General features: G+C 44.2%; 1 protein-coding gene across 3 annotated transcripts; it reads left to right on the top strand.

Moving 5' to 3' along the window:
* The first annotated feature begins 55011 nt into the window (after positions 1–55011).
* GORAB (golgin, RAB6 interacting) lies at positions 55012–69275 on the top strand. 3 transcript variants are annotated; one of them, XM_054037987.1, is made up of 5 exons: positions 55012–55250; positions 57377–57725; positions 62709–62810; positions 64588–64728; positions 67445–69275. In XM_054037987.1, the coding sequence occupies exons 1-5, from the start codon at positions 55187–55189 to the stop codon at positions 67935–67937; spliced, it is 1149 nt and encodes a 382-aa protein (XP_053893962.1). In that variant the 5' UTR covers positions 55012–55186; the 3' UTR covers positions 67938–69275. The 3 variants fall into 3 exon arrangements, with proteins under 3 accessions (XP_053893962.1, XP_053893964.1, XP_053893963.1); XM_054037989.1 differs by lacking the exon at positions 67445–69275 and having other exon boundaries at positions 55017–55250; positions 64588–64732; XM_054037988.1 differs by lacking the exon at positions 55012–55250 and having other exon boundaries at positions 57642–57729.
* The last annotated feature ends 2814 nt before the right edge of the window (positions 69276–72089 follow it).

Here is a 72089-nt window from a genome sequence, read left to right as displayed (position 1 = left end):
TGGTTTTCAAACTTTTTGAACTGAGTTTCCCCCTTTGAGTTACATTTTTTGGTTGCGTTCCCCACAGCCCAGACAGGCTGGCTGGCCTCCTGAGTGAGTCAGGGGGTGGAGGTGGCACTCGCTTCCTGGACCCTGCTGTGAGGAACTGGCTGGAGCCCCGTCAGCCCTTTCTCCCCCAAAATAGAAGTAAAACTATGCCTATGCTCAAGGGTCCCTGGCCCAGAGCCCCATGCTCCTCCCCGCACCCAGCCTTTCTACCACACATCCCAACGCTTTGTGATTGTTTTCCAACTGGTAAAGGTTGGACACTTTTGTGGAACAATTTAAGTTGAAGAAATGTTGATAGGAATTGTTTTCCCCCAGGATAAATTCTGCAGGAAAAAAATCCCATTTTTCATCCAGCTCTATACACCGATTCAGAGCAAAGAACACCACCTCCTAAACTGCCAATCAACATACTACTAAAATTGTTCACAAAGAAATGACCAGAAGGGAAGGAAAGAAAAAAAGTCCAGAGTCCTTCTAAGTAAAGTATTCTGGGAAAGCATGTGAATTCGCCTGTTTCCAATTCCCTGAGCCTTTCCAGAGCATTGTTGTAACGTTACAAATTTAGTCATAAAGCTGTGGTTGACTTATAGTTATCACTATAAAACAATAATAACTATGAAGATACTTATTATGATGCATTAAGTTACAATGATAGTAAATCTGTCATAAAACCCATGGCAATGCACTTAGCCATGCTGTAGGAATTCCATTATGTTATTGATAAAATCTGCTGTCTTACCCTTCACAGAGCTGCATCTCCATTTTATTATAAATGGTGATTTGATGACACAACCTCTATCTTCCCCAGTGGTCATTTATCCTCTGAGTTTGCACAAGACCTGGAGTATAATGGAGGCAAAACGGTTTGTAATTTAAGACAGAAGGTGGGGTGATAACAAAGAACCTCCTATTAGTGGTGTTTCTGCATTCAAGCTGTCATTAAGATGTGTGACAGACCCAGACCAGTGGGGTACAGGAGTCTGGTCCTATTGGGATCCAGGATCTGCTAAAGGATCCCCCCCCAACCTAAGGGGGGGGTCCACAGGGCCTGGAGACCAAAAAATTAAGGGGGACAACTAATAAAAGAACAGGGACAGGAGTGAGGTCAAAGGGTCAAAAGAAGGGAACCAGATGGGGACACCGAGCAGAGAACCCCGGACAGCGCCCACTGCTCCTCGAAGGCGTCAAGGGAGTCAGTGGACGCCGCCCAGAGGAACTCTGCCCGGATATGTGAACGAACGGAGGACCGGAAATAGGCCCCACTGTCACAGGAGACTCCATCGGCCAACCTCCTCACTCTGGTTTTATAAACGGCCAGTTTTGCTAGGGCCAGGAGGAGGTTGACCAGGAGGTCCCGTGACTTTGTGGGGCAACGGATAGGGAGTGCATAAATAAAAAGGTGAAGGGAAAAGTGCAACCAAAAACATAACAAAACATCCTTGAGGAGCCGGAAAAGGGGCTGCAGCCTGGCGCACTCCAGGTAAACATGCGCCAGGGTCTCCCTCACGCCGCAAAAGGGGCAGGTGTCTGAGATAGGGGTAAACCGCGCCAAGTGCACGCCCGTGCTCACGGCTCCGTGAAGGAGCCGCCAACTTATGTCCCCGGTGGGCTTCAGGATCAGAGTAGAATAAAGGCTGGCCCACTGGGGATCCTCGCCCTCCAGAGGTGGCAGAAGGTCCCACCACTTCGTATCGGGGCGGGACGCGAGGGTGAGGACATGAAGAACGTGGAGCATGAGCGTGTATAGATGTTTCCATGGCATGGTCTGGAACAGAACCGGCTGCATATCGTGCAGCCGGCTCATGGCGAAGGGACGCGAGGGTGGAGGGGGGGCCATTGGGTCTACGGGGTAGGGGCCCGATGAAAAGGTCTGGAGGGCTCGGAGTGGAGGGTGGGCGGGGCGTGCCCTCTCGCAGGACCCGGTCGAGATAGTCCCGAGCAGCAGGCGGCAAAGCGGCCCTCACCTCCTGAAGCACGCGCTGGGGAGTATGAGGTCTGGAGAGCCCCATGCGCTGAGCGAGCGTCAGGGGATCCAGCCAGTCTCCCCGGTCGTAGTCCAGGAGGTCTCCGACTTTGGTGACTTCTGCCAGGACCAACCTCTGGCGCACCATGGGGGACTCCGCCACCTGCACACGGAGCTGGAGGTTGTGTAGCAGGGGCTCTGCGAGGAGATCTGCCCCCAAGGTGGCCACCACGGACCTGGTCACTGAGAACAGTTTCCAGGTTCGGAGGAGGTCCTGGTAGAAGACCGGCAGCCCGGAGAGGTCTCGCGGAAGACCTCTTAGATGGAGACAAAAGAGCTGCCGGTAATATTGGAGCCCTCGAAAGCAGCGCAGGAAGGCGTGCGCCAATACGCTCCACGCCAGACTACCTGCACCATAAAGGAGCCTCTGCAGGGCCTGGAGGCGGAAGATGTGGATCTGAGCGTGCAAACACTTTAGGCCCTGCCCTCCCTCCTCCAGGGGTAAATGGAGAACCCCCGCAGAGGCCCAGTGCAGTCCTGGCCAAAAGAACTCCAGAATCAACGTCCGGAGGTTGGCCAGGAAACCCGGGGCCGGGACCAGGGTGTTGAGCCGGTACCAGAGCATGGACAGGACTAGTTGATTGAGCACCAGTGCTCTCCCTCGAAGGGAGAGACACCGGAGCAGTCCTGTCCAGAGCCGCCCCGACATCCTGCCCTGTAAACCTAGCCAGTTCTCCGGCGGAGACGGATGCGTGGCAGAAAGGTAAACGCCGAGATAGAGCAGCGGACCCGCGCTCCACCAGACGGCCTGAAGCGCGGGTGGGAGGGAGCTCGCCTGCCACCCGTCCCCTACCACCAGGCCAGAACTCTTGACCCAGTTGACCTGGGCGGAGGAGGCTGCCAAATAGATGGTCTTGCAAGCCTCCACCCGCACCAAGTCGTCCGGGTCCTGGACCCCGAGGAGCACGTCGTCGGCGTACGCCGACAGGACCAGCCGCAGCTCCGGCTCCCGCAGCACCAACCCCGTCAACCTCCTACGGCGGAGACAGAGGAAGGGCTCGATCGCCAGAGCATACAGCTGGCCCGAGAGGGGGCACCCTTGACGTACTCCTCGCCCGAAGCTGACCAGTTCGGTCAGGGTCCAGTTGAGCCTGACCAAACACTCTGCGGAGGCATACAGCACCTGGAGAAAACCCACAAACTGGGGCCCGAAGCCAAACGCTCGCAGTGTGCCCAGGAGATACCCGTGGTCCACCCTGTACAGGAGTCTGGTAGAGGGCAAATATACTGGTCACTGGATGAGTAGTTTTCTGTTCCCTGAGTGACCAGAGAAGGGGCTGCACTAGAGTAATCAGGAACCTGCTAGAACCAGTTAAGGCAGGCAGGCTAATTAGGACACCTGGAGCCAATTAAGAAGAAGCTGCTAGAATCAATTAAGGCAGGCTAATCAGGGCACCTGCGTTTTAAAAGGAGCTCACTTCAGCTTGTAGTGTGAGGAGCTACCGTAGGAGCAAGAGGCGCAAGGAGCTGAGAGTGAGTGCTGCTGGAGGACTGAGGAGCACAAGTGTTAATCAGACACCAGGAGGAAGGTCCTGTGGTGAGAATAAGGAAGGTGTTTGGAGGAGGCCATGGGGAAGTAGCCCAGGGAGTTGTAGCTGTCATGCAGCAGTTACAGGAGGCACTATAGACAGCTGCAGTCCACGGGGCCCTGGGCTGGAACCTGGAGTAGAGGGTGGGCCTGGGTTCCCCCCAAACCTCCCAATTGACCTGGACTGTGGGTTCTTCCAGAGGGGAAGGTCTCTGGGCTGTTCCCCCAACCCACATGGTGAAATCTCTGAGGCAAGAAAATCCACCAATAAGTGCAGGACCCACCAAGATAGAGGAGGAACTTTGTCACAGATAGTTTATTGGAAGTGTAGCAAGGTCAGCCACTTCTTGTGTGCCCCCTTGTGGCCAGGGCTGGTGCTGCAGTGCCCTGTCTCAGTTTCCCTATTTGTTTCCTCAGTAACTCAGAGGCTTTCATGAGTCCAGTAATAGCAAGATCTGGTTTTATTAACATCACATTCCAAAATGAAGACAAAAAGGTCTTCCACTGCAGCAGCAGTATGCTGAGCACAGCTTCTCCTCCCTAAGATACTGTCTTTTCCTCTCTTCTCTAAACCTCTGGAGAAGAGACAAGGCCTGGCCTGCCTTCTTCCCAAATGGAAAAAAAAAAACCATCCCGTTGGGTCTTTCTATCCAGCCCCAGTTCTCTTCCTCGAGGCCCTGTCTTCTTGCAGCTTCATTCTGTAGCCCATGTGCAGGCATGGGGATCGTCTGCATGGATCTAATTGCAGGTTGGTCTAAATCTGAAAAGGGAGGCAGGGGAGACTGTCAAAAACTGAATGGGTTGAAACTAGAGCTGCACTTTTCCCCCATCCCATGAACATTTTTGAGATTTAAAAAAAAAAAAAATCTGTCTCAAATACAGAACAAAAGCCCAAATCTCAAATTTTCAGGATCTGGAAAACAAACAAACAAAAAGTCTGTTTGGGTCAATTGAAATGTTTCATTTTGATTTTGATCTTTTTTCCCCACTTAACTTTTTAAAAATTAATTAGCTTAAATTTCAAAACAAAAAGTCACTTCAAACTGAAAAACCAGATATTTTTTTAAAAGGTCCAAATAATTTGTTTCAAAAATGTTTTGAGTAGGGAGATTTGTCAAAACCAACCCTGTTTTTGCAAATAGTTCTGGGTTTGACAAACTTGCATTTTTTGATTGGAAAAAACATTTAATCTAAAAGTTTCCAACCAGCTCTAGTGCAAACATACTAGTTTGGTTTTGGAGAGTAAGAAGGTTTTCAGCCTTTTCTTTGGACTGAAGATAGACAAATTACACTGAAGATTTGGGCCTTCTTTAGTTCCCATTAACTGAAACTTGGGGGACATGTCAGAGTTCTGGATCCCTATTGGCAAATACGTTGAAGCCCCTTGGGAATATGTTGGGGGCAGATCAGCTGTGAATGAAGCTGACTGAGGTGGTGTTAGACAGTGTCCAGTACGAAGGGTCACAAAGTGCAGCAAATGTTTCCTGTGACTTTTTTATGTTCTTGTGCCCTCTTAGTTCCTGATTCTCTCCTGAACCCACCAGAAAGGCTTTTCTCATGAATTTCCCTGGCCTGCTTCTGGACTAAAGAGGATGCTGCTTTTGGATGCTTGTGGAAACCAAATCACTGGATCTTTTCAGGGTCACACATTTCTGGTTTGCACTGATCACATCTAAATGTGCACACACATTCACTCTTAGGCTCATATACATATACACAGAACAACGGATACACACATGTAATAAGACCTGTTCACTTATGCTCTCAGGTATAAACACCCCTGATGCACACACATAGATACAGCCCCGTCTGTGCCACAGTTTGGAGGGACCCAATTACAAAACTTTTGTCCCTTAATCCAGTTAGCACTTGGTGCCATTTTATAATATGGAATGGACCTTACCATTAATTTTCTAAACTGTGTTTTAACTATACTGCTAAATCTGGGCTATGCCCAAAGCTTTAACATGATTCAGAGACACAGTTAAGTTCCCATTACTATTCAAAATGGAACTGCCTTGTCTGGAGCTGTCCCCTTACAACCTGTAGCCCAGTCAGGGCACTGGAACAGACCTGAAAGGGACTTTTTTCGATTCACAAAAAATGTCAGATTTGGTTTAATCTGAACTCCCTCACCCCCGGATTTCTCAGAACTGCCACCAAGCCAACAAATCAGTTATTCACACAGCTCTCACTAGTTGCTCCCAACAAAGCTTCAATACAGAGAGGCCCATATATGCACTCATGCAGACCCAAACACACACCCCATGCACACCAGATGCATCTTCACATGAATGCACAGATTGCTGCATCCACTCACATTCTCATGTACCGCCTCCCACTCTCCCATGCTCCTAGAAACCCCCGTCAACTTTGCCAGCAATGGGTGTGTTCCTTCTTTGTAGTTTTTCCTTTGTAATCTCCCAGGCTGGTAAGGGGTTTATAATTTATCACTGCAATAAGACTTTTCTGACTGAAGAAAACCACATAAACTGCCATTAACTTCTTGCTGAGCACAGGAACTGAAGTGCTGTTGCTAGCATTTATATTTTCTAATTACACGCAGATGACTAGAACTGTGTCAATATGCAGTTGGAATATTAGCCTTTAAGCATTAGCTGGTTGATGCCCTGTATGTTTACTGGCTTCTTGAGTTACATGCCAGAGTTGGGGAGAAATTCGGCGAAAGAGGCTTGTCTTTAAAAGGGAAAGACTTCTGAAATCATTGACTTACTCAGATAATAGTCATAAAAACAACATCCATCTTATAAAAAGCAACAGAGGGTCCTGTGGCACCTTTGAGACTAACAGAAGTATTGGGAGCATAAGCTTTCGTGGGTAAGAACCTCACTTCTTCAGATGCAAGTCAAAGTCTGTTAGGCCTTGTCTACACTACGAGAGTAGTTCGAATTTACTTGCATCGAATTTTTGGAATCGATATTGCAAAGTCGAACGTCTGTGTCCACACTAAGGACAGTAATTCGACTTTGTGAGTCCACACTAATGGTGAAAGCGTCGACATTCGAAGCGGTGCACTGTGGTCAGCTATCCCACAGTTCCCGCAGTCCCCTCTGCCCATTGGAATTCTGGGTGTAGCCGGCAATGCCTTCTGGGTAACAAAATGTGTCGAGGGTGCTTTTGGGTAACTGTCGTCATCCGTCCATCACTCCCGCCCTCCCTCCCTGAAAGCGCCGGCGGGAAATCAGTTCGTGCACTTTTCCAGTCATTGACAGCGCGGATGCCACAGCACTGCGAGCATGGAGCACGCTGCGACCATCGCTGCAGTTGTGGCCGCTCTCAACGCCTCACAGCTTATCATACAGGTTTCCCTGAGGCAGATGCAGAAAAGTCAGGCGAGGAGGCTATGGCACCGCGGTGATGTCCTGAAGTCTGAGAGTAGCACAGACCTCTCAGAAAGCAGGGGACCCAGCGCCGAGGACATCACGATGGCAATGGGTCATGTTGATGCCGTGGAACGGCGATTCTGGGCACGGGAAACAAGCACTGAGTGGTGGGACCGCATAGTGCTGCAGGTCTGGGATGAATCCCAGTGGCTGCGAAACTTTCGCATGCGGAAGGGAACTTTCCTGGAACTTTGTGAGTTGCTGTCCCCTGCCCTGAAGCGCAATGACACCCGGTTGCGAGCTGCACTGAGTGTACAGAAGCGAGTGGCCATAGCCCTCTGGAAGCTTGCAACGCCAGACAGCTACCGGTCAGTCGCGAACCAGTTTGGGGTGGGCAAATCTACCGTGGGGGTTGTTGTGATGCAAGTAGCCAAGGCAATCGTTGATGTACTGCTGCCAAAGGTAGTGACCCTGGGAAACATGGAGGCGATCATAGATGGCTTCGCAGCGATGGGATTCCCAAACTGCGGTGGGGCCATAGATGGAACTCACATCCCTATCCTGGCACCGGACCACCAGGCCACCCAGTACATTAACCGAAAGGGCTATTTTTCCCTTGTGCTGCAAGCACTGGTGGACCACAGGGGACGTTTTACCAACATCTACGTGGGATGGCCGGGCAAGGTTCATGACGCTCGTGTTTTCAGGAACTCTGGTCTGTTTAGACGGCTGCAACAAGGTATTTACTTCCCGGACCACAAAATAACTGTTGGGGATGTGGAGATGCCTATAGTCATCCTCGGGGACCCAGCCTACCCGCTAATGCCCTGGCTCATGAAGCCCTATACTGGCGCCCTGGACACTGAAAAAGAACTCTTCAACTACCGGCTGAGTAAGTGCAGAATGGTGGTGGAGTGTGCTTTTGGCCGTCTCAAGGGGAGATGGAGAAGCTTACTGACTCGCTGTGATCTCAGCGAAACCAATATCCCCATTGTTATAGCAGCTTGCTGTGTGCTCCACAATCTCTGTGAGAGCAAGGGGGAGACCTTTATGGCGGGGTGGGAGGTTGAGGAAAATAGCCTGGCTGCTGATTACGCACAGCCAGACAGCCGGGCGATTAGAAGAGAACAGCGGGAAGCGCTGTGCATCCGGGAGGCTTTGAAAGCTAGGTTCCTGACTGAGCAGGGTAACCTGTGACTTAAGTTTGTGTACAGAGAAGCTGAACCTGCCCCCGTTTCTTTACCCAGTTAATGTTGACTATCCTACCCAGTTACATACCCCCTTCACCCCCTTCCAACACACGTTTCGAAATAAAAATAGTTCTACTTTGTTAATGCACACCGTTTTCTTTAATACTGTTTTCGCGGGAATTTTTTAAAACTGGGACGCAGACTGTGGTGCGGAGCGGGTGTAGTGTAGTGACGCGAATGAAGCTTCTAAACTCAAGGATTGACGGGCTCCGCTGCGGTGGGATGGTTGTTTCAACGGAGCCTGTCACCCCTCCTGATCGGGACTGTGTGTATGGGGGGGCTATGTGACTTTGTGGCAGGGGGAGGACGGTTACAGATCCCCTGCTGCGTGGCTCTGTGATCCTGCATAAGGACCGCCGCTTAAGATCTGTAACTGCCCTCCCCCGCCACAAAGTCACAGAGCAACCCACCCCCCACCACATAACATGAAAACAACCTCCCAGACTAACCAGGGTAACTAGTCACTGCATCACTGCACTGTGTATGTGCCCTGCTGCTGTGCCTGCCCCCGCCTATGTACCCTGCCAAAGGCGACTGTCCTGTCCAATTACCAACCCCCTTTCCCCTCCTCCTCCAAAAGAACATCATTGAAACAGTACTTAACATGAACGTATTTTTTATTATCAACTACACATGGAACTGGGAGGTGAAACTTGGACGGGGGCTTGTGTCAGGCGGGAAGGAAAGAACTTTTCAAGTTTTGGGGAATGAGAGCCTTCTGCTACTAGAGCTCTCTGCAGGGGTGGAGTGAGAGTTAGCAGGGACTCTGCCGCCTCTCCTTCTTTGCACTTTGGGTGAGGTGGGTATGAGACTTGGTGGCCGGGGAGGGCGGTTAGAGATGGACTGCAGCGGGGCTCTGTCCTCCTGCCTCCGTTCCTGCAGAACATCCACAAGGCGCCGGAGCGTGTCTGTTTGCTCCCTCAGTAGTCCAAGCAGCGTTTGAGTCGCCTGCTGGTCTTCCTGCCGCCACCTCTCCTCCCGATCCATGTTTGCTTGCTGCATTTGGGTCAATTTCTCCCGCCACTGGGTCTGCTGTGCTGCCTGGGCTTGGGAACAGGCCATAAGTTCAGAGAACATGTCCTCCCGTGTCCTCTTCTTCCTATGCCTAATCTTCGCTAGCCTCTGGGAGTGTGATGCCAGGCTAGGTTGTGAGACAGTCGCAGATGTGGCTGTGGGAATGGGAAAAAGGGAGTGAATTCCTCAGAAAGATAAATGTAGTTGTGAACAAAGAACATAGTCTTTCTCTGTGAACAAGACCATGCACAGCACCTATCACATGCGCACTCAGCACAAGGTCGAATTCTCGGCCTTCGCATTCAGTGCCTGGGGTCTTCCACAGCACATTTGAGAAGCGGGGCAGCACAACGGAATTTCTGTTGCAGGCAGACATGGTAAGCCGTAGACTTGTGGCAGTTTAAAACTTTTATATTACCACTGGCCTCATTTCACATTTAAAGCAATGTCAGTCCCTGCTGCCAGCAATCCGGCAAGCGGGAACTCTGCCCCTGTCCCACCCTCTCGCGGCTGTCCCCAGGAACGATCCCTTTCGGCAGCCCCTCTCCCGCCTCCACCGCGTGGCTGCAAACCAGCTGTTACAGTTCTGTAAAGGAACGAGCAAGCAGTCCCAACACTAACATTCCCCTACCTAATTCAAAGCAGGTCACCATGGGCGACATCACCCTGATGAGGATCTCTGACAGCGAGAGAGAGAGAATGCTCCGGGAAAGCCTCCAAAGACCAGGGCCGTATGCCGCCCTGCTGTGCAGAGCAATGATTCCCGAGTACTTGATAGTCTCGTGGCACGGCAACGTGTCGTACTTCGGAGGACCCAATAAGGCCGCTCTCCCCAGGAACCTCATGCAACGGCTTTCCAATTACCTCCAGGAGAGCTTCATCGAGATGTCCCGGGAGGATTACTGCTCTATCCCTGCACATAGAGACCGCATTTTACTCTAGCTGCAGTAGCAGGAACTAAACAGTAGAGCGGCTTGGGCAGGACAATCACGGAAAACCGGACATTGCTAGATTTTTTTTTCAAAACTTGCACTGCCCATGACTGAACCGTTAAGTGCCTAGGGCAAAGTAATCATGAACAACCCATTCTTTTAATTGTTAATATTCCTGTTCTGTTAAAAATAAATGTTTAGATGTTTACAACACTTACTGGCTGATCCTTCCCCAGATTCTGTGTCCGGGGTAACGGCTGGGGACGCTTCATAGGGGATCTCTGTAAGGGTGATGAAGAGATCCTGGCTGTCAGGGAAATCAGTGTTGTGAGCGCTGCCGACTGCCTCGCCCTCCTCATCTCCTTCCTCATCTTCCCCGTCCGCTAACATGTCCGAGGAACCGGCCGTGGACAATATCCCATCCTCAGAGTCCACGGTCAGTGGTGGGGTAGTGGTGGCGGCCGCACCGAGGATGGAATGCAGTGCCTCGTAGAAACGGGATGTCTGGGGATGGGATCCGGAGCGTCCGTTTGCCTCTTTGGTCTTCTGGTAGCCTTGTCTCAGCTCCTTGATTTTCACGCAGCACTGCGTTGCATCCCGGCTGTATCCTCTCTCTGACATGTCTTTTGAGATCTTCTCATAGATCTTTGCATTCCGTTTCTTGGAGCGCAGCTCAGAAAGCACGGACTCATCGCCCCACACAGCGATGAGATCCAAGACTTCCCGATCAGTCCATGCTGGGGCCCTCTTTCTATTCACAGACTGCACGGCCATCACTGCTGGAGAGCTCTGCATCGTTGCCAGTGCTGCTGTGATCGCCACGATGTCCAGACAGGAAATGAGATTCAAACTGGCCAGACAGGAAAAGGAATTCAAATTCAAATTTTCCCGGGGCTTTTCCTGTGTGGCTGGTCAGAGCATCCGAGCTCGTACTGCTGTCCAGAGCGTCAACAGAGTGGTGCACTGTGGGATAGCTCCCGGAGCTATTAGCGTCGATTTCCATCCACACCTAGCCTAATTCGACATGGCCATGTCGAATTTAGCGCTACTCCCCTCGTCGGGGAGGAGTACAGAAGTCGAATTAAAGAGACCTCTATGTCGAACTAAATAGCATCGCAGTGTGGACGGGTGCAGGGTTAATTCGATGTAATGGCGCTAACTTCGACATAAACGCCTAGTGTAGACCAGGCCCAAGTCTCAAAGGTGCCACAGGACCCTCTGTTGCTTTTTACAGATTCAGACTAACACGGCTACCCCTCTGATACTTGACATCCATCTTATAGTATGTCTTTTTGGATCATTAATTTTTATTTCTAATCAACCTCTTGTCTAAGGACTAGGTATTTGCAGTGGAAGTTACACTTTTAGGAAGCAATGGGAGATCCTCATCTGGCTTAAATTGGCAGAGCTGTATTGAAGTAAGTGAAGCAATATTGATTTACATCAGCTGCAGTCTCTCCCTGCATGCCAGATGTGTGGATTGACAGGTAATGATCTGTTTTACCTGCTAAATGTCCACTTCCCCAATGAGAATATGTCCACACCATGAGTTCACCAGTCCCCTTCACTACCTGTGTCCTCAGCTTGATAGACACTCCATACAGTTGGGTTTGACCCCAGTTTAAGGAGTCCCCCAAACCACAACTCTGGTTTATAACAGTACCCCAGATAGTCACCCACCATCATGGGCTGCTCTCTTCTCATGTGTCCTAGTCAAACACATGACTGGGTTTCCCCAGCTACCTCCACAAATGCTGCAATGGGCTGGGGAAATGACTGGTAGGGTAAGGGGACGATTTTGATGTCTCATCTGGGTCCTTAAACTTAGGAACACCTAGCACTGTTCCTCCTACTGTGTTTTCTCCTGACCCTGGAAAGTGGGGTTTTGCATCTGCCTGCCTGCCTCAGGGTGGTGTTCTCAATCTGACTTGTCAGTTGGATGGCTTGGTACCATCCCCTTCCAAAGAGGCCTCTGTTCTTTCCATCATGCTGATGAAAACTAGCCAGATCCGTCAGACCCAACTTTGTGCTCCAAATAGCAGAACCTGCAGAAATTGTTCTAAGACAATTGGATCCACCATACTCCTCTACAGAGCTTATCTCCGGACATAGCCAGCATGGTGCCAGGTCTCACAACTACTGGGCCACCACCCTTCTGGTGGGAATGGTTGTATTCTAAAGCACTATTAATAGCCTTGACTATTGGCTATGATTTTGCCTGCTCATCAGATAGCGCTCTGTACTCTGCTTGGGACTTCTCTGACAGAAACCCCTCCCCCGCTCCCCCAGCTCGCCCATGATAATTCTGCCCAGCCTGCTGCATTTGCCAGCCACTCAGAAAGCCTCTTGGTTGTTGTTTGGCCTTCTTCCCCAGGAGCTACTCGATTTCCCCGAGGTCCATTTCTCCAGGCATTGCAGGAAACCTTCCTACTGCTTTTGCTGTCCTTGCAGCCTGGGTCTGCTGCAGCCGCACCACCAACAGGCAAAGTACATCCTCCATCTTGCAGCTTTTCTGTCTCTCCTCAGAGGAGGTCTCCGTGAGCCCAGACAAGCCCCGCACAAATGGCAAAGTTACTACTACAGCATGCCCCCTTCTGGACAGATGTAGTGATGTAGCAACTCTGCCTCAGTTTCCTCCACTGTCCTTTGGCCTACTCCAGCCATAGCAGTGTCCTGGCCTTCCGAACAGACCTCTTTACAGAGTCCATGCCCTTTTGGGACCACAGAGGCCTTTACTAAAGTCTAACAGAATGTATAAACAACCAAACCTTCAGCCTGGCTGAACTCAGCTGGCCTCCATCTTGTGGCAAGCGTGCCTCTCCTGCTCTAGACTGCCCTCCTGTCTAACCACAGACCTCTGGGCCTCCATCAACCCCATAGTCCAAGGGCTGGCACACCCCTCCCCTCACTCAGGGCTTCAAACAGGCTGCAGCTTCTAAGGACCTGTCTCCAATCTAGCTTCCAGTCACCCCTGGAGAAGCTACTCTGGTCTGGCCTCTCCTCTCCCTTCCTCCCTGCACTGCTGGGCTTCTTCGTGTTTAAACCTTGCACCCAGGAGTAACAGCCAGTACAGGTACCCCAGGGAGGGCCTAACTGAGTCCCTGGCTGCAAGGTAGCCCCTTCCAGACCAAAATGGGGTTTATATACCCCATCACAGAGAGACTAGAAGGAAAAGCAACTACCAGCAGGTTGTAACTCAGATTAGTTTGTTCCATCAGCTCATGTAAATTATGCTCCTTTGGACATCCAATGATTGCCAGTCCACATTACCACTTACCCCATTTTCCAACCAATTTATACTTGGTGTGAAACGTACCCTTTCGGGCAGATGCCCAGGAAGGGGTCACTGATATTGTTGTTTTCTACCATGTAGTTAAACGTTTTGAAAAACCCTGCAGTTCAGGCATGTAGTTTTTCTACATAACCCCATCCTCCCTCTCCCACTCCTTCCATTTGTACCTTAGGCTCACTTGCTGCATCATGTGTTAATTTAGGCCCTGATCCTCATGCTTAACTTTACCTATGTGAGTTGTGCCATTGAGGTCAGGGGGAATATCTCAGGTGCAGAAGAGAATCCCGGGCATTGGTGCCTTTGACTGTAAGCTCCTGAGGGCAGGGGCTACCCTTTACCTTGTGAATGGGAAGTTCCACTCGCTTCATAGGCACAGGCCTGGGCAGTGCCAACGAAACACAGGAGGATGATTTGCATTATAGTTTAACATGGTCCAGTGCAAATGATGAGCCACATTCTGTGCTGCATGGTCCCTCCAGCTGACAGGGCGGAGGAAGTGGCCAATGGTGGGAAGGGCCAATGGGAATCCTGGGCTCCTAGTCTTCCAGCAGCTGTTCTCTACCGGGAACAGGCATGGGGCCAGTCTTGCTATGGCTGCTCCCCATTTACAGCTGCGAGTGCCCACTTCAACTTCAGGGGCTGAAGAAAGGCCCCTGGGTTGAACGGAGGCTGGGTCTTTAGCTAGTCAGGCCCTCTCATATCACAGTGAAACATATCACAGCAGCAATTCCCTGCTGTGCAGAGGCCCAGCACATGGGCTAGGCCCCACTTGGGTCTCACTTAAGCACTCAAAATAGGGCTTAAGCAGTGCAGAGGCCTCACCTGGCTCTCTGCACAGAGGGAAATTAAACCCAGTGAACTAGTTTTGTTCCAAACCCCAAACAACTGTATATTTTTGTAACTCCCCATCCCCTCACTCCCCCAGCCCCATTTGATGTTTCCAGGAGCCTTCCATTCCAGCAAAAGAAGATGGTGTTTCCAGAGACTGTCCCATTGAGGGAGCTTGATGCATGGATGCACTACATGAGGTGAAAGGAATCTACTGTGCCAATATATTCCCAAGTCCAAGCGCCCAGGAAAGTACTTGGGAGGGAGAGCTGGGGACATCATCAAAATCTCATTCTCCCCTAGGATTTTGCAGGAGCACATTCACATTTTTCCGGCCTGGCATGCAGACAAAGCCATATTCAGTAAGTGGTTCTGAATCTAGGGCCTGTGGGGGAAGCTGATAGGAATGGGAAATATCCCACCAAATCTATGCTGAGTTGCTTATTTCTATATTTGCCATCTCACCTCTGTTTGCCTGCACTCACGCGGAAAATTTACTGGAGTCAAAATATATTCAGTTGCTGTTCCCCGAAAGACTGAGTCCAATTCTCCCTTTCCTTGCCCTCTGGGTTGTCATTTACATCTGTGCAAAGTGGGTGTAAACTCTACCCAGGTTTCAGTGTGTGGAGGACTCCGAGTTGGGAGTGTTTTATACTCATTCTGCAATTGTTTGTCTTATGACAAAGACTCCAGAGAATCAAGCCCTCAGTGTAAACAGGGAGCAAAAGAATGAAACTTGTAAAGGAGAAACTCAAGTCCTCCTGAACAGGCATTTTGTGACAGGCAGGGACCTTCTTCCCCTTTGAATCCTGTCGCTTGCTTCATTCCTAAAGACATTCTATTCATTTTGTCTGCAACTGTTTTTTTTAAATTTCATGTGCACTGATTTTATCCTTGTTCCCTACCAACTGGAAACTTATCAGTATAAAGACATACAAATGTGTGTGTTTCCATATGTGACTTACTTAACTTTATTAAATAGTGCAGTTTTTACAGTAAGGTCTAGTAACAGTTATTGATTACTGTTACAACTGGTACTGATCTACTTTATTGAACAAGTTCATTTTGTAACTAAATTGCAAACCTCTCTATATACTAGCATGCAATACTTTATTTATTTTACTGCACTTAACCAAGAGAAGGCGTTTCAAGTCCCCAGCCTATTTAATATATTCAGCAAGAGATTCATATTCTGCAGCTTTCATTTAAAAAAGTCTAGTCCTTAGGGCTGCAAAACAAAAAGAACCCTTCCATAGTGACCCAAGTGCAGCTAATGTAGTATTGTCTGCCTGAGTCTGCAGATAGCCTGAAACAAAGGTTTTGATAGGTGTGAACTAAACTGGTCTGCTATTAATCTCATTGGGGGTGTTAACTATAAAGACCAGTAATGACACATTAACATCAGCATTAACTGTGTCTTTCCACAAAGTAGGTCTGAAGGACATTAAAGCATTCAAAAATAGAAGCTGATGCAATGCCCTCATGAACTCATGATGCAGTGCAGTGTAATGATATTGCAAAGATGTGGCATGATGCAGTGACATTGCAAGGTTGTGATGGTGCTTTGCAACATGGTGATGTCATGACAGGAGATGATGCTGTTGTTGTCACAGTAAGTTGATCTTGCTTCATAACAGGATGACAACATCAAACTACCCCAATTAAAAGGTCAGGATGTTGTGATGTGGTGACTTTGTCCCAGAAGGCAAATGTATAGAATGTCAACACTCCCTGTGGTTCAAAGTTTCTCTCTTTAGTGGTATCACCAGGGCAATCCCTATTTACCTGGAACTTTGACTTTTATCACGTCCACTGCAATTAAATCAATTACTACTCATGGAAGAGGGTTGGGAAAACGCTAGAAAGGTTTGGGATTTTGCAAGAGTGGACATTTGGGAGCTTTTTAAATGGGGAAAAAATACTGGTTTTGTAAAGAGGAATTTGAAATGGCTCAGAGCGCAATGGCTCAGAATGCATGGTTACATCTTGGGTTGTGGGGGGGAAAAAAAAACCTCCTATTGCCTCTTGTTTAGATGTGTGTGCTAGGATAGCATCCTGGGGGAATGGTATCTGGCCTTCACCTATGCTCTTTGGGGCCCAGTTCCAATTCCCAGATTGCATCTCCTTCTGATTTCAGGGTCTCTCCTACATCCTCCATATGTACGCTGGCAATAGTGTAACTTCTGACGACTGTCTCATTAAAGAATGTTCTTTTGATACAGGGCACCTGGGAGCACTAAATAATGGATTATAATGGGCTGTATTTAAGAAAAAAATCCCTCATTTTGTTCTGGCCTTGGCTAACAAATGGAAGTTATGCCTCTCTTGGCCTTTGCTATCCTTAATGTTCGAAAACATTTGGTTACAGAAAGGGAAGTGAACAAGGCTTGTGTTCTGTAAATATTGATCATGGAGCCCTATATCCCTCTTGAACGAAAAGCTAAAATGGTCTCGTTAAGTGGCTGTGACTAAAACTGTAGGTTAGTCCTTTAGTGAACAATATTTGAGATCTGGAGAGCTGTCTGTAGAAGTAGGTCTAAGGCAGGTGGACAGGGGTAACTGGACAGCATACCGTCCTACCGGAGGTGCTATGATATCCATAAGAAAAAACCCTTTAATAAGGGAGATGCAGCCTACATCTAGAGGGGATGCCAGCTAGAGGGGAAAATTGGGGTAGACTGCAAGGAATGCATGTGGTTAATCAATTACTAGAGTAATTTAATCACACACACTAGCAAGACCTAGAACCTTGGTCCTTTAGCTCCAAAACCACAGGTTACCTTATAAACTAAAGGAGAGCTTCCTCAGGTGTTAGTAGTAATAGGGCCTTTGCCCCCTAGCCATTAGTGGGTACCCATACATTACAAGACTCCCAGCTGGGACTGCCTCCAAAAAGCTACAGGACCAGCATGACACATGAGCAAACTGAGAAGTCTAACTCTACACATGACCCTCTATTATGACATTCAAAATAGCTTTAGCTGAACACCTGGGTTTGGGGGCTGTACAAATGAAATGTCCAGAGAATTGAAAAATCTGCTCCCTTAGCAAATGAATAACAACAGAACCAGAAAAGTCCCCCCTGGCTGAGATGCCAGTACAAAGTCAGATATTCCTTTCCCTAAGGTTTACCCTGACCAGCTAAAGTATGTTAAAGCTGCAACTTGCCTTGTCTACATTAGGATTAACACTTGTTGGTTAATAAGTGTTAGCTAGCAGGTGTTGAACACACTCTTTTCCCCCTAGTGTAGACACAGCCTATTATGTGTTTGTACAGAACCTAGCAAAATGGGGTCTTGATCTCAGTTGTGGCCTGCAGGTGCTACTGTAATGCAAATAATAACACAAACATACAGCATCTGCCATTCTGAGGAGCTGCACTCATGAATTCTCACATTATATCCTGACTAGCATGGAAGAGGATGATCTCGTCTGACCTACTACCACGTAATGGCAAAGGTCCAGCCGTGGCCTTGCTTTTACTGCGGAAGATATTTTACAGTTTAGAATGAATTTAGGAGAGTATACTCCACTTCGACAGGACAAGTTTAATTAATACAGCTGCATTCTTGTGGCTTCTCAGTGGCAGCTAGTTGAATGAATGACAGTGATTACTACTGGAACAGAATTACTACTGGGACACCTCTGCTTAATAGGGACAATAAGCCAATGACAAGAGGTACAGGGTGCCAGTACGCATGTTAATGAGGTGTGAAATTCTATGCTCCGGTCTTAGAGTGTATCAAATATTACAGGACGAAGAAATCACACATTTGGAGGGAATCTCATTTTTCTTCAATACAGTATCTTATTTGACTGACTGTGTGGCCGAGCGTGTGGTGGGGTGCGTGTGTGGTGGAGGGTGCATCTGTGTGAGTTTGTGTGTGTAGCTGAGAGAGTGGTGGGGTATTTGTGTGTGATGGGGTGTTTATCCATGTGTGTCGCTGTGTGTGTGCTGTGTAAGCTGAATGTGAAGTGTGTATCTGTGTGTGTGTGTGTGTGTGTGTGTGTCTCCAAATGTGTCATGGGGTCTGTGTGAGTCTTCGTCTCTGGGTATCTGAAGTGTCCAAGTGTGTATATTTGTGTTTGGAAGGGTCTGTGTGTGGGTAGCTGAGTGTGCGGTGCGGTGTGTACCCATGTGTATGTGTAGCTGAGTGTGAGGGGGTGTGTGGTGTGTTTGTGTGTAGGGTATGTGTGTGTAGCTGCGTGTCATGTGGAGTATGTATCCATGTGTTTGGATAGCTGGGGTGTGTATCTACCTGTGTGCATAGCTGAGTGTGTGGTGGGGAGGGGTGTGTATGTGTGGCTGTAGCAGAGTGTGCATCTGTGTATACATAGCTGAGTGTGTGCTGTGTAGCTATGGTGTGGCGTGTGTCTGTCTGAGTGTGTCACTGATTGTGTGCTGGGGTGTGCATATGTCTCCCATAAAAGAAATTCTAGCTCTGAGATTTTGGACTATGAATTGAAGTTGAGATGTTCTATCCCCAATGAAATCCATGAGATGCTCCTTCTAAAATGAACTGCAGGACGCTGCAGACATCATATACATTTATAATAAAGTGCTGAAACATGAAACAGCCCAAACAAACAGTGAAAGAACCAAATAAAGTTTATTTTATTGGCTTTAAGAATATACTTCCTCCCTGCCCTCCAGAGAAACCTTTAGAGGAAACAATCCCAGAGTTACAATGGAATAGGCTCCCAGCAGTTAGCTCCCCAGCAGGGGGTGCCCACTGTAGACAAAATTATATGGTTAGGGGTCTGTTCACAGTCCAACAGCCTGACTGGCTGACCAGCCCTGAGGGCTTTATAATCAAATATTTGTATATCTAAATGGGAGCAAGGAAAGGAAAATAGTTCAGAAGGCAAGTCCCACAGCATATAATATTGGAATAACAGATGGAAATATTATATTTTTGAAACATTCTTTCTATAAAGCAGCCTCTTTGATGTGTGTTCGAGCGGAATTTGCTGTGCCAAGAATGGGGGGAAAAAATTATTGGTGTCAGCACAGACCAGAGTTAGCTTTTCCCAGGCGACGCATATCCCAGCTTGTTGGGCTACTGAGCCTGCCAGCAAGGCTCTGCGGAGTTAATGATCACTACAGCACGCCTTTCCCACCAGGCCTTTCTGCTGACCCTGTCCAGGAGAGACTGTGGAGTTAGCACGGCTGGTAGATGTCTATCCCAGAATGCACTGCTACTGATTGCACTAGGCAGTAGAGATGGTCAATACACTTTCATCTGAGCATTTTTATTCAATGACAAATAGCCTTTTGGGGGGAAATTAAGATTTTCAAGGAAAAGTTTAGTTTCTTTTGAAATTTTCTGTTTGTTCAATGAAAGATAGAAAAGTCATTCTCTCCCCTCCCCCAGAGTTTTCATGATTTCCAAAACCAAAGGGGAAAAAAAAGTTCCATTTTCAATTGTTTTTGAAAACAAAAAAATGTGGGTTGGAGGTTTGGCTGGGAAACTGGAAAAATTCTTTGGAAAAAAAAAGTGAAGTTTTTTCAGTTTCTTTCTAAATTTTTCATAGAGAATACCTACCATTTTCCAACTGGCTCTGCTCAGTAGATACAGCAAAGTTTAAATACTTTTTTCAAGGGTTCTGCCCCTGCACTGAAGCTAGACAAATTCAGACTGGAAAGAAGGTATAAATTGTTAACAGTGAGGGTTATTGGAACAACTTACCAAGGGTTGTGGTGGATTCTCCCTCTCTGGCCATTTTAAAATCCAGATTGGATGTTTTTCCTAATAGATCTGCTCTAGGAATTATTTGGGGGTAGGTCTCTGTTATACTGGAGGTCAGACTAGGTGGTCACAGTGGTCTCATACGGCCTGGGAATCTATGAAACATCCATTTAAGTCAACGGGCTTCTTTTCATTGACTGTGGTGGGAGTAGGATCATGCCTAAGATGCATTCCCAGTATTCACTGCTACTGACTCTGCCTGGGAGACGCTGCACAGTGAGCCCTTTCTATGAGAGGCCATTGCAGCAGGCACTGCTACTGACCAAGTACAGAGAACATTGCTGACCTAGGGATCTACCCAGGGAGGGGTCTAATGACAGCTGCTGAGCAGCCTCATTGAAGCCCAGTAGTAGTTGTAGTTGAGGCTAAACATGGGTAAATAGAGTTTACCCACTTCTCAGTTGGGGAATATGGCATTTACCCACTTCTCATTTAAGGAATGACATTCACACACTCCTACTCTCCTTTGATCAGCAAACCCTGGCTGCCCAACCTCCACCACTAGCATATGCATTATTTACCAGCTGATTAAGATCAGCCAAAAATGCATTTTAATGACTCTTCTGGTTTTCACCTCTGATGTCATCCTAGCCTAAAACCCCATTTAATATAAGGGCATCTCTGATCATCCTTAGTATCTATGATGGTACTGCCTGGCCTTGCACACCTAAAAGGTTAACTTAGCCACTTCTTACCACTACACCACTAAAGCCAAGAGTTGGGGTCTTTATTGCATCCTGTGAGCCATATCCCAGCATGCACTGCTATTGACTCTGCCTAGGTGGCCCTCCAGAGTTAGTGGTGTCAGCAAGAAGGAAAGAGCAGTGCCCATGTGTAGTAGACTGGCTTAACACAGGTGGTCAGTCTCCTCCCCTCAAGAGTGACTGGCCAAGGAAGAATCAGTGCCTGCTGTTTAATAGTTACTAATACTATTACTTCTTTAGCTCCAATGGAAGAATGATGTGCTGTGGTGTTATAGGTCCCAGGCTCGATAACTGTGTTCGCTCTATATGAGGCCAAAATGGCACCCAGATGGAACTTAAACTCCTGTGGACCTCATATAGTTGGGGCTAGCTAGTCTAATAAGGAGACTTTGTGCAGTAATATGATGTCTTATGTGTCCCTCTAATGGCTGGTCCTAGTAAGGCTAACAGCTTGCTATCTACTGAGTGCTAATGGAGTTACTTCTTTAGCTCAAACTGGTTGGTGCTGAGGTTCCAGGTTCAATTCCCCCCTCCCCCGTGCAGAGTCACAACAGAGTCATTATATCACACTTCGCGTCATTGCAACTCAGGGCCACCACCATAGGGAGGCCATGCTATTGGCCCCTGAGAGAGCCTGGGGTGCTTTTAATGTCCTCTATGAAACCTTAATTTGCAGGATGTGACCCCATCCTGCCAAAACTGGGACCCTATTTGTAACACAGTCCTGCTCAGGAAACCCTATATCGGAAACTGTCAACCAATGTCTGCCCTGGTTTAATACTGTCTTAAAAGTCATGAAAAAAACACAATATTTAAAAAGGCTTTAAACACAAGACCACTATCTGAGGTCTGATGGTGCATGCTTGCTGTTCTGCAGTCATTCAATCTGCTGGAGTGGGCACCCTGGATGCATTTACCCCTTCAGTGAAGTTATTGTTTGTTCATTATTTATTTAGCTTGATAACTCTGCATAGCACCTAACACTCAGACCATTGCTGAAGTTTCCTTGGTGGCGGATGGAAGGTTAAGTCAACTCTCTCCATGGATCAGCTAAGCAGGGCATTGCAGAATGACCTCTGATCATAGAGTGGGGAATTGGTTGAGAGAAGGCAAAGGAGCCCTAGGGGTTCATTTTGTTCTTGCTTTCTTTTTGTAAGGAGGGATGGCATGGTCCAGCACACTGGGCATTAGATTGCGACTGAGGAGACCTAGGTTCTGTTCCCTGCCACTGAATTACTGTGGGACCTTAGGCCAGTCGTTTCACCTCTGTTTTTTTAGTTTATTCCACCATTTGTATGTCCTGCTGTGGAGAATGAGGGTGATATCTCTATTATTTTTAATGAATATCATATGCACCTCAGTTTACCTGCCTAACAGTATCCTGTCTGGCTACACAGAGTTAAATCAAAGGAGGCTGTTGGGGGAAAACAAACAGCAAATGAAACAATGACAAGGATAAAGTACCACCACAGAGAACACCAAGGTTCCTTAAGGAAACAATGGAGGGGACCTTTTAACTGGGGAAATGCTTACCTGCCTGGCTCCAACTACGGTAGTAAGTTAATTTTTCCCAGGCCCAAGCCTATGCTCTAAGGGGCACTAAACCATTAAGACCCCAGCTGGAGGAAGAAGGAGGCTGTGAATGGGCAACAGTGGCTGGAGATGAGTCTCTGACAGACACAGAGAGAGGCTGTCTGTCTCTCTCAGGCCAGAAGAATAAAGTTTAGGTAAGCCCCGGGCTGATAGGCCTTTTTTTTATTTAACCCTTTTCTCTGCTTGCTATGTACCTTTGGGTGAATAAATAAAAAATGCTTTGTATTGAAAAAGCTGTTTCTGAGTCACTTTAATCAGCCATTGATCACAGGCACCCAGGGGTAAAGAGCGTACAGGTACTAGACACAGCTAGGCCTGTTGTGTTATCACTGCTGGTAAACAGGAGGGCTGCAGCCCAGAGATCCTGCCTAAGTGTGATAGAACCACATAGTTCCACCCAGAGAACAGTTCTGATGGGGCATATAAACTCTACGCTGCAACAGCCCCTCAGGGGTTAATCAACAAACAACTACTACCTCATCTGTGGCTAATCAATTGACCAGCAACAGCTGGGATAAAAGGCAGCAGCTCAGACAGTAGGGCTGGTTGTGGGCTACTTTGAGAAATCTTCTTAGCAGTGGGCTGGCAAAGAACCAGGATCCCCACAGGGACCAGGTGGTGAGGTTGCCAAAGAACAGGTATTCCTTCCTTCTGCTGCAAGGATGGGGCAGGTCTAGACTTCTTAGGGCCCTGCTGTCAGGGTCTTGGGAAGATTATGACATAGACTTTAAAGACTAGCTGGCACAGGTTGGGAGAATGGGGTCTTAAAGGGCCAGTGTACTCTTCATGGGCCTACAGATAGAGGAGGGGGCAAATTTGCTCATGGGGTGATCTTGTGGAACTAAATGGGGTCTGTTGTGGCGCTTGCCCTGGAACTGTGGCAATTGCCTGTGCAGACTGTAGCACCTGAGGCAGGGACTAATTCTTACTATATGCATGTATGCACTTAGCACAATGGCACCCTGATCTCAGGTAGGCCTTGGGGTGCTATAGTGGTACAGATACTACTAATAAAGAAGGATCAATTAGATCTCTGCTGTCATTCAAGAGTGGCAGGGGCCTTCCAGATGGGAGAACCAGCTAATTGGATAAATGGTGCCCCAAAAAAAGGCTTCAGAGGGAATTTTAAGGGGTGGTACAGCACCCCAAGGCTCAAGCTCCCCAATGGTGAACAGTAGCAGGGTGCTGCTTCATTGCATCCTCTTGCTACTTGATTCTCACAGCAACTTTGTTCTGTATCTCTTCCACCTCCCTCTCTTAATAGTTGGAAGGAACCTGGCCGTGAGGACAGAGTCGCATCCAGGGAACAGGGAGATGCCTTCCCTGACAGGAGAATGGTGCATGAGACTGGAAACCAAGTCATGTTCTGGCCTGGCAATGGTGTGGGGCTGCTGATAAAAACTCTGTGTGTGCAATGGGCAAAGTGGGAAATTCTGCTTATAAATCAAAAGGGTGATTTTCCTTTGAGGGACGTATGTGACTCTCACTAGCATTAATGGAATGCTATATGTAAGCAGAACCGGGAACACACGTGAGGATGTTAGACAGGCCTAATTTCTCGTAAGCTCAGCTTGCTATAAAATGAAATCCTCCTGAATTTATTGCATCCCACTTGATGTCACATCACAATATGACCAACGTTGCGTCTTTGTGTCATGAAGTTGTATTAGCATGTGATGATGCTGTATCACAACAAGAGGATGCAAGGCCATCACATGCTCAATCAGCCTTGATGTGTAAAGAAGCACTTGTGATGTCATGATATAATGATTGTGATGAGTCGGAATACGTGACGGCTCTAAACAGATCCTTTTCTAACTCGGCAGGTGGACAGATGTTAGTCAGATCATTTAATCCGTCACTGGAAGGTGCTATTCATAGAGCTGTGCCTTGAAGTTGGTACTTTCAGGCTCTCAGCTCCCTATCATATACTTCCTGATAGGCTGTGGAGGAGCCTGGAAACCCTGGCTGAGCTGGGAAGCTTGTAAGTCATGGCTCTCTGGGTCCCTGTAAGCCAGTGGTTCCCAAACTTGTTTCGCTGCTTGTGTAGGGAAAGCCCCCGGCGGGCCAGGCTGGTTTGTGTACCTGCCATGTCCACAGGTTTGGCCGATCACGGCTCCCACTGGCCGCGGTTCACTGCTCCAGGCCAATGGGAGCTGCTGGAAATGGCGCAGACCACGGGACGTACTGGCTGCCGCTTCCAGCAGCAGGGCTGCCCAGAAGATTCAGGGGGCCTGGGGCAAAGCAATTTCAGGGGCCCCTTCCATTAAAAAAAAAAGTTGCAATACTATATTCTCATGGTGGCCCCTGCGGGGCCCAGGGCCTGGGGCAAATTGCCCCACTTGCCCTGCCCTTCCCCCCTCTGGGCGGCCCTGTCCAGCAGCTCCCATTGGCCTGGAGCAGCGAACTGCGGCCTGTGGGAGCCATGATCAGCTGAACCTGAGGACGCGGCAGGTACACAAACCAGCCCGGCCCGCCAGGGGCTTTCCCTGCACAAGCGGTGGAACAAGTTTAGGAATCACTGCTATAAGTCTTTCAGGTGGGCTGGTGAGGATGGGCAAGGTGGTAGGAAAGTGTTACCTCAGACTGGTGATGAGGCCTGTCTAAGAACCTATATAGAATTGAATGATCTGGGCAAATGGTCCCCAATTCCTGAGGTCATTCAGTTTAATTCCATGAGCTGGAGCAACTGTGTGTTCAGAGTGGTGTCTGTTCATTATGAAAGCTCTGACAAACTCCCCCAAGGCATCGCAGACTCTGCTCCCACCAAAGCCGATGGCCGTTCTGCTCCTAATAAGCTAATCTGATGGGTTTCATCAGGAACAAAACAAGAGATCACGTTTTTAATAATAAAAAAGGGATCCCTGCATCTTGTTAACATCTGGAATTCAATCATTTCTGCGCTTAAAAACTGTGGAATGCTTCAGCAGGACATAAATCTTGCCACTTGCTGTACATGGGATCCAGATGCAGAGGGTAGCGGAAGCTTTGAGCTAATGCTAATAGAAAAAGTGCAGAACTAACACAGCGTACACTTCCCTGCAAATTCTGGTCCTAGTGTCAAGCCTCAAAGCCAGGGGGTCGCACCCCAGGGATTAGCAATACACTTGCCTAATTGGCTTTGCCATTGTGTGAAGTGTAGGGTGTGTTGAATCCACAGAAGCCTTACAATGCAGTACTTCCCACATGCTGACTGTCTACCTATGACAGGAGTAGTCCCCTTTTTTTTTTTTTTTTTGGTCAAGGTCCAAATTTCTTGGTCAAGGGATAGTCAAGATCTAAACTCCAGAGAAAATAATCAATAATCCAACAAAAATTATGATAATAATCAGTAAATAAAAAGATTTTGGGGCCTGTTCAAAAGCAACTGGTGGTCCAGACAGAGCCAGCTTGAGGAAGTGCAGGGCCCAATTCGAACAGTTTTGACGGGGCCCGGCAGGGATGACTGGAAAAAAAAAAAACACACGTAAAAAAACATGTGGGGCTTGTACTCACCGGGCGGCACTCGTAGTCTTCGGCGGTTTGTCCTTCATTCGCTCCGGGTCTTTGGTGGCACTGAAGGACCTGCTGCCGAAGTGCTGCCGAAGACCCAGAGCGAGTGAAGGACCCGCTGCTGAAGTGCTGCCGAAGACCTGGAAGGGATTCTCGGCCACTTGCCCCCACCCCGGCGGCCCTGCCACTGGGCGTGGGGCCCTCTTAGGTGCGGGGCCCGATTCGGGGCAATTGGTGGAATTGGCCTAAAGCCGGCCCTGGGTCCAGATTTGACCCATGGCCCACCTATTGAGGTCTATGACATCTCTATAGATCTGTCAGCATCTTGAGATTTTGCATTAAGGAAGGTTCCTGGATCAAATGCTAGATGAATGAGGTGCCTATTCCTGGACAATGCCTTTGGAATAATGACAGATCAGTTGGAGCTGCTTTGTTGGGTAGCACATAAGAGCTCCTCAAAGGATGTCACCTGAAAGCAAACTGCATAATGAAAATAAGCTAACATGCCAAATACCCTCCTGAGAGAGACTGAGAAAAGTATTCGATGTGTCTAAAGCAGACACCTCTGAAAGTTATCAGTCCTAAATTGAATCTAAACAGCACAAAATTTAGGGGAGGTGGGAGAGTGTAATGGAGAAGAGATTGGTCCCAGGAGACTAGTTCCATCTCCGCCACTTAGCTGCTGTGTGACCTTGGGCAATTCACTTTGCCTCTGTTTGTCACCTCCTTTGTCTGGCTTGTCTATTTAGAACGTAAGCTCTTTGGGGCAGGGACTGTCCCTTGTGGGGTGTGTTTGTACAGCATCTAGCACAACACAGCTCCTAAGCTCTGCCATAGGAATAATAAAACAGGTTGAAATAGCTTTTTCCCATATTTTGAATTAGTTTTCTGTTCCTGTTAGCGCCGGTGAAAGTCTCCAGAGCAGTAACCACAGAACAGACATAATAACACAAGTGGTGAGGGGGCAGTCAAAGCTTTCCCCAGACATGCCCTGCCAATATACCTCACCCTGATGTGGAGGTAGGGGGAAGAGGGGAGACCAGTCCCTAGGTCCATTCAGTCCTGACTTCTATGCTGACACTGACACATAAGGTGGTAACTGTTCACTAGGAGCTACAATCAGACATTTCAGTCACTCCATACAGAGCAGCATATAAGCAGCATTATTTTGGATAATGGATAACCAAAGGCAGATGTGAATTGGTGACTTATCATCATTTGTATTAATGGCCCAGTGCTCCATTGTGCTAGGCCCATATACCAACATACAAAATAGACAGTCCCTGCCCAAAGAACGTACACTCAAAGCGATGCCCAGATGAAAGTCCCTGGACACCACATTGCTACATTTGCTGCATTTCTACAATTGATGTCCATGGTGATACCTAGACCTTTTTCTTGAGTGGTTATAATTAATATAGGGTCCTGCAGTGTCCAGCTGCAGTTCAGTTTATTCCTTCCAATGTACATTGCCTTGCATTTATCAATACCGAATTTAATCTCCAGCAAACGGCTCTTTCACGTTGTCCCTCTGAAGTTCCTCATCATCTTTGGTCTTGACTAACTTAATAGTTTCATGTCATTCGCACATTTTATCACCTCATTTTTCACTCCCCTTTCCAGGTTGTTGAAAAATACAGTATACACTAGTCCTAGTAAAGAACCTTGGGACATCCAGCTGTTAAGTTGATGTTATGCTGAAAATTAATAATTTATCTCTGTTCCTCTTAGCCAGTTTCTAATCCACACCAGTTCTTTACCTCTTGCACTATAACTACTTAATTTCCTTCATAGTCTCCTGTGAAGGACTCTTTCAAGGGTCTTTTGAAAGTCCAAAAAAAGCCACACACAAAAAATCAGTGAAAACAACCAGAAAACTTGCTTTCATTGGCATTTTTCTTCAAATCAAGTGTCCAGTGAGAAGAAGGGGAACAAGAAACAGGAGGAGTGAGAGCTGAGTTTGACGTTCAGTGAGTTTTGGCCTTAACCTGTGCAGTGAGCTCTTGGAGTGTAGAAATTAAAAGCAGAGAATCTGGCCCAAAGACTCTTCAAAGTCTACCAGTATTTGTTGCGGGAGTCCAGAGCTGAGCTCACAACTCCCCCAGTAATAAAATGGTAGCCTGAGGTGGTTGCATCCCAGATGAACTGAAGATTTGTTTCCACTAGCAAATCTGATAAGCAATGGAGACCAGGGAAAACAATTTAACCCTTTTGTAAGCAGGATTTATAAGTCTTACAGTCCCACAGTGCTGTTAGTCAAGTGCTGCTGTTACTGTCTATTGAAATCAGAGCTAGGGGAAAAACCTACGGTACTGCTATGATGACACCAGGCATTAGGGTCCCAAGTCATGAAAGCACTGAAACATAGAATCATAGAATATCAGGGATGGAAGGAACCTCGGGAGGTCATCTAGTCCAACCCCCTGCTCAAAGCAGGACCAATCCCCAACTAAATCATCCCAGCCAGACCTTTGTCAAGCCTGACTTTAAAAACCTCTAAGGAAGGAGATTCCACCACCTCCCTAGGTAACCCATTCCAGTGCTTCACCACTCTCCGAGTGAAAAAGTTTTTCCTAATATCCAACCTAAACCGCCCCCACTGCAACTTGAGACCATTACTCCTTGTTCTGTCATCTGGTACCACTGAGAACAGTCTAGATCCATACTCTTTGGAACCCCTGTTCAGGTAGTTGAAAGCAGCTATCAAATAGCCCCTCATTCTTCTCTTCCGCAGACTAAACAATCCCAGTTCCCTCAGCCTCTCCTCATAAGTCATGTGCTCCAGCCCCCTAATCATTTTTGTTGCCTCTCTTTCTAATTTTTCTACATCCTTCTTGTAGTGTGGGGCCCAAAACTGGACACAGTACTCCAGATGAGGTCTCATCAATGCTGAATAGAGGGCAATGATCACGTCCCTCGATCTGCTGGCAATGCCCCTACATATACAGCCCAAAATGTTGTTAGCCTTCTTGGCAACAAGGGCACACTGTCGACTCATATCCAGCTTCTCATCCACTGTAACACCTAGGTCCTTTTCTGCAGAACTGCTGACTAACCACTTGGTCCCTAGTCTCTAGCAGCGCATGGGATTCTGCCATCGTAAGTGCAGGACTCTGCACTTGTCCTTGTTGAACCTCATCAGGTTTCTTTTGGGCCAATCTTCTAATTTGTCTAGGTCCCTCTGTATCCTATCCCTACCCCCCAGCGTATCTCATCCCAGTTTTTATTGTCATCTGCAAACTTGCTGAGGGTGCAGCCCATGCCATCCTCCAGATCATTAATGAAGATATTGAACAAAACCAGCCCCAGGACCAACCCTTGGGGCACTCCACTTGACACCGGCTGCCAACTAGACATGGAGCCATTGATCACTACCTGTTGAGTCCGATGATCTAGCCAGCTTTCTATCCACCTTATAGTCCATTCATCCTGCCCATATGTCTTTAACTTGCTGGTAAGAATACTGTGTGTATCAAAAGCTTTGCTAAAGTCAAGGAATAACATGTCCACTGCTTTCTGCTCATCCACGGAGCCAGTTATCTCGTCATACTCAAATCCACCTATCAGGATAGCACTGAGGGCCCAATGTTTAAAGGTGTTTAACTGCATAGGCCCAGATCCTGAAGGGGAGTTAGGTGCTTAAATATCTTTTAGGGATCTGGGCCCTAATGGCTAGTGTTAAGTGCCTATCTGCATCATTACATGCCTAAATATCTTTAAACATCTGGCCCTTCAGCACATGTTTAACTTTTAATGGTGCTTAAGTCCCAGTGACTTCAGTAGTATTTAAGCACAGGCTTTCTTGTTTCCCTGAATAGAGACACTTCCCTGAATGGGGGCTAAAACTCTGTCTTTTTATGGTTTTGAAACAGAACTAATCATTCTGACAATAAAAGGGAAAAATAACTATTTATGAAGAAATATCTAGTCAGAACATAGGAAAATTATGGTTCATTTTTAGCTCTTTGGACTATTAGCAGATTACACATTACAGTTCATTTGGATTAAATTTTTCACAAAAAAGGATCTTAGTCAACAGACCAGGTTTGAACTTGATAATCTTTGGGCCTGATCCTCAGATGATGTAAATCGGCATAGCTTGCTCAAAGTCCATAGAACTATGCTGATTTACACGGGCTGGGGATATTATGGCCTATGTGTTGTTTATAATTATTTTCTGGTCAGTTTCAATAATCTTTTCAATGCATTCAGGGACCCATCTGCTTTCCTTCCTGTGGGCTCACATCACCTGTAAATTACCCACAACAGCTTGCCAGAGATCACGAAGCCTAGAGAGCCAAAAGGTATTCCTCATATTTCAAAGGTGCTGAGTTTGAATCATGCTAAGGTTGCACTTGCATTAAAAGTTCTTCAGATCATATTTTTTTCATCTTAATGTTAGTAAATTTTCTACTTTATCATCCCTGCATTTAAGGAGACTATTGCAATAGTTAAAGAAACAAATGATACAATGCTCTGTTTAATCATCAGGACATGTTAGCCAAAGGGTGTGAGAGTTTGGAATGAACAAGTGAATGCACTTTGAATTTTGCTGCCCAGAATAAAATGTGTGACTCCTTTTACTTTATAAGCAGGGTTGACTGAATTCAATTTTTCTTTTTTTATTACATTGACAGATAATATCAATGTTTAGTTTTAAGCATTTTTTATTATTTATTGATTTAAATTTTCACAGTTGTGGGAAATTATGCGGGATCAGATAATAAGGGCTAAATAATTATTTAATGACCGTAGCTATTGAGATTTAAAAAGTTAATGCTTTATAATAATTGAAACACACATTGTCAACATCACATGTCAAAAAATACAAAGTAAATATCTTTAAACTAAATTCTAAGTTCTGAGGTAGCATTTTTCTTGCTTTTTCCCATGTGTAAATTTTGATTATCAGTGGAAATGTTTTTTTGTCAATTTGTATGTGTTTGGTGAAGTCGATGTTTACAGATAAAAAAATCTTATCCTTTCAAGCCTATTTATAATTCTCAGCATGTTTCTATTGTATGTTGGTACAACGCGATCTAATGTCGCCATTGGCTTATGTAACACCTGTGAATTACAGCAAATATGACCCAAACACTTCTGATACTTGAGCTGAGAAAGGAATAGCAGGCTTTCATTTGAAAGGACTTCAGTATTTTTCCGTTATAGTCTTTAGTTTGGTGCATGACGGTAAATGCACTGTGCTTTTGAAATATGGCTCTTTTAGTTAATGTGAACACTCAATAGAACATGATGTAATGATGCTCTACTAAGGAAGGCATAACTATTGCTATGCATGGGGTACATTAACTGTACCCTGGGAGAAGCCAACAATTAAGCAGCATGAATCAAACAGTGATATAAGACAGATTTTTAGAGAGCTATGATGAGTCAGGTATAAATTACACCTGCTGTGTTTTACATACGTACATACCTACGTAGGGCGGGTTGAAAATTGTCCTTCACATTTTTCCACAGAAAATTGGTTTTTGATTAAATGAACATTTTCATGGAAAGTCTCTGTTTTCTTCAAACATTTTCATTAGAAAATCCCAAATGAAATATTTTTAGCTGAAAATTTAAAATATGTTTTGGTTAAAAAATGTTCAATTTTCAACAATTTTTGGCCAAATTTGTTTTCAGCCAAAAAAGTTCTGGTTTAGGTTATTTTTAGCTGGAAAGATTTGGTTTGGGGAGCTTGGGTGGTTTTTTGACAAAAAAATCTAGAAATTTTCAGCAGAAAATTTCAAGGAAAACAAACTTTTTCATGTTCATCAAAATTTTGGAAAATAACTATTTTCTGGCCAGCTCTACAAAATGTGTATTTCACCCTTGATTACTTTAATACAAAGACCAAAAGAAATAAAGAACAAATATAAATTTGCCATGAAAGAGAGAGAGACACAAAGCACAGGAACACTAACTTTGTAATACCCATTCTGAACTGATGGGCAGAAATGCCCTCCAAGGCAGAAAGGCACAGATACAGGCATTAGGTGCCTGAATACCTTTGAGGATCTGGGCCAAAGTCTCTTTCCATATAAGGGTGCATTACAAAGAAAACCCTCCAATAGCCTCTCCCCTACACGTGCAGGGCTACATGCTCCACATGTCATCGAGGCATTGGGAGAAGATCCTAGAAGAATGTGCCTGTTGGAGAGGGACAAGGAATGGATGAGGAGCGGAGTGTCTCTCCCATTTATAAAGCACTGTGGTACGTAGGCAACACAAAGTTAAGAACCACAGGTTAAAATTTGTCTGTAAATTCACCATCCCTTAGTTTAGCCACTGATGCTTTAGGCTCAGAGTTTTCTTTGTAACCATTACTGATGCGGGCTCCATTACTGAAATATGGAAAGATGGCTCTTTCCTGCTCCACGTTTGAGTAGCCGGTGATATTGTTCACTAAACAGGAATGCCGGTGGCAAAGGAATTAACAGAAATCCCTTTTTAATTGGAAACAGTGAGTTTGTGTATTTTTTTCCTTTGTCTATTTTGGGCCCTGTAAAATGAAAATTAACTGCAATGCAGTGGTTTCCAGATTCCCACAGTCCCTTACAAGAGGGGGAAAATGCATCCCAGCTTATTGGGAGCCTTAATTAACACATGATGACTTAGTATTCAAATAAAGTACTAGCAGCTTTATGGGATACATCTGGCAAGGATGTTTATCTATCTGAAACCAATAGACTTCCAAAGTGTCCCATCCCAGCATGCACTGCTTCTTGTGTAAAACTTTGGAGTGATTTTTCAGGAGCTGTTTCATATTCGATTGTTCCCACATCCTGGTCTGGAACACAAGAAGAGAACTTCGCTGGGCATAACGGAGAACCTCTGTAAGGCCTGCCCCTGGGAACACTCAATTACATACTAGAGCTAGCTCTTATTGTATTTGTATTGCAGTCGCACCTTGAGATCCCAGCCAAGTTCAGAGCCCCATTTTGCTAAGCCTTGGACAGACACATAGTTGGAGATGCTCCTTCATCCTGTGTTGTGAGTTTTTTCTGACTGTAGAAATTTAAATAGAAGTATTCCTTCTTTTTGGACAACCAGGTAACTGCAGCACAAAGAGATTAAGTGATTTGCCTAAGGTTGTCCAGAAAGCTTGCAAAAGTGCTGGGAATTGAACCCATACCTCTTAGGACCCAGACCAATGCCTTAGACCAGTGATACTCAGACTGAGACTCAGGAGTGACATGTGGCTCTTTAATGCGTCTCCTGCAGCTCTTTGCAGCACATGCTATTAAACCAGTGTGATTTAATTATCAACCAATCAAGATGCTTTTACTATGTTATTAACCAACTGTAGTTAATAAAACAATAATACTTGGTCAGTCACTTTGCTGTGAGAGTAATAGTTATAAACTATTTCCATGTCATACTGTTTAAATATGAATATATAGTACTATAGTAAATGAACCAACAAATTCACACTGCTGGAGCTCATTTGGGTAATGTTGATTGCTAATTTGACTTCTGAACTACTGAGGTCTGAGAATCACTGCCTTGGACACTATCGCATCTTTCCTCTCTAGCACAGGATCACTCTCAAAGTCTTCCTTATATTCATATGGCAGGTAAGTTGCTGTACAGTGCCTAGTACAATGTGGTCCTGGTTCATGACTAGGGTTCCTAGGTGCTACAGCAATACAAGTAATCAGTCATCATCATCATCATGTAGCGTATAGAGGCATGAAGCATGCTCTATAGCTCCACCTCACAGCCATACAGATAGTATCCCACTGTGGCCAAGAAAGGCTGCTAAGTGTTCTGCAGAAGTGCTAGATCTTATCAGTTCTTTATGTATAACTAGACATGATCCTTGTGGAAAGCAGAGCCACGTGGCAGTAACTGTGTTAGGAAAATAAACTAATCTCTGGAGAGAGAGAGAGAGAGAGAGAGAGAGAGAGAGAGCGAGCAGCTGTTGGGCAACCAGCATGATCAGAAGGAATGTACAACAGCCCAACAGGATGCAGGACTAGGGAGTTGGTGCCACCGCTGGGGCAGAGAAGTGGGGTCGAAATGCAAGACAGTCCTACAGATGTTGCACCTATAACTCATGGCCTTAATCAGGATCATGCTGACACACATATCTAGGTGAACAAGAAGGGTTGCTTCAAAACAAAGAGTTATCAAAGGAACCATCAGCATTGCAATGGCCACGTAACAATGCAGCAATTCTTGCCGCCCAAGTAGGTACCTGACAGCTATGATGTAATCTCTGGATAACTCACCAGCCCTGCCTTTTAAATTATGACTTTATTTTACTACCTCAGGCTGCCAGGTGGAAGCAGGCAGTAATGCATCATGGAATGACTCAGTTGTCTAATCATCTGCACTAAAATGTAATTCTCAGGCATTTCCTGCATCTCTCCAGGCTGGAGTCACTGCCTGGGTCTTGAAGTTTCCTGTTGTAAGTGAGGAGGTATTTAGGTTCCCAGCTTCCACTGATTTCAATGGAAGTTAAGATCCTAAATACCTGTGCATGAATCCCTGGGCATTTCCTGAACCTCTTTGCCATGAAGTCCTTCGGTTCCTAGAACTTTGGCCAGAAAGCAATACAGCCTCATAGGTAGGGTACTGGACTGGGGTCAGGAGGCCCAAGTTGTGTTCCTGGCTCTACAGCTGACTTGCTATGTGACCTTGGGCAAGCCACTTAATCTTTCTGGCCCAGGTACTTAAGTACCCATTTATTTCCATGGAAGTTAGGAACCTAATACCCTGTGAGGAACTGGGGCCCTGTGCTTCTGTTTCCCCTCTGTTTGTCTTACTTATTTAGACTGCAAATTTTGGGGGGCAGGGACTGTCTCTTACTATGTGTACGTACAGCCCCTAGCACCATGGGCCTCAGAGTCCTACTGTTTATATTAATAATATTATACAATATATGCCTGGGTCTAAATTTCTGGTACATTAACACAGTAGCAGGAATTGTTCTATCTATCCATCCTAGGTATTTATCTATCCCTTCCTCTATTACAGTAGAACAGTGAAAAGCTCCTCGGAACCTTTATGCTATCCCAAAAATTGGTATCATTTACTGAGTGGTGAAAAGAGAGAGTAGTGACCATTGAAAGTGTCTGCGAGGCAGATCTTCCACCTCATTAAATCTGCGCTGATACCACCATGGATGTGAAAAGCAAACTTAAATGGCCTAAGTGACCAGTGAGGAGTCCCAATAGATAAGGGAATCCTGCAGTGGCAAAAAGCCAGCACAGTCAGCCCTATACCACCTCCAGGGTGGTCAGGATGCTGCTGTGCTCTGGCAATTCCCAGTTACCAGAGTGGCCCGTTGTGGGACTGTTGCAGTTGGGTGAAACTTAGAGCAGCCCTGAGGTCATTCTAGTGACAAACTAGTCCCCTGTGAACCTTAGTATTAGAGATGTAAAGGTGGAGAACAGCTATCTTTGTGCCTACTTCACACCCTTTCTCTACACCTTCGGTCCTGCATCAAGCACTGCACCTCTGAACCAGGGATTGGAGCCTGCAAAGGTAATTTTTGGGAGATAGCATCAGAACATCACCTTGCTGTAAAAACATTATTTAAACATGGGAACAACTCAAAACCTGGATCTGAGCAACCCAAGCTTAGGGAGTAGGGTGGGGGTGAGGTTCAAAATGCAAACTAGGATCCAGATCCTCATTTTGCAAATGGCCCCTCACTTTATAACGAACTGCACCAAAAACCTGGCTCTGAAGAGCCCCAAAGTTTGGGAGGGTTGAAATCCAAATCCAAAATTTCTGGTATGGACCAACTCAAAAACTGTTGTTTTACGGAAAAGACAAACCCGATCTTCAAGCAATGTCAACAAGATATATAGTTGTGTCTTGTGTTTATTCTATCCTAAGAACTTTATTGAGCCTCCCATGGAGACAATTTAAAAACAAATACTTAAAAATATGCAGCTCCTAAAAGTTTTCTTGCAAATAAACTGATGCTGTGTTCCTCCACAGCAGTTCATTAAGAGATCTAATACATGCTGCCAAGAGCATGATAATATTATATACTGCAGCAGGCACTCATCATGCTGCCATAATTAAGGTAGTAAAACAGTTTCCATTAAAACCCCTGTTTTCACAAGCTCATAACCTTCTGAAACATTCACTTTTTCGGTTGAAATTTTTTCATGCTTGGCATCATTCCAAAGGTGATTTTGAGGGAAAGTTTGAGCACAATCCTTTCAGTCAGTTTTGAGTTATGGGAGCGTGTTTTTTTTGTTTTTTAAACAACACTTTTTACATTAGAGACTAACAAATTTATTTGAGCATAAGCTTAAGGTGCCACAAGTACTCCTATTCTTTTTGCGGATACAGACTAACACGGCTGCTACTCTGAAACTTTTTACATTGTGTTTTAAAAAAAATCTAATCACCTTTTTTTCCCTAAATAGTTGTAGCAAAATTATCTGATCTCGGCAGCTCAAAAGCAGACATAGATGCACTCCTTATGTTAGTCCTTAAACACGGAATCATAAAACAGTTAAGTGAACATAGTGTGATAAGGACAGACAAGCATGGGTTCTATTAAGGATGATCATGCCTCTGTTACCAGTAAGAATTCACTGAAGGGGATCACTTCTCTCAAACTGGTTGATATTCTATAATTGATCTTCTGAAATGCCTTTAATGTATTCTTCTGCAAGAGGCTATTAAGGAAACTAAGTAATCATGCTGGATAGGTAATGCTGTGTTGTGGGTTAGAAATAGAGCTGGGTGGGAAATGGATTTCCTGTCCCATAAAAACTTTTGAGATATCAAAAAAATGTCCTGTCCTGAATCAGGACAAAAAGTCAAAATCTGAAATTTTCACAAGCCAAAAATCTGAAAAAAAAAAAAAAAAAATTGGTTCAGATCAATCAAAACATTTCCCTTTGATTTTAACAATTTAATTTATTTTACTATAAATATCTTACATTTTGAAACAATTTTTTGAGCTGGAAAACCAGAATTTTTCATTTTGAAAATGTCAAAGGAAATATTTTGGCAAGCTAAAAATTTTGAGTGAAAAAACTTGTCAAAACTGACCCTTCCCCATGAAGTTTCAGTTTTGACAAATTGGCATTGTCTGATGAAAAAACATTTAGTTGAAAATTTTTCCAACCAACTCTAATTAGAAACTGGTTAAAAGACAGATGAATAAATGCATGGTGAAATATGTTGGAAGGAACAATCTGAGCTACTCATAAACATTGCTGAGTTCAAAACTAATTATAAACACTCAGGGAAAAGCTCTTGGGTAAAAGTGTCTAAAATGTCTGACTTAGGTGCCTATGTCATGTTTCCAAAAGTGAATTGAATTTCTCATTGAATGTCAATAGTAGATAAGCTCCTAAGAACCAGATTTTCAAAGACATTAAGCACCCAAGGATGCAGATAGATGTGTAATGGGATTTTTGAAAGCACCTAGGAAGGTTTGGTGCCTAACCTCCTTAGGCGCTTTAGAAAATTGCACTAGGTGCATATCTCCCTTTTTAGTTACCTAAATACACCTCTACCCCGATATAACGCTGCCTGATATAACACAAATTCAGATATAACGCGGTAAAGCAGCGCTCCAGGGGGGTGGGGCTGGGCACTCTGGTGGATCAAAGCAAGTTCAATCAAACGCGGTTTCACCTATAAAGCAGTAAGATTTTTTTGGCTCCCGAGGACAGTGTTATATCGAGGTAGAGGTGTACCTTTGAAAATCTGGCCCTAAGTCGCTTTTAAAAATGGGACGAAGGTCCTAAGTCATGTATGTGCTTTTGAAAATGTTACCTCTAGTCATCAATGGGGACAGATTTGCTTAATGGACAGCAGTGATCGAAAAAGAGTATAGGAGGAATATAGATTAAGAGGGAACAATACTGAAAATATTATAACATCTTTTTGTAATTCACTGATACATCCTCACCTTGAATAGAGTGTTCAATTCTGGTCACTCCATATGAAAAAGGATCTGGTAGAAATTAATCTCTTTCAGTGACCTTGTCTAGATGCTTTGAGGCAAGGATGAGGAGAGGTTAGGTCTGCATCATTCACAGGAGATGAATAAGAGTTGATATGACAGAGGTGTATAATATAATGAACGGTAGAGTAAAGGTAAATCAGGTATTCCTAATTACCTTTTCTCTTAATCATAGAGAAGGGGGGGCATAATGAAATCAAAGAGCAACAATTATAAATTATATAACATGGTTGTTTTTTTACAGGATGCCAAATTAACCTGTGTAATTCATTGCCACATGTTATGAAGCAGTGAAGGCTGAAATTAGCTCCCAAGTAGAAGCCTGATTTCCAACGATCCTCCTGTGCTCAGCTTGGCATCTCAACCTTGAGAAGGAACAGAAGGCTGGTTCAGTGGTGAGGGCGCTAGCTTGGTATGCGGGATTCCCTGCTTTGCCACATACTTCCTGTGTGACCTTGGGTGAGTCACTTAGGGCCAGGTATTGAAAAGTATTTAGGGATCTAAAGATACTGATCCAAGTGGGCTTGTCAATGGGAGTTAGGCACCTAGGTGCTTTTGAAAATCCCACTAGACCCCTACCTTCATCTTTAGGCACCTAAATATCTTTAAAAATCCGTCCTTTGTCTTGCTGTGCCTCATTTCCCCATCTGTAAAATGGGACAATAATATTTCCCTACCTCACCAGAGTGTTGTGAAGCACTCAGACACAATGGTGATGGGTGAGGCAGTGGCTGCATATAAGGCAGACTGGGATGTGATACACTCAAGGAGTTCCCTGCATTTTTATACCCACCATTTATTTTTCAGCTCAGCAACAGCAGGGTGGACAGCTGCCCTTCCCTTATCTCTTAAGTTTGTCCCACATCCTTCATTATCTTTCAGGGGCTCCGTCTTCTTGCTTGAAAATCCCATGACTGCCACCCAGCTGGGCAGTGTGCGATCAGTTGCACAGCCTTTGATTTGCTGCACTTGCTTGTCCACACAGTCAGGAGGGCATGACTCCTTATTTTCAAACCATTTAAAAACTCCCCCTGGGTTTGTTTTGTTTTTAAATAATGGGCTAAAAGTGCATACACAGATTTTGGCCTCTGTGTACATGATGGTGGATATGCTTTGGAAACTGTAGCCTTTAAGGAAAATTGGTCAAAAAAATAAAAAAAGATGTGTGTGGGGGCAGGGGGCGAAGAGCAGAAGAATTACCAAAAAATGTCATCAACACTCTTTAAATCAAAATGTTGACCAACAACATTCATTGACATGTCACCTAGCTCTAGTGCTAGTTGAAAATAGGCAGGAGGGGAATTCTAAAATTGTAGTCTATCCCTTTTTTTCTGTTTTGTGTGTGTGATTTCAAAATGACACTGAAAACTGTCATCCCAAAAATTAAAATGCAGTTAATTTCCACCAGCTATGCCTTTGGGATGGGATTTTGGAAGTGCTCCACATTGGCCTAACTCTACTCCCACTGGAGTTCTACCAAGTCAGTTCTGAAGGCTTTTGGATATCCCACCCTTAGGCTTTCTGTGCCTCAGTTTCTCTATCAGCAATATGGGGGTGCGATAGTAGTAATAACTGTGCCCCGCCCCCAGAGGGGCGCTATGGGAATGAATGTTTGTAAAGAGCCTGGAGAGTCTCTGCTGGAAAGGGCTGTTGTTTTCAGACATATTGTTTTTGGCGCTGTTACTAGCATGGCCCCCGAATCAAAGTTGTTTGACCAGTCTGCAGTAATAAGCAGCTATGCGCAGGCACAAGGGTGCTTGTGTGTGGTTAAGACCAGTGCCTAACATTCATTATTGTGGCATTCCTTGGAAGGGAAAGCCTCTTATCCCATTTAAAAAGCATGAACGTGAGATGTGCATTAAGCTCACTTCATAAGAGAGTATTTTCGCTTTTCCTTTGCAGAGGCATTTCTTTTCTCCCCACCCGTACATTCCTGCACAGACCCCTTTTGTTCGCTGCCCTTAGCCAATCTACATGCAGCAACAACAGCCCAGATGTTCCCTATCAAACTCGAAGCCATGCCAGCAAACTTTGGCACACATGAAAGTGCACTGAGTAATGGGTCTCCACAAATACCATTTTCCCCCTCTGACTTCTGCAAGTATTTTTACATGTTAATGGGTTCCACTCAGCTACAGCCTAAGGGAGGCCACAGAACTGTGCTGTGTGAGTGTCCGGCAAATTAGCAGTTAAGGTATACTAGGCGCCTTGATGCTGTCATGCCTTCAGGGCCTCGTCTGGGCTTCTCTAACCTTGAGCTGCTGTCACTCATTTTCCTGCTAATAGCTTTCCAATGACGGGGCCGGATGGGTGTAGCCTTTCCAAATGAAAATGGTCTGAGGCTGCAAAACAAAATGCATGTGTTTTTCCCCCCTCACCCGCACCCTGACCCAGAACTGCAGAAGATGCTTATATGGATTTGTGGCAAATCCTATTCCCTCAGCACCGTCTATGTCATCTTTATGCATCTTACAGTGACATATAAACCCTGGAGGTTTGTGTGTAAAACTCATTCATTTGGCCCCACCAATGTGTGATGTTTCAGCATTTTCTTTCACATTTCCTCCCTTTCAACCGCAGTTCCTCCTGCTCCTCCTTAGCCAATGGCAGAGAGCCCCTATGTCCAGTATTCAGAGTAGCAGCCGTGTTAGTCTGTATCCGCAAAAAGAAGAACAGGAGTACTTGTGGCACCTTAGAGACTAACAAATTTATTAGAGCATAAGCTTTCGTGGACTACAGCCCACTTCTTCGGATGCATATGTCCAGTATGTATCTCTCCACTCACCAGCACTCTCTAATTTCCCTTCCTCTGGTTGCCACAGATCTCCAGTGCTAAACCTCAGCTAACCTTGAAGCCAAAGATCCCAGTTCTCCCACCTCCCATTCTATGCATCTGATGAAGTGGGCTGTAGCCCACGAAAGCTTATGCTCAAATAAATTTGTTAGTTTCTAAGGTGCCACAAGTACTCCTGTTCTTTTTGCGGATACAGACTAACACGGCTGCTACTCTGAAACAGTTCTCCCACCGTTATGCAGAGTAGTGTCTTTCCCTGCAAATAGTCCCACTGTTGTCAACTAAATAAAGCATGTGAGTACGGGCTGCAGAATCTAGTCCTAAACAATCACATGAGCCAGATTCTGCTACCATTATTCATGCTACATGGAGTAGGGTATTAATATATCTGTCTATCTAAGGTTCTTAAATGACCCTCATTACCATGATATCAGCACATCTTACAATCTTTAATGGATTTAGGGCAATGCTATCATCTCATTGTACTGAAGGGAAACTGAGGCACGGAGTGGCTACATGACTTGCCCTTGGTCACACTAAGTCTGTGGCAGAGCAGGGACTTCAACCCAGGTTTCAGGCTAGCGTGCTAACCATGGTTCCAGCCTTCCTTTCATATCCTTACCTGAATAAAGGTATCGGAACGTAACACTCAGTCTCTGTGCCTCTGTGGAAGGTTGATAGAATTACTTAGCTGCCTCACAAGGGAGGTTGTGAGCTGGGTAAATGTTGAGGTCAGTGTGGTGTTGGACAAAAAGGTCCATCTGTTAAATATTATTAATAGAAAGTGACTTTGGTTTCAGCTATGCCCTGGTTGAAAATGTGGGAGAAAGGAAAGATTTTAACAAGCAGTAAAACAGAGCTAGATGATTTTATCATATCATTATAGAATGGAGTTGTGTGTGTAGGTGTTTAATTAAATCAGCCTAGGTTGCAGTAACAGAATGTAAAGGTTGCACAGTTAAAGCACTCAAATCAGGAAATGCCAAATGCAACCTTAACTCAAACCCTTGTGCACTTTGATCGTCCTTAATTGCAGAATCACATTTTGTTTCTCAAATCATAATACAAAACCATACATCTACACCCTTAGAAGTACAATACACTAATTCTGGATGGGCAAAATGCTAATTTTTAGAGACGCGTATCTTAACCTCATCAAAACTAGCATTCATGGGAACCATCAAAGGCACTTCCTCTAATAAGGCCTGTGTTCCTCTCACATTTCAACAGTCCCCTCCCATTTATTTTGGTACTGGAGCTGTTCAATAGGAGTTGTTGTAAGACTGTTTGTTTATTTATTTTATAATGGGAACTGTGTATTCTTTTCCACTCCCCTCTCACCTTTTACTCAAACCTTAAAATAATAATAATAATCAGCCTTGGATAGAAACCAGAGCTAGAAAATTTTCCAGGGGAGCCAGCACATTGGAGGTGGCCTTTCCACAGGGGATGTCAGCCCCCCTGCCTCTCAATGGGACAGTTTGAGGTAATCTGTGGATGGAATTCTTCATGAAGATTTCTCTGTAAAAAAAGGCCCATTTGGTGGCTTTTCATGCAAGAGGGGATAATCTGGACAATTATACAGCAAATTAATTAGAGCATCCAGTCCTAAAGGTAATACCATGATGAAGAGAAATGCAGAGTTACAGGTACAAGAGGACAGATACATTTTTAGCCCAGCTTTGCAATGAGATGAAGAACCAGTGAGGAGAGTTTCAGGAAGGCTATATAAGACATCAAGGGCTGCAGCGGAGAAGGCTCTTGCACCAAGAGTGACCAGATGCTGAGAATAGAATTAATGGAGATATCCCATCTCCTAGAACTGGAAGGGACCTTGAAAGGTCATCAAGTCCAGCCCCCTGCCTTCACCAGCAGGACCAAGTACTGATTTTGCCCCAGATCCCCAAGTGGCCCCCTCAAGGATTGAACTCACAACCCTGGGTTTAGCAGGCCAATGCTCAAACCACTGTGCTATCCCTCCCCCCAGGATGGGACCATGAGGAAGTTGTTTCACACAATCTGAGCAAAGGGAGTGTCTCTAGGGTCAGGGCAAAAACATTGAGGCTTTTAAAAATGTGCATGATTTTTTGGGTGAATGATGAAATGAAGGGGGGAGAGAGAAGAGGCATCTGAGGATGAGGTAGTCAAATTTCTTTAGAGAGGTAGACTGGAAGGGTAAAAATGGAAACTGGGATTATGGTCATATTTTTAAGATTTGCAAGAGCTATTAAAGGTTTATAAAAAGCAATGGATTCCACACTCCCTTCATTAAGGGAGGAAAGGCACCACTTTAAGAGTTTTTATCATTTAAAAAAACAAAAATAAGCCCCTAAATTATCCTGTTAAAAAAATTAAGAGGCAGCTGCCATTTCACACGTGGTTTGGTTTAACTAGTTGGAGCAATCTGGGATATAATGGCCCCTGAAGATCTAACCTGCCTAAAGAGCACCCAGCTGTGTTCAAAGGAGCTGTTGATCTCCAGATTCTCTCTAGTATTTCCACTCTTCTTGGCATGTGCTGCTGATCCAGTGGGATGTTCGGAGACCATTCGGAAAGATCTCTCTATTCTAAATCAGCTAATGGGGGAAACAAACTCATGGTTGGCCAAAGGGAATCTAAGAGAGGCCCTGCAATGAGGCAGTCACTTCAGATGTTTGCTCAGACTGTCTAGTTCTGTAGCTAATGCAGAGGTCAATGATCCTAGAAACCCAGTAGAAGACAGGAAGAACCAACATCACAAATTATGAGAACTATGCAAATCATGGATTTTTTTCAGTTCACTGCCAATTCCAAAAAATTGGGGAAATTATCACTTCAGATTGACACAAAAACAAAATCATTTGAAATTTTTGGTGAATCAAAAAGTTGAAAAATTTCATTTCAGGTCAAACACAATGTTTTGTTTCAATTTCAAGCATCATTTGGAACTGAAAAGTTGAAATGTTTTGTTTCAAAAATGCTGAAACTAAATGTTTGGATATTTTAAAAGTTTTTTTGACCAAAACAACTCTGAAGGATGGATGCAAATTTTCAAAACGTTTCAGTGTCACCAAATCTACATCTGCCATAGAAAAATGTTGGGTGAAAAATCTCTCCCAGCTGTCCAAATGCTCTCTCCACTCGGCAATCACAGCAGAAATCTGATGACTTAGGGATAGCTGATCCCAACACATGATCTCACCCAAATGCTCCAGAGCTAGATGAAAAATCCCAGTGTCAATATCTGTGAAGAACATGGGTGCTATCTACAGTATTCTTACTAATATTGTGTGCATCTCTCTATGTTTGGTGGTTATTATGTCGCTATATGGAACACAAAGAATTAATTCCTGCTGGAGTTTGCCACGTGAACACAAGAACCAGATACTGACCAACTCAGTCGTGGACATTTAATGGACAATACCTCAACCTACTCAGGGAAGACTACTGGAGAAATGCATAAACCTATTTGGCAAGTTCAGAGGCCCTGCTCCACATCTTGAGAGGTCTTCTGGCAGAAAGTCTTAAACAAAGAGACTGAACTGGACAAAAATCTATCTGGGAATTGAAGGACCATAGATGCTGAGTGGGTGAATCAGATTGGGAGGGAGAGGCTGCCTGGGTGCAACCTGCTGTGCTGTCCCCCAACTCTGTGAGCCTACCTGGAACTGGCCGGGAAGGCCAAGGTTTAGTAAGATAATAGGTGTTTAGCCTTTTCTTCAGTTAACCTTTTCACTCTGCTAGCTAAATTCCTATGGACAAATAAATAATACTCTGATTTGAATAAGCTGTCCACGGTCACAGTATTTATCAGCTGGTAACAGCTCCCCAAGAGAGATGTATAGCAGGGCCTGACTCCAGCTGGGCCTGCTGGAGAAAATAGGGTTGCTGAAACAGGATGTACTCTAACATGGTAACAACAGTCTAAAAGTAGGGTGAACTGTGGGGTTTCATCCTAAGAGAAGCACAGGTATGTGGCTTGGAAAGAGTTCCCACTGGAGAGATCACAGGTGCAGCTCACCCTTGCACTGTAACAACAATCACGAGCATTGGGGAAATGGTCATCTGGTGCTTTATGCACAGATGCAATAGGGAATGAGAGGGGCATTTCCCAGTATTCCTGCCAATGTATTGTGGGGAAATATTCCTCCTGTCCCAGACTGGAGGAACGACTGTTGGAGTGACAGTAATGCTGGGCTTGTCCCACTTAATGCAGAAGCAGCATTCCTATACACCTACTCCTTGTCCACTCTGCCCAGGCCCTCAACTTTTTGTGTGTGGTTGCATCACTGCCCAGAGTATATTTTCAAAATTACTGTTGTTCTTCTGGAGCTATATCTCCTGCCAGGCTATGAATCTGGAAACTATTAATAACTGTTCAGGCTGAATCATTTGAGCAAATCTTAAATGCCTAGCTTAATATCTTGCAGGATTTAAGATGGAATTTGAACCTTTATGGTTTGTAGGGTAACAGACTTTCAGGAAACTTGACAGCTTTATTTTACCACTAGAGTGAGTCTGTCTACCCAGGATGGGAAGCTCGCTTCCAGCTGCAGTGTAGACCTACCCATATAATATATGGTCCCAGCTTCCCGGAGCATCCTGCCTTGAGGTTGCAGTATTATTGTTCTGGGTTGTTGACCTACAAATCTTGGTCCTCGACGCCACCTCCCATGGTAAACCCACAGGATGCACTAATGAGAGCCTCTGTACAGAGTTTCTTCCATTCAGGGATTGGGGGGGGAATAAGATGCTGGTTGCGCCACATGCGTCTAATCCTACTCTGGTGTCCCAGTGTTCCCCTCTTCTCTTCCCCTGGTTCCACTGGAGCTTTATTACCAGAGACTTCCCCAGATTATGGCTGCCCTGAGAGCCTGCTTAAAGGGCAAGGGTTCCCCACAATAAAGAGGATCCTTGGAAAGGTAATATAGACTTGGGCAATATCACCTTTCCCAGGTAATATCTACAGGTCTTCTACTAGTGGTGGGATTATATGGGTGAAATCGTGGCCCACTGACAAAACTCCCATTGACTTCAATGGGTGCTGTTTTCCTAGCCCTTCCCTCACCCAACATGGGGCCATTCTCTCTCTGCCTCCTCACCACCTAGGACCTGTCCACTCCTACTAAGTGGATCCCAACTCCACAGAGTGCCACCCATGGAGTTCTGGAAAGAGTGGAGTAGAGCCATAGCGACAGATGACACTCTTCTGCATGGGAGGGGTGAGTTCTAGGCAGGGGGTTCCCTTCATACAGGGACCTAATAAGCCTTAAAATGAAATCTCTAGCTGCCGTATGATTAAAAAATAGGGTGTTTCCAGAATAATTTTTTAGATGTTATCTCTTCAGACAAATGGATTTTTGGTCCCACTAAGAAATCCCTACAAACAGAAAACACCATTTTGGGCCTAGCTCTTATATATTTGGTTGTTGACCCCAACTCGCAAGTTCAGATTCTCAAGTGTTGAAAGCCATGACACAGAATAATGTACTTTGTATCCTTTAATTCCCCTTCCCCCATGGCTATAGGCTACTCTGCATTGAGAAGAAGGTTTAGATTTATATTAGAAAAGTTACATTCTCCTTCTGATTTGCCTAAACACACAGTTATGTTTTAAGAGAGAGACATGATTCTTATTTGCCATGCCTATCATGAAAATGCCCAGTTTAATTTCACAAAGAAAATTGATTAAAAACTGAAAGGAAACATCTGCATTTGATACAGCAGTTGAGGAAGAGTATTAATTGTGATCAAAGCTACTCTGCCATCAAGAACAATGGGGGATTTATTCATGTATTGTGATCTTCTTTATTTGATGGGTCAGTGGACTGATCCGTTTTGGGGTATTTGAAAGTGTTTTATGCTAAATATTCAATCCAGCCCATTGCAACTTGGAGGAGTACTGGTGAGATAATATGGGAATTAATTCCCCTCTGCCTCCAACATAATAGGGTTTTTGACTCAATCAATATATTGTTTTAGCCAGAATAAAGTAGCCATATAGTGGAGCAATGTGAACTGTACCCAGCAAAAGTATACTCACTGCTAAGCTATTCCTGATTCTAGCAGCTGTAGTAAAGTTATAGTGCAGGGGTCGGCAACCTTTCAGAAGTGGTGTGCCGAGTCTTCATTTATTCACTCTAATTTAAGGTTTCACGTGCCAGTAATACATTTTAATGTTTTTAGAAGGTCTCTTTCTATAAGTCTATAATATATAACTAAACTATTGTTGTATGTAAAGTAAATAAGGTTTTTAAAATGTTTAATAAGCTTCCTTTAAAATTAAATTAAAATGCAGAGCTCCCTGGACCAGTGGCCAGGACCCGGGCAGTGTGAGTGCCACTGAAAATCAGCTTGCGTGCCGTAGGTTGCCTACCCCTGTGGTGGCTTACTGATCTCAGGGCTTCATCATGATAGGTGGCTCTCCAGCAAAGTTTTTAAGTGCTTAAGTGCATGCTTGATCAGAGACAGAATTCTCAGCACTGCCCAGGATCAATCCTATTGGCAGAGCTGGCTCCAGGCACCAGCGCAGCAAGCTGGTGCTCGGGGCAGCCCATGGAACGGGGCGGCACGTCCAGGTTTTCAGTGGCAATTCAGCAGCGTGTCCCTCAGTCCCTCTCGGAGGGAAGGACCGGACGCCGAATTGCCGCCGAAGAATGAAGCAGTGCAGTAGAGGAGCCGCTGAAGTGCCGCCGATCGCAGGGTTTTTTTGTTTTGTTAATTTTTTTTTCTCTTTGCCACTTGGGGCGGCAAAAATGCTGGAGCCGGCCCTGCCTATTGGTCTTGATTAAGGAAAGCACTTGCTTAACTTTAAGCATGTGGCTGAAATTAAGCACATGCTTAACAGCCTTCCTAAATCAGGTCCTTAGGATCCCATCCAAAGCCCCTTGCAGTCATTGGAAAGACATCAACTGGCTTCATTGGAGTTTTGATCAGGCACATCAGGCAGAAAGATGGAAATCCTGCAGAGTCACTGTTGGATGCTGAGCAATTATTCTCAACACATACACAGCACTGAGCAGCCTATGCAGCGCCTCTGTAGGGCTGAGTCCTTAGGCACAGATCCTACAGACTCTTATGCATGTGTCTTCATTTACTCTTGTGAGTCATCCCATTGAAGTCTATGAGACTATTCATGTATTTAAAGTTAAGCATGTGCATAAGTATTTGCAGACTTGAGGCCTAAAATTCCCTGTTGTTGTTTTTAAACCTTTGTTTTCAGTGCCACGTAAGAAATAATTTGTCCCCCATTCCAATTTTTAAAACTTCCTACCTTTCTGTGAGATTATTAATCTTTATATCATTGAGCATAAAGTCACCAATAGAAAGTTTCATTACATGGATGTATTCAGTACGTACAATAAGCACCTTTTTTGCAAATATGTTAAATTTACAACTAAATTCAATTTTAACTGGAGCATGTGCATTTATTCCCATAGAACAGTGTCTCTCAACCTTTCCAGACTACTGTACCCCTTTCAGGAGTCTGATTTGTCTTGCGTACCTCTATATTTCACCTCACTTAAAAACTACTTGCTTATAAAATCAGACATAAAAATAAGTGTCCCAGCATACTATTACTGAACAATTGCTTACATTCTCATTTTTACCATATAACTATAAAATAAATCAATTGGAATATAAATATTGTAATTACACTTCAATGTATAGTATATAGAACTTTATAAACAAGTCATTATCTGTATGAAATTTTAGTTTGTACTGACTTTGCTAGTGCTTTTTATGTAGCCTGTTGTAAAATTAGGCAAATATCTGGATGAGTTGACGTACCCCCTGGAAGACCTCTGCGTACCCCTAGCGGTACACATACCCTTTCTTGAGAACCACAATGCCATAGAGAACAGGGCACAGTCAGACATCATCAATCTTCTCTAATTGCCACACATTAAAATTTGTAGACACTCTGGTAGTATCAAAAAAGAATCCATATTAATATCTCCTCAGTCCCCGGAAAAATCATGGAGTACGTCCTCAAGGAATCTATTTTGAAGCACTTGGAGAGGAGAAAGGTGAGCAGGAACAGTAAACATGGATTCACCAAGGACAAATCATGCCTGATTGCCTTCTATGGTGAGATAACTGGCTCTGTGGCTATGGGGAAAGCAGTGGATGTGATATATCTTGACTTTAGCGAAGCTTTTGATATGGTCTCCCACAGTATTCTTGCCAGCAAGTTAAAAAAGTATGGATTGGATATTTGGATTATAAGGTGGATAGAAAGCTGTCTAGATTGTCGGGCTCAATGGGGTATGATCAACGGCTCGATGTCTAGTTGGCAGCCGGTATCAAGCGGAGTGTCCCGGGGGTCGGTTCTGGGGACAGTTTTGTTCAACGACTTTATCGATGATCTGGATGATGCGATTAATTGCACCCTCAGCAAGTTCACAGATTACACTAAAATGTGAGGAGCAGTAGATACGATGGAGGTTTGGGATAGGTCCTGCTTTGAGCAGGGGGTTGGATCCCCGGAGGTCCCTTCCAACCCTGATATTCTATGATTCTCTGATAGGGTCCAGAGTGACTTAGAGAAATTGGAGCATTGGGCTAAAAGAAATCTGATGAGGTTCAGCAAGGACAAGTACAGAATCCCATGCACTGCTACAGGCTAGGGACTGACTGGCTAAGCAGCAGTTCTGCTGAAAAGGACCTAGGGGTCACAGTGGACGAGAAGCTGGATATGAGTCAACAGTGTGCTCTTGTTGCCAAGAAGGCTAACGGCATTTTGGGCTGTATAAGTAGGGGCATTGCCAGCAGATCGAGGAACGTGATCGTTCCCCTTTATTCGACATTGGTGAGGCCTCATCTGGAATACTGTGTCCAGTTTTGGTCCCCACACTACAAGAAGGATGTGGAAAAATTGGAAAGAGTCCAGCGGAGGGCAACAAAAATGATTAGGGGTCTGGAGCACATGACTTATGAGGAGAGGCTGAGAGAACTGGGATTGTTTAGTCTCCAGAAGAGAAGAATGAGGGGGGATTTGATAGCAGCCTTCAACTACCTGAAGGGGGGTTCCAAAGAGGATGGAGCTCGGCTGTTCTCAGTGGTGGCAGATGACAGAACAAGGAGCAATGGTCTCAAGTTGCGGTGGGGGAGGTCCAGGTTGGATATCAGGAAAAACTATTTCACTAGGAGGGTGGTGATACACTGGAATGCGTTACCTAGGGAGGTGGTGGAGTCTCCTTCCTTGGAGGTTTTTAAGGCCCGGCTTGACAAAGCCCTGGCTGGGATGATTTAGCTGGGAATTGGTCCTGCTTTGAGCAGGGGGTTGGACTAGATGACCTCTTGAGGTCCCTTCCAACTCTGATATTCTATGATTCTATGATAGAACAAGGAGCAATGGTCTCAAGTTGCAGTGGGAGAGGTCTAAGTTGGATATTAGGAAAAACTATTTCACTAGGAGGGTGGTGAAGCACTGGAATGGGTTACCTAGGGAGGTGGTGGAATCTCCATCCTTCAAGGTTTTTAAGGCCGGGCTTGACAAAGCCCTGGTTAGGATGATTTAGTTGGGGTTGGTTCTGCTTTGAGTAGGGCTGTGGACTCGATGACCTCCTGAGGTCTCTTCCAACCCTAATCTTCTATGATTCTATGATTATATCTCTATCACCAGAGTTTCAATTAAAGGGAATTAGCTTTTCAGTCTGATTAATATTTGTCCATATCACACACCATTTGAGGTTATGAATTGTGTCTGACAATCCTCTGGACTTCTCACTGTGGGGTTTAAACAATAACAACAATAAAAAAATACTGTTTCCCACTTAAGTAACCAAAACCTCCTGCATGGATCACATCAATATTAAAAACGCTTGTGTTTATTCACAGTGTATTGCTGTAAAGCTTTTTCTGCTTCCACTTAGTGTGCAGAATTTCTGGAATGGTGGGTATTTTTTTAATATTTCCAGTGCATGAATCACAAAAAGCAATGCCCCCAACTTATCATTAAAGCAAAAGGAGGCATATATATCACCCACCCAGATATAGCATGCTCTTGAGTGGATGGATGAATCTCCTGCAGAAAAGCTAATTTGGCTCTTTAAAAAGGGGGATGGGTATAAATGAAACTGGTGAAAATTGTACTGTACTTCATAAATCATCACTGCACTGGAGGTCTGCATCACCATCTGAAGCTCTGGCCCAGCAGTCCAAACTTTTCATCTTAAAATGGCATTTCACAACTGGCCTGAAAAGCTCATGAGAACACATGTTCTAATGGTATTAAGGCAATCCTCTACTGCTAGTCCTGGACTGAATCAGGGAGTACAAAATTAGGCAAAAATTATATACAATGGATGTGGAAATAATGCTAATCATGGTGGCAGGAAGTTAGTAGATCTTTTCTTAGCTCCAGTGTTGAGCAAAGGATTAGGTTAGTTCTTCCTTTATCTGAACATGTTTATTTATTCCTCCTATAAAGGCGGTAACAGGAGAATAATACCCGATTCCACTCATTCTCTTGCCCCACTACAAACCATGTGTTCCAGTGATGATAACTGTGAAAACACTATAAGATAGAAATAGCAAATCTACAGTGCCCGCCAGGTCATTTGCAAGCCAGAAAGGACTGATGGCCTCCAATTTTATAAGTCTGGTGTTTGTAAATGTCCAATTAAATGACTTCACTAGGTTGTAATTATTACTGGAGAAAGCTGGCCAAAGAGACTGGTAATTAAACCATAGACTGATGGAAACTGTTAAATAGGGGAGCTACTTTTCTATAAAACACATGGGAGTTTTATGACTGGAATATTTGCTGCAATAAAGAGAATATGGTGCTTCATTTTTGTATGTAATATTAAAACTTGGAAGCAATTTGGACCCACCAAAGTTGGAGAGCATCTTTGAGTTTTGATTCTTCCCCCATTTGGATTCCTTCTTTGCTCTGAGATGTCTACAAGAAGAACTCACACCTTCCCCTCCCCCCCCATACCCTTCCCCACCCAAGATCACACAGGGAAGATGACAAAACCTCATGGTTATTGGTGCTGATAGCACTACAATAATCATCATGCACACCTTACCCGTCTCCATTGTTAGACATCAATACAGTTGCCATTCCATAACAAACCTGAAACCAGACTGCTTAGGGACGATTCTTGCCCTTTGGGGACTGTAGGGCCAGCCTTTACAGACCCATTTAATTACTGCCAGAGAGTGGAAATGCAACCCCTTTCCTCCTCTCACTGAGTGGGACCAGTATATATGGGATGAGTTAGTCATGCAGAAGCTGTTAAAGTGTTTCCAAGATAAATCTTAGCATTATACATGGTCATCTAGTTATGAATTCTCTCTCCGAGGGCTTGGACATGGCAAAACTTCAGAGCCTAGCTAATCCTTTACAGATTGGGAAACTATGGAAGGGGGAGGGATGCGGTTAGACACTGCAAATGTCCCCCTTTATTGAAAATGATGTATTACTTAAGCCTTGAGCCTGTTGACCATCTCAGCTAAGCCTGACCACTCCTGCCTCTGCAATCCCTTCTGCCTTTTTCATGGCTGGAGGTAAACTTGATTGTTCGGACCTGTAGTATATGTAAATCCACTACAGGAATTGTGTGCAGATGGACAAAATACTTGCACTCTGGAAGGCTGTCTTTGTTGAGATATAAAAGTATATTATTAATTGTCTTTTTCCTTTAACTTTATTTGTAAATATATATATCTGTATTCCCAAACAGAATGTTGGAATACAATTAAGGCAGAATACACATCAGTAATTTAGGGTAAAATACATTACAGGGATGTTGTAATTATCCCAACCCAACAGTTAAGGATAGGAAATTAACAGTTAAGATGAAATGTAAAAGAAATTCAAATTTATTAGGGTCTAGAAAAGCACATGTGGGCCACGCAAACATATTATATGTTATGGACATGGAAGAGAGAGAGAGAGTGTGTGTGTGTGTGTAAAAGTAATATATTGGCACAAGCAACCTGCATTCTGGCATTTCCTAACTTTTGAGTGCTTGACTTTGCAACCATAATGATGTTCTTTTAACACAGGTTTTTGTATGTAAGTTCCTAGATTTTTAAAAAAGCTAAAAGAAAAAACAGAAATTCCATCATGTGACATCATATTGACACTTTTGTGGGTCATCAGCACAGTTTGAACCTTTAGATCCACTACACAGATCTTGGCTACTTGAGCTAATGTAGTAACTGGTAGCAATAGTAAGTTGTCATCCTCTATGGGGACCAGCACTAGAGGTGGATGAGATAGTTTGCCAGTGGGTTTCACAGACATATGCTGATAGCAGAGGAATGGTGAGACTCAGGAATCCTGGGTTCCATTGAAGGCTCTGGAGGGGGATGTGCTCTAGTGGGGACAGACTTTTCTGTTTCCCCCAAGATTGAGATTTTCTCCGCTGTCCCCTTCCTGTCCCAGTCATCTCTTCCACACCCCTGGCTATTCGTCCCAGTCCCATCCTCTTCACCTTGTCAGTCCCAGTTTCCACTCCTTAAGTTTCTCATCCCAGTTCCAGTCTTCTTGCTCAGCAAATCATAGACTCCCCCTCTGGATTCACCATCCTAGTCTCAGTCTCCCCACTTGTTCCCAGTCTGTCTTCCTGCCCAACCATTCCCAGTTCCCACACCCCTTTCCAGCTTCCAGTCCCATCTCCTTGCCCAGCCACTACCAGTTACCCCCTCCTGATTCGTCATCCTATCTGTCTTTTCACCCTCTATTCCCAGCCCCTTCTGTGGCTCCCTGTGCAATCTCAATATCTACCCCGCTGCCCCCAGCTCCTTGTCTGTCTCTTTTCCTCTCCCATCCCTGTTCTTCTGCTGTACCCTGATTCCTTGTCAGACCAGCTTCCCATCCACTCACCCTCCTTCCACCCACCCCACTGATCCCAGTCTCCCCTGGCTGCTCATATTCTCTGTCTCTCCACCCCAACTGAGTCCCAGTCCCTGTCATTTTTCTCCCTGGCTCCAGTCCCAGTCTCCTTGCCATCTAATTCCAATCTTCTCTGCCTCCCCTCCCAGCTCCTGGTGTCCTTACCCAGCTACTCCCAGTCTCCCACCCAACTCCAAATTCCAGCTACCCTTTTCCTCCCACAAGCCTCCAGTCCCAGTCTTTCCCTGCCAGGCTCCTTGTCCCACTCTACTCCCACACCAGATCTGGCTTTTGTCCCCTCTGCACATGATTCAGGAAGCTTCCTTCTCCTTGCTGCCTGGGCATCAGCAGTGATGAGGGTGGGGATGTTGAGCGCACAGGAGAGACAGGCTCCCTGCTCACAGATCCCTTGCCTAGACCTGGACCTGGCACAGCTTGGAGCATCCAGGAATTGCACTTGCAGGGAAAGTCCTGCTTAGCCCTGTGCAGATGAAATCTTTGGGGAAATAAGCTGTGAAGCTCTAGCAAGTCTTGACTGAGCATAGGTGAACTGCAATTTGTCAAAGGCCTAGTTATTTGGCCAAATTTGGGTTGCTTTTTCCCAGCCAAATAATCACTCATGCAGTCAATCATAAACTTCTAGCTCTGTTGCCTGCGTAGTCAAATTCTTAGGCCTGGTCTACACTAGAAAATGAGGTAAGATTAAAAACATCAGTCAAGAGTGTGAAAAATCCACACCCCTGAGCAACATAGTTAAGCCAATCTACATTCCTGTTCAGACAGCACTAAGGGCTAGTCAACACTGTCAACATTAAAGTGCTGCCGTGGCAGCGCTTTAATGTGGCTTGTGTAGTCACGGCAGAGTGCCACTCTAAAAAAACCACCTCCACGAGGGGCATAGCTAACAGCGCTCTCTACACTGGCGCGTTACAGCACTGTAACTTGCTGCGCTCCGGAGTGTGTTTTTTCACACCCTGAGCGAGAAAGTTACAGCACTGTAAAGTGCCAGTGTAGACAAGCCCTAAATTGATGGAAGAATTCTTCTGCCGACCTCTCAGGGAGGTGGATTATCTGATCCCTGTCACCAGAGTAGGTAGTGTCTACTCTGAAGTGCTACAGCAGTGCAGCTGTTCCACTGTAGCATTTCAAGTGTAGACAAGCCCTTACATCTGCCACAAACTTGTCTTCTGGCCACTGCCATGAACTATTATTGTACAGGTAGAAATGATCAGTTAGCGAGGGTGGCAGGAGCTAAATTACTCCATTCTTACTGGCTGTCCTCATTCAGGTGAGTGCTGTAGGATGCCTTGCAACATTGAGAGGGCTTGAGAGGGGGAGAGCTCTGTTATGGTCTCATTTGCTGCTTTCTCAGTGGTGCAGCACCCAATGGGCAGAGTGTGGGAGATGCCAGCCTGGCTCCTGGCCCAGCAGTGGTACCCTGAGAGCACAGAGAAAGGAAGGAGTCTGGGGCTGAGCCCCACACCCCTGGGTCTGGAGAGGAAGGGATGAGCGGCAGCAGGATGGGAGGCGGGAGGCTCCTCCCCCTCAGATCTCCCTCCCCTGCCAGCAGCCACCTTCCCCTTGAGGCCCCGCCCTCTTCCCCATAGTAACGCGCTAGGACCCCGCCTGGCTTCCTTAGGGCTGCCTGCGCTGTGACTGATACCCCGCCCGGCTTTCATGGCGTAACAGGTTGTGGGGGAGCGGCCGGCGGAGCCAGGGGCAGGCCCGGGCGCGGGGTCCTGCCGACGCCTGGACGTGGCAGCGGAAGGAGGAAGCGCCGGCCGCGAGCGCTGCCACCCCCGGGGATGAGGCGCTATGGCGGGGGGCTGGGCCGGCTTCTCCGAGCAGGAGCTGCGGAGGCTGCGGGGGCCGCACGCAGGTACCGGCCGGGGTGAGCGGGGGCCGGGTGTCCCTGCCGGGAGCCCTCAGGGCGGCCCGCTGAAGCTGGGGGGCGGCACTTGCTGGTTCCGTGGGGCGGATGCTCCCCCCACCCCACCACCGGCCGGCTGGTCGCAGAGCTGGTGTCGGGGCCCCATCCGAGCCCGGCCTCTCCTGGGACCTTGGGTCTGGCCCGCGCTCGGGGGCGCTGGGCAGGGCAGCCGGAGCCCTGGGGCTGACAGCAGTGGTGGCGGAGCGGGGTCTGTGGCGATGCCCGGCCCTGGAGGGGTCTTGGCTAGTCGCTACGGAGCGGAAAGGCCCCTTCCGATCCCGTGCCAGGGAGGGTCGGTAACTGCTGGGACTTGGAACAGGGCTTAGCTTGGGTCCGTGCTCTGGGCTGGGTTAGGCAGGGGCTCGGTGCGGGGGAGCGCAGTGGTTCCTTCCGGCCTTCGAATGTGAGACTCTCTAGCTGGTTTCTTACATGTATGTGGTGAAAAAGATTCTCCCCCTTCCCTTCTTTCCCCTCCCCCTTCCCTTCTCAAATAGATTTTGTGACTACAAGGCACCATTATGATCATGTAGTCCAGGGGTTCTCAAACCGGGAGTCGTGAGGTTATTCCAAGGGGTCTTGAGTTGTTAGCCCTGTGCATGGCTGGCCCTCTGTTCTGCTTCCAGCCCCGCTACTTCTCCAAAGGAAGGGCACCAAAATTGAAGTTTTCCCAGGGTGCCCGTTTTCCCTAAGGCTGGCCTTGGGACTGAGACAACATTAGAGGGCTAGATTGTTCAGCAGCTGAAGGGCTGCATTAAACCACAGAACAATCAGAACACTGGGATAGGCAAAAAAAAGTAATTTATAATTTAACAGTCAAACACACAGGGGGGCGGTGCTGGCAGGGGGCTTGTGTGAGCTATGGCCACCCCAAAATTTGCCTTAGTGGGGCCCCCCCACTCTTCCCAGTGCAAAGGTCATGCATTACATAGAGGTAAGGGTGGCATTGTATGGCATTGCTACCTTTAGTTCTGCATTGCTGCTTGTGGCGATGCTGCCTTCAGAGCTGGGCAGCTGGCCAGCAGCTGCTGCTCTCCATCCACCCAGCTTTGAAGGCAGCACTTGCTACCAGCAGCACCACAGAAGTAAGGGTCTCAATGGGGCGCAAGTAAGTCTGCTGTGAAAAGTGATATTTGTATGTTTGTTAATATCACTGTTCACAGCTTCCCAGCTAGATAGGAAGTTTGCCCTAGTAAGTCTGCTATGAAAGGTGATATTAACAAACATACAGATATAACTTTTCATAGCAGACTTAGCACCCCATTGCCACTCTTACTTCTGTGCTGCTGGTGATGGCGGCGCTGAAAACCATGCTGCTGCCAGCAGTAGTGCAACTTGAAGAGCTGCAGCCAGCAGCAGTGCAGAAGTAAGGGTGGCAATGGGGCACTAAGTCTGCTGTGAAAAGTGATATTGACACAGTTGCTTCGTGCCCCTCCCCCCAGTATTAAATAGTAACTATTTCAAAAAATAACTTTTCTGCTTATAACAGTAATTTGATAAAAAAATCTTTTCATTTTAATTTAAAAGCAGTGAGAAAAGGCAAGTTCATTTTAAACAGTACGGCTATAAATTTAGCATTTAAAATAGTGTTATTAACTAAAAACATATTTTTATATTTAAGGGTGAGGGTCCGCACTCAGAGATTGCTGAGTGAAAGGGATCGCCAGTACAAAAAGTTTGAGAACCACTGATCTTGTCTGACCAACTGCATTGTCCAGTTGCATCCAGTGATTTCCTGCATCCAGCCCAACAACTTGTGGTTGAACCAGAGCATGCCTTTTGGAAAGACCTGAAAGCTTGATTGAAAGATTTCAAGCGATGGAAAATTTACCACAGTTTGAGTAATCCAGGAGTTCTGTCTAGCATCCAAGTTCCTGTATTTCACTGAAATAACCTGAACCTCTAGTATTAATATTATAGCAGCAAAACATTTTTATGTGGCTTGTTTGCATATCCTCACTCACATGACTTTCTGACAAAGGTTGATCATGTTACCAGCATTAGAGGTTATAAGAAAATAAATCGTCAAGATTTTGTCTCTCCTAAAAGGATTCTGTTTTTATTTTTACTATAAATAGATACATCTGAATCTTCTGATCAGCAGCGTCGACCCCTGTCTGTAAATAAGAGTCGTCAGCAGTTGCTACGAGAAAAAGCTCTTCAGCAACAATGTCAGAAACTGGGACGGCAGGATGGAGCAGCCTCTGTACTTCCAGAACAGCTGCTTTCTGTACCAAAACACAAGCCCTGTCTTCCTCAGCAGCCTCTGCTGCCACCACCTCCATCCCCAATCAAGAATCAAAGGCAACATGACACCAGAGCTCAACAGAATGCACAGGGACTTGAAAATCCTTGTAATGGCAATGAAAAACCCCAGGAACTCACAGTAAAGATGGATTTCAAACTGGAGAAAAAGAGAGTGGAATTGTTAGTAAGTCTGTAAAATCAAGGGATTGGTTTTATTCCTTACTAATTCATCATTTTGTTGTACAATAAACTGAAGTTTAATATTAAACTGTACTGTATTTTAGAATAAGAAGTCTTCTCCTTTGCTTCTTTTCTGCTGATCCTTTAATTGCCACCCTTTGTTCAGTAATATCTCATGTAGACCTGAATCCTGCAATCTAAAGGGCTAGTCTACACTGGCAATGTTAAAATGCTCTCCCAGCGCTCTAAAAACCCACCACCACGAGGGGCGCAGCTACCAGCGTTGGCGCACTGTTTACGCTGGGGCTTTAGAGTACTGAAACTTGCTGTGCTAGGGGGTGTTTTTTCACACTCCAAGCGAGAAAGTTGCAGCGCTGTAAAGTGCCAGTGTAGACAAGCCCTAATTCGTGCAGAAAATGGAGTCCCGTTGTCTTCAATAGACTCCATCCAGGCAAGATTGCAGGATTAGGGACCTGAATTGTAAAGAGTCATGGGACTCTTTTTAAATTGTCTTTGAAGGGTTAAGCACATCTGTTGATTCTGGTTTATTTATGTAGTATACAACGCTCACGTTTGGAAATGCATCTTTTTGGTTCTGTTTAACTTTTTCCCCTTTCAAAAAATTGCTCTCCTGGTTTTCAAAACTTTCTCTGGGCCCTCCTTTTGATTTGGTGTGGAGGTGGGTTTCAGTTGTAAAGTGTCTTCCCTGGGCTAAATAATGGCCAGCGAACATGGCTTTAGATGTGCTAGAATGCATCTTGATGGGGTTTTTCAGTCATCTTGAGCTAACATGATTGAAAAAAACCCATCCTTTTTGCATCAAGAGAAGGCTGTGAGGTTAACTCGCTATACACTGGTGTTTTCTTACCCGCTGACTCAGTCTCTGCCTCCTCTGTAATTACTCCTTGTTACTCTACAGCAGGGGTGGGGGGTTGCGCCAGAGACATTTTTCGCTTGTGGTGTTGTGTGTGTCTTGAGCTGTGTGTGTCTCTCCAAACTACTGAATTACTTGTTCTTTTAAAAGTTGGTCTTAAACCCTTCCTGTTCACTTCAGTACAGCGTCTCAAAACCCATCCCAAATGTCCTTTTCCTGCCTAACCACATCTAACCTTCTGTACTCTGCTTACTGTAACTAATAGAGCTGATCAAATAACATATTTGATGAATTTCACAATTTTTTCCAATAAATTAGGCCAGTATTTCTCTTTTTTCACCCAGTTTGTAGAGCTGGGTGAATAATAAATCTTTGACTGTGTAGAAATTCCTGATATCAGAATAGTTTCAGAATAGTTTAAAAAAAAAATTTGCTCATTCTAGTAAATAGACTGCCTGACCATATATTTATTGTCTTGTTTGTTGTAACTATTTTGCCCTTGTTTGTCTGAAGTTACTTCTGGGTACCCAGAGTAATAAGTTCTTAGGCGCCAAAGTTGTTATAGTTAATGCTAAAAAGTTTTGGAAACAAGGGATAAAACATCATGTTTTAGGGTTTGAGCTGATCTTTAACAATTAGGGGTTAGGATGAGAGTATCACTGGGATCAAATTACCCCATAGGGGCCTAGAGTGGGGATTTTTGCACCCTCCTCTGAACCATCTGGACAGTAATTGCCATACTTGATCAGACGCATGCCCCATCTAGTCCACTATTCCATGTTGCTGTAAGCAGCTATGTGTAGTTTTAGTCAGGAAGTTCTCCTTCTCTCTACTGTGGTACAGCACTGCATAAATGGCCAGGTGCCTTACGTGTGTTTATTTTTCCTTTGTGTAAAAGACTGGCTATCTGGCACAGCTTGTATTAAGGTGATTTTTGTGTTTTACATTTTTAGGTTTCTTTTCCTGCATGCCTCCATATGCTCTATTTCTTTTTCCATCAGTGAGAGTCCCAGTACTCAGTAGAATGTTCATTCTTCCCCTGTCTGTAAGCATTCTGTAATGCTCCGTGGCATGTATTCATTTAAAAAGTAAGTACGTAATTCAGCAAAGCCCTGGACAGAGTGGATTTGATTTAAATCACTAGTCAGGAAGACTCGATTTATTCATGGATTTCTACATTAAAAAGTGCATTCTTATTGGTTGTTATAACCTTAATACATATTCTTCACAACTCAGAGATGTAGGTTTCACACTATACATTTTTAAAGTGATTTATTTTGAAAACTTTTCAGATTAGTTTTACAGCTATATCAGAAAATGAATGATTGTTTGGTATTTCATTTACCAAAGGTAATTGAAGCAGATATTTATGAAGTCATTGGGAGGTGAACTTTCTCCAATTCAACAGGTTAATCATTAATATTTGGAGGATTTTCTTGCCATGCTGTATTAGGAGGAGAACATCACCAGACCGACATCTAAATTGTTCTATCTAACTAAAACAATGTTATGTATACTGGATTTTTTTTCAACAGCAAACATATAATATTTTAACAAAACAAGCATATGAATTTTTGAAGTTAATTAAACATTCAAGTTTTTTTAAAATCAGGTTTGTTTTTGTTAAAATTGTTTTTAACTAAAATAGTTAAATGAGTTTAAAAAAACAAAACAAAACACAAATTAAATCGACTATGTCAGCCAGGTCAACATGAGAAACTTAAAATACTGGCTTCTGCAGCTAACTCAGTCGTCTTCACCTTCATTTTCCTGTTCGTGCATAATTTGGAAAAGAAAAACAAGCTTTCCTGCTTTTTCAGGTCCCAAAGGATTTCTGAATTTGGAATGAATTAGTCCAAAGGAAGAAAATATTCTTTCTACACTAGCAGAAGAAGCTACTGCTGTTAAAAGTGAGGTTATCACTTCAACAATCTCTGAATCCAAGTGCTTAAGTGACTTCCACCAGTTCACTGGGGTGACTTTCTTTAAAACATCATCAGCAAACATATATTTCTTGAATGGTTCTTATTCCCAAACTGGGTCTCTCTTACGGCCTGCTGCCATTATAGATTTTCCCTTCTAGTGAGAGAATGGTATGGTAGATCTCAAATCAATGAAGGCTACGCTCAGAAAGACCTCAAGACTTCTGCAATATGCTGCTGAAACAATTTCACTTTTGTTTCTACTACCTGTCCCTCCCTTCTCACATTTATCTCCAGATTTCTTCTTCTTGTCCAGATCTATTCTTCTAGACTGAGCACTGAGTCCCATTGGGTAGATAGAAAGATTAACCTAAATAATCTATGCAGAAGCCCCTGAAACCCCATAAAATTGGGTCCCTAATACATGAACTATTGGAACTCATTTACAAAACTTTTCTCTTAAAGATTACATGAATATATTGTCTTATACTATAGAATTAGAATTTATAATCCCTATTCCATGATGAGATAATTTTAATTAAGATACATTATAGCTCAAAGATATATTCAGATAAAATGCTTTTTGAGGAAAAAAAATCTATCAAAAAATCCGATTTAAATTAAAAAAATCTGATATTTTTGATTTTTTTTTTAATTTAAATAATTGATTTTTATCCACCATGGATAGTGCTATGTCAGACTGACAGGGCCAAACTTTCCCACTTAGTACATTCTACAGCTAACCCGTTGGTTGCTGCCCAGCAGCCACCAGTGCAGACCCAACTACCATGTATATTCCATTGGAACATTCCCACGTCAAATAACACCCTATGTTCTAGCATCACAGTGGTTTGAAAAAATTTCTTCCTTCCCTTTAGCTATCAAGTAACTTCTGATGTTTTATTCCGGGGAGGATTGATTTACATCACAGCAATTTAAATCACCAAGTGGAAATCCTCAATTTAAATAATCAATTTTAATCAACGTTTCCATTTGTACTTCAGTTATTTTCTCAATAAAGGTGCATTCTCATTGGTTGATATAACCATTAAAACATGTTGATTTACAACTAAATACAATTTACACACTAGTTTGGTACATCTCTTTGCTACCTAGGAGGATATACTATACCTGTATACATTTATTTAGACAATTGCATAGCTTGTTATTTTCAGATTCTTATTAATTGTACATTTTTTGTATGTTAGAAAATGGTGAATGATATGTTGCGTATTTATTAGATAATTGACTTTTTGCTAATGATTTGTGTCAAGCTGCATTGGGGAGTAAATGGAATTTAATTAAACACAACAGCATATAAAATTTATTTTTATTAAAATAACATTGAATGTTTTGGAGACATAAACTTCTCTTATCAAAACATGTTTCACATTTGCAACTAAATTATAAGTAGTTCAGGCCTTAACGTATTTTATATTAAATTCAGATTTAATTTTAAGCAGGTTTGTTTTTAAAAAGAAAACCTTACTATAATTTAAATAAAATCAGACACCCAATTTAAATACAAAAATAGTTTTTAAATTAAAACCCAATTATTTGTATCCTCCATTGTATGCCTTGTTCATGGAAGAACAGCCCTATTATGTATTAAATTATGAGGAGAGGATTGTTACTGAGATCCTTTTGAAAAAAAGATGGATGAAACCACCGCAACAACTAACATGATGTGACTTATGTAGGGGAAAATGGCATTCGGCCACCAACAGCCAAAGACTGTTGCATTCATCTAATCCAATTAGGATGAATTTATATAATACCATAAAATATTTGTCTGCCTAGGATTTTAGAGATGGGTTGGGGTGTGTATGATTCATAGTGAAAAGCCACCTATTTGTGAACAATATATGCTAATTTTAGTTAAAAACATGGGATTCTAATGTAGCAAAGAACAAACCCCACATTCTTTGTTCATAAGAGACCCTGGCTTGCTTTTTTTTTTTTTAAGAGTAAACTTGAGTATCTCCTGAAGCTAATAACTCTTCTTCCTGATCAGTCTTCCTTCCTCATTCGCACAGAACCGAGATGTTGAGCTGTCCTTGGATTCTTGGAAATCCTTAATTGGGTGCTCCAACAAAATAAACACAAGGAGTATGACTGCTGTTTTGGGTGGGGGAGGCAGGAAAGAGACAAACTCTTGTTTAACCCTGTTGCTTTGTCAATGCCCAGGCAGGAGAAATCTCGTTGGGAAGTTCTGCAGCAGGAGCAGCGGCTGATGGAAGAGAAGAATAAACGCAAGAAGGCACTCCTGGCCAAAGCCATTGCTGAAAGGTGATGAGGACATTCTGCGTTCTACTGCCATACCTAGGGAAGGGGGGTGTTTGTTGTCTATGATAAGTTACTAAGTTTTAGCCAATCCAACTTGTTCCCCTTTCCTCTGCACTAAAGAGTGTGTGTGTGTGTGTGTGCGCGCAAATGAGCAACAGTACATGATACTCACATTTTATTCCAAATTGTGTGGTGGCTAAGAAGCTCTTTTTATGTGGATTGCATTTCTGAAGATGCAGCTTCTTCTGCAGACTGATAATTCCTGTTACAATTTTACAGAGTGAATCTGATGTTCTTGAACAGATCAGTGATTTTTGCATTTAATTTGGTGGTATTGTGTACAGTGATTAGAGCAGGGGACAGGGACTCCTGGGTTCTAGTCCCAGCTCTGCCAGTGACTTGTTATGTGACATTTAGAAAGTCACTTAGTCTGTTTGTTCCCTCACCTATAAAATGGGAATATTACCTTTTTCTCGGAAGTCTGGAGAAACTTAATTCATTAAAATGTGTAGTGTAAAGTGCTTTGAGAGTTTCTGATGAAAGGATCTCCCTTAAAGACATCTTAATATTAATGAAAAATGCAGCAAGTTGAGTCTGATAGAAGAGGACAACCAGCTGTGCTAAGTTCAGACTGAATGCACACTGTGCGAGAAACAAGTGCTGGTATTAAGTCAGACACCTTTCATGCTAATTCACGAAGGAGTGTAGAGATAAATGAAGCAGCAGTGTCCAACAGGCTTCAGAGTATGGGATTAGAGAATACAAGAATTGGGTGAATGAAATAAAGAAGACTAGAGGATATAGTTGATGGGGCTAATATGTAGTTTGGAAAAAGTGGCTGAGCTAAAAGCGCTTATTAGTCTGCTGGCACAAGGGTGAAAGACAGGGCTGAGTTAACGTTTAGTTGTGGGAATATCAGGATAAGTCTCTATCATAGTTGAACATAAAGGAATTGATAATATAAGGGGCATTTGGGGGTGCAAAGCTGGTATGTATCTGGATACAGGTGGTGTAAAAAAGGTATTGGTTACATGACCAGTTGCTGATAGAATTGGTGAATTGATTAAAAAGGTGACAGTGGTTTGCTAATGCTGGTCAGTGAGAAGACTGGAGATATTAAGATACCTAAGGCTATTTTATGGAAAATCAAATCTGTGTTTGACAAGCGTGGTTCACTGATATGATGGGTGGTGGTAGCATGGCCTAGTATGAGATCTCATTGAAAATTACCTGAGGTGCTTGGGTCTGAACATGCTTCCTGTAGATAGTTTTAGTTCTTGAACTTACAAATGTAATAAACAGAGTTGAAGAAGATTATGTAGGGCTTGATTGAAATCTTTCATATTTGATGTGACTCTTTCCATTGACTTCATTGGGCTTTGGATCAGGCCTATAGAAAGTAATCCTACAAAATGGAAATAATCACATTTGGGCTAGGTGACCCAGTCTCTTTGGCTCCTGCTTCCTTTGGCTTCCTTTCTAGCAATTTTCTATGTTCTTATGCTTAAAGTTACTTAGTTTCAAAGAGTGAGTTTTCCGAGTGAAGGAATACAATCCATTTTAGGCACTTTGGTTGCAATCATTACATATTTTTGTTTCAGACTGTTAATAGACACTTTAGATCCCCATAAATATGGGAAGAAAGATCAAGAATCTTAAACTATGAAAGAGAAACCTTTGAGCAACTACTAATGAGCTGATGGGTCTGTAATTGAAACACAACATGTCTCTTGTGTAGGATGCTTCTAAAGAGAGAGAACTTGCATCTTGTTTTTTTCAGATCCAAAAGAACTCAGGCTGAAACAGTGAAACTAAAGCGAATCCAAAAAGAGCTACAGGCTCTGGATGACATGGTGTCTGCTGACATTGGGATCTTAAGGAACCGAATCGATCAGGCCAGCATGGACTATTCATTTGCTCGGTAAGCAATTAACAGACAGAGCAGCAAGTACTCTTGGGAAAATGTATGCAGTTTCCTTTCACTGAAGAAAGGCTGATGGGAGTCATGTCATTAAAAGACCCAGTGCAGGTGTCTTTAACAAGTTTTAATATACAGTGGTTTCTCTTTAGATCATAGTGACCTAAATAGAAGCTTGCAACTAACATAAGTTTCCCGACTGAAAACTTTACTTGCCATTCCACCCCATCCCCCACCTTTTCATTGTACATATGTGCTGGTCTGTTATGGTAGAGTTATACATAAGCACTACTGTGTTACAGAGTGGTTTCGTTGTTGGCTTTTTTCCTGGGAAAAGAGCAATTTTAAAAGAAGAACCAAACACATGTAATGTATTACATCAATTCTCTAAACAAAAGTCCTGAGTCAGGAAAGCACCCTAATTAAGGACAGCACTTAAGTTCTATTGAAATCTGTGGGACTTGCATACATGCCTAAAGTTAAATATGTACTTTCTTGAATTGGGACCAAATGTAGGTCAATTTCAGTCTTCAGGGTTCTCAATGTCTCTTTCCATCATTTGAGGTTTTTTTATTACTACTATTATTATTACTACTACTATAAGGGAGTGCAACTCTGACGATTCCCTTTTGCAGCATCCTTCAACATGTAAAATTAATCTGAGTGCCTCATTAGTATAGGGTAAACCACAACATGAGTATGTAAATATAAGCATGTTTATATAGGCATTTAATGAAATGGAAATGTTTGGTTGTGGTTTTAGTTCACTATTCAACGTGTAGAAATTGTAGTTTTCCTTGTAACTTTTGCTGTGCATTGACCCACAGGCCAATAAACATGGTAATTAGCTTTTAAATGAATACCAGTGGCAGCTAAGTACTGAGGATGGCTATCGACTAATTATCATTTAAAATGGCAGGGACTAGGTGACCTTATGTAGTTCCACTATTTTAGATGTTTTGGAAAAATCACACAGTTTCAGATCTATGTCAGAGAAGACTTTTCAGTGCCAGTGTGTTTGTAGGATTTACTCAAATAGATTTCAGAAACCATGAAACATTTAGACATGTATCATGAAACATTACACCCATTTGAACTGTGCATCTTAAATTCTCAGTGATAGGAAAAAATCATACAGAATGTTTACAGGAAACTGTACTTAGGTAACAAAGATGGAAAAAGGAAGGTTAGTAGGGAAAGAAGGCAAAGCTTTATAAATACGCCTCATGAGTTCGCTGTGTTTTTGTATAATCCGTTTTTCATGATTTGGAAAGTAGAGTTACACATGGATTTTCAGTGTTGTAGAATATACCACACACCATTAAAAGCTTTCATTTACCTAACAAGCAATGCCTTTCTGAGCAATTATTGAAGTTTTGCCTTATATTTTAAGGCTAAATGCCAAATTAGTTTAACCTGCAAAGGAGTGCAATATTTATAGTCCTAATTGCATAGTTCAGACTATAAAATGGAATATTTATAAATATTCTGATGCAAAAAAAAAAAAAAAAACTATGTTCATGCAGGTTAAAGTTTTAATTGGACAAATGTTTCCACAGTAACCTTAATTTTGTTCCTTGCATGTATCCTTCATGTCTGAGTTCTTCATTACATCATCTCTGTGACTCCCTTGTGACAGAAAGGAGTGGGTATTTTGGGGCCCCGTGGACATGGCTTTGTCATTCACTGCCATGAATAGAGCTCCAGCTGGGAGCAGAATCCTGCAGTTATTTCTTACTGAAATATACTCTGAAAGAATCCTGTTTCATTTTGTCCTGCTTCCTCAAACAAAAGGACCACTGTGTCCCTCTATTGCTTGGTAATGAGACACCTGAATGTGGCTTTCCGAAGCAGCTCTTTGTTTTTACAGGCACCTTTGTGATACTATATTTGTGGATGCTCTCTGTCACCAGGTGCAATAAGGGTCGTGGTGCGTATGATCCACAGCCTCCCTCCCCTCTCAGCCAGCCCCTGGTATCCTTCTACTAGTTAAGTCCTTCCACCGTTATGTTGCCCCACAAAATATTTGTAATTGTTGCTTTACATTAGAAAGTTTGTCATGTCAGAATGTACAAACTGATAAGTGTCCATGCTGATGATACAATTATTTCTACGTTGGTGACTCTGCAAAAGCTGTGGTTGTTATATGGTGTCATGTGCTGTGCCCATCTGTACTGCTAGTGACATAGGTATATGTTTTTTTGAACGACAGGGAAAGTGCACTTTTCTAAAAGACTGAAGTAGCAATGTAACTACTTCATTAATTACATAGAATGTTGATCTGTTGGATTGTTGATCTGTTTAGCTAACAATAAAATGAACATGAATCACTGGTATCTTTCTGAATAGTTAATTTTCCATTGGAATACATGGAGCAGTTACTAGTGATGATTTCTTTCAGCATGCTGGAGATGAATCTCATACAAAAGTCAACAAAATTGTTTGCCATCCGTGCATTTCAGACAAGGGCATTTACCCCTAGAATGCAGCAGCAGTGGAAACTGATGGAGTGCACTTTCTGCTGCTGGCACATTCTCCTTTCTGTCCCTTGCTTTATAATTGTTGAACAATGTTGCTGTGTGCTATTAAATAGCTGGCCTTGCCCACTGCAGAGGAAAATGCCTTTCAGTGATTGATCAAGTATTCATCCATGTGTGTAACTTGTGAAGCACTTTGGGATTCTTCAGGATGAATAACACCAAAAATATTATTTTTGCAGGAAGCGATATGATAAGGCAGAGTCAGAGTATGTAGCAGCAAAGCTAGATTTCCAACGGAAGACTGAGATCAAGGAGCATCTCACAGAGCATCTATGCACTATAATACAGCAGAATGAACTCCGTAAGGCCAAGAAGCTGGAAGAGTTAATGAAGCAGCTGGAAGTGGAGGCAGATGAAGAAAATCTGGAACTTGAGATTGAGGTGGAGCAGATGCTGCAGCAGCAGGAGGCAGAAGGAGGGAGACAGGCTGCCCAGTCTCAGAATCTGTCTCAGACTACTGAGGAAAATGCAGATTCATGTGCTACAGTGAAGGAGAATGAACATGCTGGTACTGCTTCTGAACAGTTAGTGGAGCAGCCTGGAAATTCCTGTAGCAAGTCGCTTTCAAATATGGGTAGCCAAAATCAATCAGTAAACACTACTCGGGATGAAACCCCCGCTCACTCTGATACATTACTATTGTATGCAGATAAGGTAGCGTCTGATGGATGATATACTTGATTTACTGCGTGCTATAGGTTACCCCAAGGCTTCTGCAGTGTCAGTAACACATCCCTCTTATGTTATCTCTATTTTTAATTTGATTTAAAATAATCTATTTTTAGTTACCTGTCAGAATTTACCATTCTGGGTCACCTGTCTGTCCTGTTTTGTATTTTTAGGTCCATTCATCCCCGGATTTGCTCACTATTTATGGAGCTTTGTGAGACTGGGGCTTGCTAGGAGGGAGTACTAAGAAGTGGGCAGCAATGTTTGTCTGTAGGCTGGGCTTGTGTGAGAGTGAAGATTTCCAGTTAACCATTGCAGATATCAAACCAAGAAAGGGAGATGTTTGTTTTCTTGAGAAGGTGTCATAAAAGATTAGGTTTTATTACAGATGTTCTTTTGCTCATGTACGGTGATAGAACATTTCCAATGTGTCCACAAATTTCTTTTAACCGTGTAAAACCCGGCTAGGTTTCAGAGACATCCTCGGATATTGTAGCTGATACTTTATTCTGTAGAGAATTATAAACAAATTTTAGATTTGTATGTTGCTATAAAGGCCAGGTTGGCTGTAATATTTCCTATTTATAACTGGTGTCTATTTTTTTTTTTTTTTTTTACAAATTATTGTAAAATTCTTAATATCTGGTCTTTAGAGTCTGATTTGTGAAATTACAGCATCAAATGTGTTACAAAAGTATCAGCTTAATATATGGTAGAAAGGAGGTGGTTGTAGACAGAAACTAGAGATCTGGCTAGTATTGAGGCAAATGCCGTTACAAATATTTGACTCATTTTCAGTAACATCATAGCTGCCTTAAATCCGAGAAATCAAACTGGTGTTGATAAAATCATGAATAATTCCAAAAGTAAATAGGAGCTAAGCCCTTCCATACATTATGTAATGTTCAGTAAATTAAAGTTAACAACTGCTTTGTTCTAAGGATGGGTGTGTATAACCCCAGTAGAACCTTGTTAATTTGCCCAATTATTGTTTTCAAAGGGATTTTAAAAAATCATTCCAGATGGGGAAAGACAAAAGAATACAATTCTGGTTTTGTGATGACCTCTTGGAGTGAGGTGGTTTTCAGAGAGCCTATGATGCAACCATGAACCAGATAGCAATTTTCATATCTTCTCTGCTTCACAATCTGCAGCTTTCTTTCACTATGGAAATTTTAACAGTTTCTCTTATACTGAACGTTTGTGTGTCACAGTTTGACGATCACTGGAGTGACCCCACCAAACGAGATTGTGAGGGACCAATTATCTATTCAGTCATTGAAAACCATGACACTTTATTCACAGTTTTTATTGTAAAAATAAATTAATGTATCTTCTATCTATGTGGCTTGTTTACTTTCAGTTATAGTATTTGGTGTTCAAGAGATGGGACAAGAATAGGTTCTGAATAATCATGTAGCAAGCTTCAAAGATAGACCCTTTGACAGCCTTCCTCTCTATGCAACCAGCACCCCAAAGGTAGCTCTTCCAAACAAAAAAGTGTGTAAAATAGCCTTGGAGAGCTGTATTCCATAACATGGAACTCCAGCTAACTGTATTCTGGAGGAGCAATAGGAAACATCTTTGTCACAATAAGCATCTTCCAGGGGGGAAACAGTCTCAAGAGAAGTTCTCCCACACACATTCCACAATTACTATCTGTCTGATGTGTGGCTTATAAAACTGGAGACTACAAAATTCAAAATCCACCTTTGTTATATTATATATGAAATAGTCTTGTATATGGGGCACTGCGTGACAACACAGTACTATGGGAATCCTATTACTCTCCTGGACAGAGCCTAGAGATCCATCTGTGTTCTGCAGAATTAGGATTGGACACATTAATTCATGCTAAAACAACAAGGAGTCTGGTGGCACCTTAAAGACTAACAGATTTATTTGGGCATAAGCTTTCGTGAGTAACGAAAGCTTATGCCCAAATAAATCTGTTAGTCTTTAAGGTGCCACCAGACTCCTTGTTGTTTTTGTAGATACAGACTAACACAGCTACCCCCTGATAATTAATTCATGCTGCAATTACGAATTGGCTTGTGACTGTGGCTGATGGTGACAGCTGACACAATTGGAGACCAAGTTCAATAAAAGCATTTGGCAGGTGCTTGGAAAAGGAGATAGTGCTTAACTCAACACCCAGGCCTCCTGTCCCAAACGCTTGGGCTATATTATACATTTTGCAACTTCAACTGCAGAAAGGCCCTGGCTGGAGCACTGACAGGTAGTTGAAATAGGCAGAGAGGGACAAGCCACAAGTTTTAGTGAAGACTGTATCTCTGATAACATAGTTTCCACCCATAACATTCAGACTAACTTTAAATCTGATCTCTGCTGCTGTTACTATAATAGCTTAACTTTTCTAGCAGTGACATCTCAGCCCTGACTTGACCCAGATAGTTTGGAGGGGGAAAAAAGTTTAAATGTGTCCCCAAAATTGCTTAATCCTGTGGATCGGCTCCCATCTTCAAAGTGAATTGATTCTCATCCAATCAGGGAGCAGAAGCAGCATCTCCCTGAAATTATCTAATTTCACAATGGTGGTACTGAATAACAAGTGCCCACAGTGAACACAGTGTGAGCATCTGATAGGCAGAAAAGTGTCTGTAAAATGCTCATCCAATAATTGCAACAAAGTGAACACTTCAAAACGGAAACCGGGGGCAAGATTGATCAATTTAGGAGATTTTCAAGAGTAGCTAAGAGATCTAAAGCACAAGTTCTATTAAAAGCCATTCCTGTGGCATGAACAATCTTGTATCCAGCTGAAACATCTGAAAAACAGCACCCACAATGGCACCCAAACATATTGCTGAGGATTTTTACTGTGTCAGAGAGCAGAGGGTTCTGAATCAGCAGTGCCAATTTGTGTAATATGGGGGTTTTCTTTGCTGGTCCCTCCCTTCCCCCATCTAACTTCTGAGCAAGTCTAGCTCTGTTTAGCTTCTGAGATTGCAAACTGAAGTTGTCTGGCTTGAAGCCATAGGGAGATATTAAATGCAAATGGATAACATTTGATCATTTTTCTCTGTAGGAAAGAGTTAAATTGTTTTTTCTCTTGCTTGCAAAGCTCTTCTCTGACAAGTGATATAAAACACTACAATTGTGTCATTTCCACTTCAGCCTGACCCAGTTTGAGTAAGTTCACAAATATTTTGATGGGTGCCAGTCTGACAGTTTTAAATTCTCCCCATGCAGGAATTAAGCAGTCCAATCATAACAATATGTACATTGGTCGGAAGTGCCAAGAGATGGTTTGGGGGAACTAAAGAGTTTTCTCCTCAAAGGAAATAAAACAATTGAAATCAAGCAAAAGCTACTCTTAGCTTCATAGTTAAGGTCCTACTAAATTCAGGATCCATGCTGGTCAATTTCACAGCCATAGGATTTGAAAATTAGTCTATTTCATGTTTTCAGATGATGTGTTGTAAGCATGAGGATCCTGACCCAAAAGGGGGTCATGGGGGTGTTGCAAAGCTGTTGTGTGTGTGTGTGTGGGGGGGGGGGGGGCGGGGATCATGTATTGCCACCTTCAGTTCTGTACTGGGCTCTGAAGGCAGCAGCACCGGAGCTTCCTCCAGCCACAGCAGGTTCCTGGAGATGAAGGTGGCTCTGATCTCCCCCATGCTGCTGGTAGTGCTGCAGCTGGAGGCTCCTAACTGCTAGTCCCGGCTGGCCTGGGGAGGGACAGGACTTGCTCTTCTTCTACACGGCTGTGCTTGGCGGGAGATCAGGCCCACTTCTGGGTACCTACCCGGACTGCAGAATGTTGCTGGAGGTGGAAGTGGGTCTGATCTCCCCGGAGCTGCTGGGAGCGCCCCAGCCAAGGGAGGTACCTGGAGGTGGATCTGATTTCCTCCCAAGTGCTGCCATGCAGGGGAAGAGTCCTGACCCTCCCCAGCCCGGAGGGGACTAGCAGCTGGAGCTGGGGGCACAGTAGGAGCCCACAGCTGGGGTGCCTGCAGCCCTGCCCCTCCCCTCCAATAGCTAGATTTCACAGGGGAGGTCTGATTTCACGGTCCGAGACACATTTTTCACAGCCATGAATTTGGTAGGGTCCTATTCATAGTATTTAATACATTTCACAGCATTGAGTCTTCTGCATTATGGAGTGCTCTGATGAGCATTATGAGTGTTATA

Source organism: Malaclemys terrapin, chromosome 8 (assembly GCF_027887155.1).
Source record: "Malaclemys terrapin pileata isolate rMalTer1 chromosome 8, rMalTer1.hap1, whole genome shotgun sequence".
In the NCBI taxonomy this organism is placed as follows: domain Eukaryota; kingdom Metazoa; phylum Chordata; order Testudines; family Emydidae; genus Malaclemys; species Malaclemys terrapin.
Note: the sequence above shows the minus strand (reverse complement) of the source record. Positions and strands in the feature narration are given on the sequence as shown.

Excerpts from the sequence above, each read along its gene's own strand:
- GORAB (XM_054037987.1), top strand. The coding sequence starts at position 55,187 with ATGGCGGGGGGCTGGGCCGGCTTCTCCGAGCAGGAGCTGCGGAGGCTG. Across the intron at positions 55,251-57,376 it reads GCTGCGGGGGCCGCACGCAG|ATACATCTGAATCTTCTGAT; the intron begins GTACCGGCCGGG and ends TACTATAAATAG. Across the intron at positions 57,726-62,708 it reads GAGAAAAAGAGAGTGGAATT|GCAGGAGAAATCTCGTTGGG; the intron begins GTTAGTAAGTCT and ends GTCAATGCCCAG.